The sequence below is a fragment of the Notothenia rossii genome, assembly GCF_949606895.1.
Source record: "Notothenia rossii genome assembly, chromosome: 11".
Taxonomy (NCBI): Eukaryota; Metazoa; Chordata; class Actinopteri; order Perciformes; family Nototheniidae; genus Notothenia; species Notothenia rossii.
This window is the reverse complement of record NC_136910.1, coordinates 3,813,076-3,884,277: the sequence shown is the minus strand read 5'-3', so window position 1 is coordinate 3,884,277 and position 71,202 is coordinate 3,813,076. Positions and strand designations below refer to the sequence as shown.

The 71,202-nt window shown below is 40.0% G+C and overlaps 5 protein-coding genes across 5 annotated transcripts in view; 2 read left to right on the top strand and 3 right to left on the bottom strand.

The window, feature by feature from the left end:
* Positions 1-13,908: 13,908 nt before the first annotated feature.
* LOC307023480 (solute carrier family 2, facilitated glucose transporter member 11-like) lies at positions 13,909-17,817 on the bottom strand. Its single transcript, XM_079656775.1, has one exon. It carries the CDS (start codon positions 17,655-17,657, stop codon positions 16,008-16,010), a length of 1,650 nt encoding a protein of 549 aa, XP_079512901.1. The 5' UTR covers positions 17,658-17,817; the 3' UTR covers positions 13,909-16,007.
* A 1,377-nt stretch (positions 17,818-19,194) lies between these two features.
* cox19 (cytochrome c oxidase assembly factor COX19) lies at positions 19,195-24,620 on the bottom strand. Its single transcript, XM_079656776.1, has 3 exons — positions 24,396-24,620; positions 20,189-20,300; positions 19,195-19,519 (listed from the first exon to the last, which is right to left on the bottom strand). The coding sequence occupies exons 1-3, from the start codon at positions 24,472-24,474 to the stop codon at positions 19,426-19,428; spliced, it is 285 nt and encodes a 94-aa protein (XP_079512902.1). The 5' UTR covers positions 24,475-24,620; the 3' UTR covers positions 19,195-19,425.
* Positions 24,621-25,545: 925 nt separating this feature from the next.
* Positions 25,546-62,199, top strand: LOC307024704 (arf-GAP with dual PH domain-containing protein 1). The gene is made up of 11 exons (XM_079659049.1): positions 25,546-25,909; positions 36,739-36,866; positions 39,686-39,777; positions 45,725-45,807; positions 47,691-47,803; positions 49,230-49,376; positions 53,884-53,967; positions 55,199-55,261; positions 55,612-55,683; positions 57,673-57,901; positions 61,254-62,199. The coding sequence occupies exons 1-11, from the start codon at positions 25,819-25,821 to the stop codon at positions 61,280-61,282; spliced, it is 1,131 nt and encodes a 376-aa protein (XP_079515175.1). The 5' UTR covers positions 25,546-25,818; the 3' UTR covers positions 61,283-62,199.
* A 4,395-nt stretch (positions 62,200-66,594) lies between these two features.
* Positions 66,595-70,080, bottom strand: sox8a (SRY-box transcription factor 8a). The gene is made up of 3 exons (XM_079660223.1): positions 69,524-70,080; positions 68,180-68,406; positions 66,595-67,558 (listed from the first exon to the last, which is right to left on the bottom strand). The coding sequence occupies exons 1-3, from the start codon at positions 69,922-69,924 to the stop codon at positions 66,852-66,854; spliced, it is 1,335 nt and encodes a 444-aa protein (XP_079516349.1). The 5' UTR covers positions 69,925-70,080; the 3' UTR covers positions 66,595-66,851.
* Positions 70,081-71,128: 1,048 nt separating this feature from the next.
* Positions 71,129-71,202, top strand: part of lmf1 (lipase maturation factor 1) — a 10,016-nt gene continuing 9,942 nt past the window's right edge. Inside the window, exon 1 of the mRNA XM_079659998.1 lies at positions 71,129-71,202. This exon is cut by the window's right edge and continues 162 nt beyond it. Within this exon, the coding sequence (XP_079516124.1) occupies positions 71,154-71,202 (49 nt within the window). The 5' untranslated portion in view covers positions 71,129-71,153.

The following is a 71,202-nucleotide window of genomic DNA, read 5'->3' as shown; positions in this document are numbered from 1 at the left end:
AAGTGCTTTGTTAGTATATAAGTGCTTAGTTAGTATGTAAGTGCTTTGTTAGTATATAAGTGCTTAGTTAGTATGTAAGTGCTTAGTTAGTATATAAGTGCTTAGTTAGTATGTAAGTGCTTTGTTAGTATATAAGTGCTTAGTTAGTATGTAAGTGCTTTGTTAGTATATAAGTGCTTAGTTAGTATGTAAGTGCTTAGTTAGTATATAAGTGCTTAGTTAGTATGTAAGTGCTTTGTTAGTATATAAGTGCTTAGTTAGTATGTAAGTGCTTTGTTAGTATATAAGTGCTTAGTTAGTATGTAAGTGCTTAGTTAGTATGTAAGTGCTTAGTTAGTATATAAGTGCTTAGTTAGTATGTAAGTGCTTTGTTAGTATATAAGTGCTTAGTTAGTATGTAAGTGCTTAGTTAGTATATAAGTGCTTAGTTAGTATGTAAGTGCTTAGTTAGTATATAAGTGCTTAGTTAGTATGTAAGTGCTTAATTAGTATATAAGTGCTTAGTTAGTATGTAAGTGCTTTGTTAGTATATAAGTGCTTAGTTAGTATGTAAGTGCTTAGTTAGTATATAAGTGCTTAGTTAGTATGTAAGTGCTTAGTTAGTATATAAGTGCTTAGTTAGTATATAAGTGCTTAGTTAGTATGTAAGTGCTTTGTTAGTATATAAGTGCTTAGTTAGTATGTAAGTGCTTAATTAGTATATAAGTGCTTAGTTAGTATGTAAGTGCTTTGTTAGTATATAAGTGCTTAGTTAGTATGTAAGTGCTTAGTTAGTATATAAGTGCTTAGTTAGTATGTAAGTGCTTAGTTAGTATGTAAGTGCTTAGTTAGTATGTAAGTGCTTAGTTAGTATATAAGTGCTTTGTTAGTATATAAGTGCTTTGTTAGTATATAAGTGCTTAGTTAGTATGTAAGTGCTTAGTTAGTATGTAAGTGCTTAGTTAGTATATAAGTGCTTAGTTAGTATGTAAGTGCTTAGTTAGTATGTAAGTGCTTAGTTAGTATATAAGTGCTTTGTTAGTATATAAGTGCTTTGTTAGTATATAAGTGCTTAGTTAGTATGTAAGTGCTTAGTTAGTATGTAAGTGCTTAGTTAGTATATAAGTTCTTAGTTAGTATATAAGTGCTTAGTTAGTATGTAAGTGCTTAGTTAGTATGTAAGTGCTTAGTTAGTATATAAGTGCTTAGTTAGTATGTAAGTGCTTAGTTAGTATATAAGTGCTTAGTTAGTATGTAAGTGCTTAGTTAGTATATAAGTGCTTAGTTAGTATATAAGTGCTTAGTTAGTATGTAAGTGCTTAGTTAGTATATAAGTGCTTAGTTAGTATATAAGTGCTTAGTTAGTATGTAAGTGCTTTGTTAGTATATAAGTGCTTAGTTAGTATATAAGTGCTTAGTTAGTATGTGAGTGCTTAGTTAGTATGTAAGTGCTTTATTAGTATATAAGTGCTTAGTTAGTATATAAGTGCTTAGTTAGTATGTAAGTGCTTAGTTAGTATGTAAGTGCTTAGTTAGTATATAAGTGCTTTATTAGTATATAAGTGCTTAGTTAGTATGTAAGTGCTTAGTTAGTATATAAGTGCTTAGTTAGTATGTAAGTGCTTAGTTAGTATGTAAGTGCTTAGTTAGTATATAAGTGCTTAGTTAGTATGTAAGTGCTTAGTTAGTATGTAAGCGCTTAGTTAGTATATAAGTTCTTAGTTAGTATATAAGTGCTTAGTTAGTATGTGAGTGCTTAGTTAGTATATAAGTGCTTAGTTAGTATGTAAGTGCTTAGTTAGTATATAAGTGCTTTGTTAGTATATAAGTGCTTAGTTAGTATGTAAGTGCTTAGTTAGTATATAAGTGCTTTGTTAGTATGTAAGTGCTTAGTTAGTATATAAGTGCTTTGTTAGTATGTAAGTGCTTAGTTAGTATATAAGTGCTTAGTTAGTATGTGAGTGCTTAGTTAGTATATAAGTGCTTTGTTAGTATGTAAGTGCTTAGTTAGTATATAAGTGCTTAGTTAGTATATAAGTGCTTAGTTAGTATATAAGTGCTTTGTTAGTATGTAAGTGCTTAGTTAGTATGTAAGTGCTTAGTTAGTATATAAGTGCTTTGTTAGTATGTAAGTGCTTAGTTAGTATATAAGTGCTTAGTTAGTATATAAGTGCTTAGTTAGTATATAAGTGCTTAGTTAGTATGTAAGTGCTTAGTTAGTATGTAAGCGCTTAGTTAGTATATAAGTTCTTAGTTAGTATATAAGTGCTTAGTTAGTATGTGAGTGCTTAGTTAGTATATAAGTGCTTAGTTAGTATGTAAGTGCTTAGTTAGTATATAAGTGCTTTGTTAGTATATAAGTGCTTAGTTAGTATGTAAGTGCTTAGTTAGTATGTAAGTGCTTAGTTAGTATATAAGTGCTTAGTTAGTATGTAAGTGCTTAGTTAGTATGTAAGTGCTTAGTTAGTATATAAGTGCTTAGTTAGTATGTAAGTGCTTAGTTAGTATGTAAGCGCTTAGTTAGTATATAAGTGCTTAGTTAGTATATAAGTGCTTAGTTAGTATATAAGTGCTTAGTTAGTATATAAGTGCTTAGTTAGTATATAAGTGCTTAGTTAGTATGTAAGTGCTTAGTTAGTATATAAGTGCTTTGTTAGTATATAATTGCTTAGTTAGTATGTAAGTGCTTAGTTAGTATGTAAGTGCTTAGTTAGTATATAAGTGCTTTGTTAGTATATAAGTGCTTTGTTAGTATATAAGTGCTTAGTTAGTATGTAAGTGCTTAGTTAGTATATAAGTGCTTAGTTAGTATATAATTGCTTTGTTAGTATGTAAGTGCTTTGTTAGTATATAAGTGCTTTGTTAGTATATAAGTGCTTAGTTAGTATGTAAGTGCTTAGTTAGTATATAAGTGCTTAGTTAGTATATAAGTGCTTAGTTAGTATGTAAGTGCTTAGTTAGTATATAAGTGCTTTGTTAGTATATAAGTGCTTTGTTAGTATATAAGTGCTTAGTTAGTATATAAGTGCTTAGTTAGTATGTAAGTGCTTAGTTAGTATATAAGTGCTTAGTTAGTATATAAGTGCTTAGTTAGTATGTAAGTGCTTTGTTAGTATGTGAGTGCTTAGTTAGTATATAAGTGCTTAGTTAGTATATAAGTGCTTAGTTAGTATGTGAGTGCTTAGTTAGTATATAAGTGCTTAGTTAGTATGTGAGTGCTTAGTTAGTATATAAGTGCTTAGTTAGTATGTAAGTGCTTAGTTAGTATGTAAGTGCTTTGTTAGTATGTAAGTGCTTAGTTAGTATGTAAGTGCTTAGTTAGTATGTAAGTGCTTTGTTAGTATGTAAGTGCTTAGTTAGTATGTAAGTGCTTAGTTAGTATGTAAGTGCTTAGTTAGTATGTAAGTGCTTAGTTAGTATGTAAGTGCTTAGTTAGTATGTAAGTGCTTAGTTAGTATATAAGTGCTTAATTAATATATAATTGCTTAGTTAGTATATAAGTGCTTAGTTAGTATGTAAGTGCTTTGTTAGTATATAAGTGCTTAATTAATATATAATTGCTTAGTTAGTATATAAGTGCTTAGTTAGTATGTAAGTGCTTAGTTAGTATATAAGTGCTTAATTAATATATAATTGCTTAGTTAGTATATAAGTGCTTAGTTAGTATGTAAGTGCTTTGTTAGTATGTAAGTGCTTAGTTAGTATGTAAGTGCTTTGTTAGTATGTAAGTGCTTAGTTAGTATGTAAGTGCTTAGTTAGTATGTAAGTGCTTTGTTAGTATGTAAGTGCTTAGTTAGTATGTAAGTGCTTTGTTAGTATGTAAGTGCTTAGTTAGTATGTAAGTGCTTTGTTAGTATGTAAGTGCTCAGTTAGTATGTAAGTGCTTAGTTAGTATGTAAGTGCTTAGTTAGTATGTAAGTGCTTAGTTAGTATGTAAGTGCTTAGTTAGTATGTAAGTGCTTTGTTAGTATGTAAGTGCTTAGTTAGTATATAAGTGCTTAATTAGTATGTAAGTGCTTAGTTAGTATGTAAGTGCTTTGTTAGTATGTAAGTGCTTAGTTAGTATGTAAGTGCTTTGTTAGTATGTAAGTGCTTAGTTAGTATGTAAGTGCTTAGTTAATATATAATTGCTTAGTTAGTATATAAGTGCTTAGTTAGTGTGTAAGTGCAATGGTGTAACTTTGGTTTGAGAAGTGGGGGGGGACACAAAACAGGGGGTCCTCCGCAATGAAACATTTTCTCAATTTAATTCCATTTCCTGCCTTTCTACAAATATATTAGGGACCTTAGTGTTAACAAATCCAAGAAAATGTGTAGTGTATATAATGAGTGTGCACACTTATCTAGTGTCCTCTCCATGTGAACCTGTTTTATTTGTGATGACCTCACATCCTCTAGGGGGGTCCGGGGGCATGCACCCCGGGAAGATTTTTTTCTTTAAATTGAAGTTGAATGCATCAATCTGGTGCACTTTGAGGGCAACATTAAGAGATTTACTCATATGAAAGAGAACTGATATTTCAATAATCAAAAAACCATTAGAAGATGCTCACAGCCAATAACAAATCATTGATCAACTCCTCTCTCCTATCTTTATCTTACCTAGTCTGCATTCTTTCTTTTTATTTATGCATATTTGACTAATCACTCCCCTTTCAAACTGTGTTTTTTATTTTTGTACTGACCTATAGTACACATTGGAAGGATTTCTTAACTTATTTTATATACAACTATAATATTACATAGATATGTTTACATAGATGACCAAACCGTTTGAGACCCACGTTTCATCACGGCAGTATTTAGTTCAGACAGTAGCCGTTTCTCAATGTCGAGTACGCTTCCTTGGTAGCACATGTCTTCCGAGTCACTTGCTCCAGAAGCTAGGCAAGAATCCTTCCTGGCATTCGGAAAACGAAGAGTGGAACAGGCTAGCAAGTGTGCAGATGTGCGTCATATGAGAGGCCCCGCCTTACATTTTCCGCCACAGATTTGGGGAAATTGGTTAGTGCGCAAAGCATTGTGGGGATTTGAAGGACGCAAAGTCTACCAATGTGCAGCCTCGACATTACCCGCAAACCAAGGACGCGGCCTCGGTGGAATTCCAAGTATGCTGGAGATTGGAACAGTCCTGCTGCGCCACTTGATGAAGTAGCATCCTTGAAATATTGGCTTGGAAGCCAATATCCTCGTGATTGAGAAACGGCCAGTAGCTGCCGGGTCCAGCATGAGCTCAGACCCCTCCTTTTTTTATTTTTTTATCAATTTAAAAAATCTAAAATCAGCACTTTTGAAACAGGAAGTGAAATAGAGGGATATGAGGCATGGCTAGAATGGGTGATCTGTTTGGTATTTTGAGCAAAACACTTCATAGACATGTTTTTTATATATTTCTATATATCTGAGACCTATGCTATTGCCTAAAAATAGCATGATAGGTGACCTTTAATTAATTCAGACTTGATCTCTATATGGCTACTGTTCCCTTATTGCAAAGGTCTACTGCTCCCTGTGAGTGCAAGTATATTTAATTGTAACTGGTGAAATGTTCTCAACTGTCTTCTAAATATAGAATTGTAAAAGAAAAAATAAAGTTTGATTTGATTTGTAAGCTGTTTAGTTTTGTTTTCCCCCTTCCCCTTAATAACACCAGTTATCCTCTCTTCTCTAGAGATGATGATCCGGTATCTCCACTTTATAACGGCACCATCAGCCTTTTTTGTTGATTTTATAATGCACACTCTTCCTGTCCATGGCATATGGGTGTGGGCGCAGATATTCAACACCCGGGAGGCGGAGAGACAATAGCATCGGATATTGTTTCCTGTTATCAGCTTATTTTGCCTCTCTTAAACTCTCTCAGGTGCCTGGCAACCTCCTCTCATGTCTTCATAGAAACCAACAGGAAGTGCACATTAAAGGTAAGCCTCTTAACCCCCTCAGTATTGCTGCACTTCAGTGCTGGTTGCCAAAGGAAACCTGCACTCTTCTTGTCATCTGAGGAGGAAAAAAACTAAATGAGACCCGAAGCACCACTTGGGAGTTGAAAGACGAGAGAACGGGATGCATCTCTTTGATCATGTATATCACAAGTACATTAAAAAAGCTGCTTGTGATATACGGTATCTATAACATGGTGACCGCATGAGCCTCAGATCATGTGTTTGTCAAAAGTAAGGTAAGATTTTTAAAAGCTTTTTCGTCCCCTTTAGAAGAAACAGGTCATTTTAGAGGCAACGGGTGAAATAGCAGCCTGAAAACACACAATATATATTCATATACATGTATAATAATAATAATAAATTGTATTTAAGGACGTCTTTCATGACACCCAAGGACACCGTACAATTTAGTAAATACTTTAAAACAGTGGTTCTCAACTGGTCAGGCCTCGGGACCCACTTTTTACTTGGTCAACACATCGCGACCCAACATTTTGAACCACTCAGATCTATTCAACAAAAAAACCTGCTTTAATATATACGCTTTTCAGCATACAATATTAATTAAAGTGAAGTACAGTGCATATATCCCTTCACAGAACTAAAGTATGGTTTTAAAAAAGGTTTATGAGATGATGGAATCAAAGCTGAACTATATAAAAAGGCACACAAGCTGAAAACCCAACCCCAGCAGGGGGTCTGGGGGGATTCTCCCCCAGGAGATTTTTAGAAATACTAACATAAACTATGCATTCTGGTACGCTCTGAGAGGAAAATAAATAAATCTATTAGTACCCGACATATTAATAACATTTGATGTCATTGTTTGTTTTTCACTTTGTTCTGAAAGCTTGCTGCGAGAAGAGCAAAGAGGAGATAGTCTGTGTGAATTACTTTAAATTGTGGGTAAGGGTAGATAGCCCCCATTGTTCTGTGACCTGTCAATCATCAAACCGGGGGTCATATTTCATTATGTGTTCATTTTTATCTGAAGTTCTCCGTGGGGACTTCCGGTGTCATTCTTGATTCTGATTGGCCAGAAGACTCGAAAAAACAAAAGCAAAGATATTTTATTGAGAAGATGATCACAGAAGTTTTCAAAACCGTTCATGGTCTCCGGTACTACCAGTCCAACGCCGACTGCATGCACAGCATTAGAAAATCGGGCCTTCAAAATAAAAGTTTGACTTCCCCCCCCCCAAAAAAAAAAAAAGAATTCCAATTTTTTTTTTCAATTTTTTTTTTCTTCACTCACACATCCGCGACCCACTCGAAACGGGTCCGCGACCCACCAGTTGAGAACCACTGCTCTAAGACGTTAAAAGCAACAGAACATGATGAAAACATAAACAGGCTGTCAGGATTCTCATGTTATGTCACGTTTGTAGTTTTGTATGTCTGGTTATGGGTGTTTTCCTCCTTGTATATAGTCTGGTCCTTCTTCCTGTGTTTTTCCCCTGTCGTTGGTTTGTCTGAGACTGTGTTCTAATAAAGGGTAATATAATATATTAAGGGTAGTGTGTTGTGTTTTTTGTCACTGACAAACCTTGAAATAAATATATTTTTCTCTGTTCAATCTGCATTTGGGTCCTGCCTGTTTCACTAACCCTAACATAGGCGATCATGGAGGAGACAAAGTGGAGACAAATGATCCTTTATCAATTATTTTTTTAGATTATTGGCTGCTTGAATGTTTAATGTTTTACTTATTTATTAAAATTATGCTACTTATATTTTTTTTACAATGGATGTGTCCTTGATTTTCTCTGCATTAATATGTATTTTATTAATGTATTATTTGCATTTTTCATTCATGTAAACTGAATAAATCATGATGTCAGTAAGTGTTGTGCAATGCCACAGCTTATGTGCAATATACCCATTATCACAAGTTATTAAAACAAATTTGAATGATACTTGCTCCTTTAATACTTGTACATGTTCACTTACATGACTGATACCTCTTTATTTGTTACCATTAGATTTCATTTTTAATAACACGAGTTGCCGATTTATTTAATTTTTAAGTCTACTCTAAGCTTTGTATCACTGCGGGACAAAAAAAGGGTTTCTGATCCGATGATGTTGCAAAGATATTGCCAGCTATTTGAACATTATACACTTTTGTCGGCTATCTCTAATAAAAACGACAGAGCCTTGCCCAAAGTCATACAGAAAGGTCAAAATGTACAACTCAAAATGTCGTATTTTAAGTCCGAGAGAGTTTTGAGAGACGGCGGAGTCGACTGATAGGAAGTGACAGAGAGGTTTTTTCCAGTTACTATTGGCTCAGAAACTCGCTGTGTGTCAATCAGGAGGAATCCCAACGGACTGCTGCCAGCTTTGGCCGGTAGTAAGACACACACACACACACACACACACACACACACACACACACACACACACACACACACACACACACACACACACACACACACACACACACACACACACACACACACACACACACACACACACACACACACACACACACACACACACACACACACACACACACACACACACACACACACACACACACGTGCGCGTCCCTCCCTACAGGCCGAACATGCCGACTGCGTGGGGCCTCATGAAACCCGAAAAAGAGTTAGCTGATTGAATGATGACTGAAGATCACCAGCTGTCTGGAGCTGTAACTCTGTCCAGGCAGAATTAAACCCTCTGTGTTCCTCCGATACTTTTCTTTTCTTTGATTTATCCATAGTTCGCTCCTCGAGCCGCGGGTGAGGTTATTCACCTGCATGGCGCGGGACCGTAGCAGGATATGACGCATATTTTAGTTGACCTAATTAAAACCGTTTTGTTTTTTATTTATGTGTCCCAGTATCACCTCAAAATACAAGTTACGAAACATTTTCAGCCGTGCAACAAAATATAATTAGTCCTACAAATATTTGTATTTTAGTAGTCAGGTTGCCGACCCCTGGGACAGATGAAAGTCTACACATCTTCTTCCCCTGCACCTTGGACATCAAACCAAACACACAATTAAAAGAAATAGAATATTTTAGTACTTAAAAAGGGTTTAGCTCATATGAAACCAGCGCAGCACTTACCGTTTTTAAGCAAACAGATCTGCAGGTTACTTGTTGTTCTGAGTTTTAATCTTCAAGTTTCATTGGACTAATTGTAATAATTCATTACAACTTGCATACAAACATGCATGCAGCCCAAAGTTGTTTACATAAAGACAAGAAACGTTCAATATACTGTGGCTTCTTAATTTCCTTTGCAAGACACAGCATGTCATTAAGGAATAACCTCCTTTCTCTAGCTCCATGTTTAACCTACAGCTCTTCTGTAAAAGTGGTATTGACCTTCTAACCTCACCCTCTGCAAGACATCGAATAACGAGTTTCCCAAAGCTCTACCTTAAAGGTCTCCTATTATACTGTTTCTCATCAATATATTACAGGTCTCAGATATATACAGAGCCTGTCTCTGATTGGCTGAAACACCAAACAAATCATTGCAGCATTACCCATAATCCCCTCTGTTTCAGCCCTGTTTCCAAAGTGCTGATTCTCTGTCTGTTACTTTAGATGAAAATAAGGAGCCCCTCCCCACGCCCCTCTGAGAGACATTTGGTTACAAAGAACTCAATGGTGCTCTAGAGGAGATTCAGGTGATAAGGTTTGTTGCTGATTGGCTAACGGTTACACAAGACAAAACATCGTTATGACATCATTAAGTGGCCAAAATCTGATCAGCTCATTTTTAGACAGGTTTTTATAGAAATGGATCAAAAAGAGAGAGAATCTTTGTTCCTGAAACTTTCAGAGTCTCTTTCCACAGAGGGGACACATGTTGATGTAGAAGAGACATGAAGAAGAGGGGACACATGTTGATGTAGAAGAGACATGAAGAAGAGGGGACACATGTTGATGTAGAAGAGACATGAAAAAGAGGGGACACATGTTGATGTAGAAGAGACATGAAGGAGAGGGGACACATGTTGATGTAGAAGAGACATGAAGAAGAGGGGACACATGTTTATGTAGAAGAGACATGAAGAAGAGGGGACACATGTTGATGTAGAAGAGACATGAAGAAGAGGGGACACATGTTGATGTAGAAGAGACATGAAGAAGAGGGGACACATGTTGATGTAGAAGAGACATGAAAAAGAGGGGACACATGTTGATGTAGAAGAGACATGAAGGAGAGGGGACACATGTTGATGTAGAAGAGACATGAAGGAGAGGGGACACATGTTGATGTAGAAGCGACATGAAGAAGAGGGGACACATGTTGATGTAGAAGAGACATGAAGAAGAGGGGACACATGTCGATGTAGAAGAGACATGGAGAAGAGGGGACACATGTTGATGTAGAAGAGACATGAAGAAGAGGGGACACATGTTGATGTAGAAGAGACATGAAGAAGAGGGGACACATGTTGATGTAGAAGAGACATGGAGAAGAGGGGACACATGTAACATATACGAAAAAGTGGATTTTGCACAATAGGAGACCTTTAAAGTGTCCTCCACTGGGATAAGAGTTGACATAAAAACAATATCTAATTGTGGAAGAAGGGTATAGGAAAAAGATGTCATGTTGAGTCATGGTTCTAAACAGCTACTTAACTGTATATCATTCTAATTGAATCTTTAATTGTATTAATCTTGTGTGAATCTGTCCTGTACTTTCACTCTTACTCTGTTTCTGCTTAAACTCCTCAAGTTCCCCAAGGGGATTAATAAAGGACCATCTCATCTTATTGTTCGCACTGTTATGTGAGACCCTGGCTGCCCTTAAAGAGCTCCTACGATAACCACAACGGATTTGAATCAATGGCAGAAATCTGTGTTAAAAATGTATTTTATGTGTGCGTGTCTCTTAGGGGTAGACCTACTGTATCTCCGGAGTGCAGGAGAACGGCTTTCCCACTATATAATATCCTCTGACTGCTTTTATCTCTGGATCTTTCAACAACGCTATTTTTAGCCGCTTGCTTTAGATAGAGCCGGTGGACTTTTTGAAGGCGAAAAAGAGCCAATATATTTCGTTTCTTGCTCGTAAAACACTTCTCCCTTGCATGTCTAGTACTGCAAGTCTGACTCACACCAAAACATACACTTGTCAGGGCACACACTTCAATATAAATACTATTTCCCTGTTGACTAGTAGCATTTCAAACAGCCAGGAGACTCAATTATGCTGAGATGATGTAATGGAGTCCAATGAAAACAGCACACTTAAAGCTGACCTCAATTTCAGAGGGAGATGTCCTCACCCCCCCCCCCCATAAATCAACAGATAACGGTTTTAAAAGCAGGGTGAGTATAGATTAAAGTGCAAGGGAACAAACTAATGGGATTAAATGTAATTAAAAAGTTCGGTCAAACGAATCGAAGACATTAGAGTAGGTCAGCATTTGAGTTTTTAATTGTTGTACACAGTAGTATTTGTCATTTCATAAATATTTCCAAAGTGCAAAATATATATCCCTTCAAAATCAAGCTTTGAGGATTGTCATGCTTTGGAAAGACAGTGTCATATAATTTAAAATATTGTTTAAATATCGTACAAACATGTCACATCCAGCAGTGGGTTCTCCCTTAAAATCCAGCAAGACTACTTTATTTATAAAAAAAATATCTTTGGTGAATGCCCATTAAAATATAAAATAATAAATATCTGCTTCTTCTGAGATGTGATGTAAAGAAGGGAACACACACACAGATGGTCAACAGAAGGCTTGTGAGGGCTTTCGGGCTGACAGCTGTTGATTTAAAAGTGTCATCTTTTACCCTGGGTGTTACATCTGTTACTCGTTTTCATATTTACAGCTTGATGTTTGAGCGAATCGAGGACAAGCAGAGGACAAAGAGACCACGGCTACATCTACTGGCTGTCTGCAGAGCTGCATTCATAAATATAGTGCAAGGGGAACACACAGAAAAACATTTCATGAGGTGTTTCAATGCAATCGTGCCGTTATAGGCAGTAGGAAACATACATGGGGTGGGATTACAGCTAGTTTACATACATTCCAGTTGATGCATGAATAACAAAAAGTCATAAATATAAATTAAATAGGCTTTTAGTCCAGAGAGTGGTGCAGACATTACATACAGTGGGGCAAAAAGTATTTAGTCAGCCACCAATTGTGCAACTTCTCCCACTTAAAAAGATGAGAGAGGCCTGTAACTTTCATCCTAGGTATACCTCAACTATGAGAGACAGAATGAGAAAAAGAAATCCAGAAAATCACATTGACTGATTTTTAAAGAATTTATTTGAAACCGGCAGAATTTATTTAATTATGGTGGAAAATAAGTATTTGGTCACCTACAAACAAACAAGATTTCTGGCTCTCACAGACCTGTAACTTCTTCTTTAAGAGCCTCCTCTGTCCTCCACTTGTTAACTGTATTAACTGTATTAACTCGTTGTCAGTATAAAACACACCTGTCCACAACCTCAAACAGTCACACTCCAAACTCCACTATGGCCAAGACCAAAGAGCTGTCAAAGGACACCAGAAACAAAATGGTAGACCTGCACAAGGCTGGGAAGACTGCATCTGCAATAGGTAAGCAGCTTGGTGTGAAGAAATCAACTGTGGGAGCAATTATTAGAAAATGGAAGACATACAAGACAACTGATAATCTCCCTCGATCTGGGGCTCCACGCAAGATCTCACCCCGTGGGGTCAAAATGAGAAACAAGAACGGTGAGCAGAAATCCCAGAACCACACGGGGGGACCTAGTCAATGACCTGCAGAGAGCTGGGACCAAAGTAACAAAGGCTACCATCAGTTACACTGCAAAGGGACCAAGACGACTGATCTGTGTAAAGGAAATAATGAATGGGGCCATGTATCGTGAGATTTTGAGTGACAACCTCCTTCCATCAGCAAGGGCATTGAAGATGAAACGTGGCTGGGTCTTTCAGCATGACAATGATCCCAAACACACCGCCCGGGCAACGAAGGAGTGGCTTCGTAAGAAGCATTTCAAGGTCCTGGAGTGGCCTAGCCAGTCTCCAGATCTCAACCCAATAGAAAATCTTTGGAGGGAGTTGAAAGTCTGTGTTGCCCAGCGACAGCCCCAAAACATCACTGCTCTAGAGGAGATCTGCATGGAGGAATGGGCCTAAATACCAGCAACAGTGTGAAAACCTTGTGAAGACTTACAGAAAACGTTTGACCTCTGTCATTGCCAACAAAGGGTATATAACAAAGTATTGAGATGAACTTTTGTTATTGACCAAATATTTATTTTCCACCATCATTTGCAAATAAATTCTTTAAAAATCAGACAATGTGATTTTCTGGATTTTTTTTTTCTCATTTTGTCTCTCATAGTTGAGGTATACCTAGGATAAAAATGACAGGCCTCACTCATCTTTTTAAGTGGGAGAACTTGCACAATTGGAGGCTGACGAAATACTTTTTTGCCCCACTGTATTTCTCTAGGTTGACCCGGAAGTTGGCATCTTAAGGGTCCCCTCGATAAAAAGATTTTTGAAGCCTACAGTACATGGAATCTCCATCAGTAAAAGGCTAACATTAGGCTATAAAGGAACTACAATGACTTCAGGTCACCAATGCTAAGCTAAAGGCGGCTAATGTTGGGCTATAAAGGAACTACAGCACGGTCACATGACTTCACGTCACCACCGCTAAGCTAAAGGTGGCTAATGTTGGGCTATAAAGGAACTACAGCACGGTCACATGACTTCACGTCACCACCGCTAAGCTAAAGGTGGCTAATGTTGGGCTATAAAGGAACTACAGCACGGTCACATGACTTCACCACCGCTAAGCTAAAGGCGGCTAATGTTGGGCTATAAAGGAACTACAGCACGGTCACATGACTACAGGTCACCACCGCTAAGCTAAAGGTGGCTAGTGTTGGGCTATAAAGGAACTACAGCACGGTCACATGACTACAGGTCACCACCGCTAAGCTAAAGGTGGCTAATGTTGGGCTATAAAGGAACTACAGCACGGTCACATGACTACAGGTCACCACCGCTAAGCTAAAGGTGGCTAGTGTTGGGCTATAAAGGAACTACAGCACGGTCACATGACTTCACGTCACCACCGCTAAGCTAAAGGAGGCTAATGTTGGGCTATAAAGGAACTACAGCACGGTCACATGACTTCACGCCACCACCGCTAAGCTAAAGGTGGCTAATGTTGGGCTATAAAGGAACTACAGCACGGTCACATGACTACAGGTCACCATCGCTAAGCTAAAGGCGGCTAATGTTGGGCTGTATTTTACTGAACAGTAAAATAACACAAGCGTGGATCACCGGCACTGTTATCTGCCCGGTGCAGAAGTGTTGAATTAGAGTGGGTAATCCTTGAACACATTCAATCAAAATGATTACCCAGTCTACTGCTAACACCTGTATTACTGTCAAGACCTTTTCACTGTGAATATGCTGCTACGCTGGAGGTGTATAATCATCTTGCAATCACCAATAAAGTCTTATCTTGAATTCACAAAGGTACCGTAACTCCAAACGTTGTTCCAAACGTTGGCGTAATGAGAAGTTTATGGGGGGAATAAAATTGAAAGATGATTAGCAAAAGAAGCTGATTCAAGCATTAATTGTTTTTGAAGAGGGAATATTTCTTGGGACCCTATTATGGTAATTTTAAGGATCATATTGGTATTTGATGCCTCTAATTTGACACGTTAACATGCTTTTACGTTTAAAAACTACATCAATTGTTTCCATATGTGGTCTAAGAAAGTCTTAAAATATTAGTAAACAAAAACCACTCTCTCCCAAATCCATATCGTAGACTACATATTAGGGTCATTTTAAGGTTCATATTAGTATTTTAGGGCTTTCAATTTGACACATTTACATGCATTAATGTTTTAAAAACTATTTATTTTTCTCTTAAAGGTCGAACTACATCAATTTTTTCCATATGTGGTCTAAGAAAGTCCTACAATAATGGTAAGCAAAAACCACTCTCTCCCAAATCCAAATCTTAGCGTGCTATAACTTAAATATGTGCTGTCATCAAGTATAAAGATGGGAAAGCTGGTATAGATTACATAGGAGAATGTTCGGGGGCCATATGAGTAATAAATAGGATTTATTTGGGTATAAATAAATAAATAAATAAATAAATAAATAAATAAAACATCCTGTAGGTCCGTGGAAACAGATTTATTTCTCTGGTTCCTGGCTATGAGAGAGAGAAGCTCACACATATTGATTGGACTTTCCTAACTATGGCATTCACAGAATAGGATTTGTAATTTAGGTCGTGTTCCCCTTTTAATCACTCTGATGTTTAACTGATTTAACAAGGGGTACTGAATGAAATGAAGCTGGGACAGATTTAAAAGTGAACTACAACAGTCCTATTGTTCTACTTTCACAGGAGATTGAGATTCATACAGAACGCTCCCCTTTGAAAAGGCAATTATTAATCTAACAGTCATACTGTTACGCTGCTAGAGAGCCATCTTGTGTGACCGAGCTGTAGATAATTAACAGAGAGCGGCTATAAAATAAGTAAATATAGATTTTCTTGCATGAGTCCACATAACGTAGAATAAGAAATGTTTTCATTAATTGAACGACAGCTAAACTAAATCCAAACATATGTCGATCGACTTGTCAAACGTGCATTTTCAGTTAAACCTCACTTAATATTAGACATAAACAGTCTGTTCATGCGAGTCTGAAGTGATTTCAATATTAAGGTCTCAATGAAAGTGCAAGTGTTAGTGAATTAGTGAACATATGAGAGAATATGGAGACTTATGCTATACTGAATAAGTTATGTAAGAGTTTGTAAACACATGTTTCGATATGAATTTGTAAGGCAGACCCCATTTACTTCAAATCATCTCTCCATGTTTGGGTTTCTTTTTCAGTTTGGCAGTGTGCAAAACATTTCACGAATTCAAAAATAACATTGGGTTAGTAATCCATCTACAATTAACTATTGCATATTTAACTCTATTGCACTTCTGCTGGAGTTTGGCATACTTTCCAAAGACTTACCACATAAATAAAAACACAGCATAAATAGGACAGTTAAGGGATTTCACTTAACAACAACAAAGGCACTTCTTTTACACATTCACTTGAGGTCGTATACTCTCCAGGTCAGGTTTACGATCAGGATCCAGCATTAGGTTAGTAAGAGAGGCAGCTTTACCCAGTTGGTATTGCTCCTTCATGGGTTCATCCATTTCCACCTCTGAATACTCTTTCTTCTTTCCATTCCTTCCATCAAAATCTGCTGTGATCTCTGCCAGCGTCTTTCCTTTAGTCTCCGGTAAAGTGAGCCCTAAAAACACAGCGGAGGCCACACAGACGACAAAGAACGGCAGGAAACAGAAATCCCCGAACACGTTGACGATAAACGGGAACAGCATGCCCACCAAAAACAAACTGACCCACATGCAAGACCCGGCAACCATGTAAGCAGCCGGACGAGCCGATTGGTCAAAGATCTCGGCCGGTAGGATCCCCGAAACGCCTGCGGGACCCAAACCAAAACTGAGGATATAGGCGAAAACACAAGCCATGCTGAGGTACGCCATCCCGGCAACACCTCGACTCTGGAGGTTCAGAGCAACGGTGAAAACTACGCTCCAGAAAGACATCAAACTGTACCCTCCAATAAGAAGGTATCTACGTCCAACTCTTTCGATCAGCAGGTTGCTCAGGATAGACGCAGTAAACTCGGACGCCCCCGTGCCGATGGTGATGTATTGGATCTTCTGTGGAGGTATCCCGGCTGCGAGGAAGATGTAGTAAGCGTAGACGTAGATGGAGTCGTTGCCGCAGAGCATCATGGCGCTACTGGCCGCCATGACAGTCCTGAGCTGAGATCGAAGGCCTGCATCTTTAAACAGAGTCCAAGGCGTCTTGTTGGCAGAAGATCCAGACTTCAAGGCTGCAGATTTTTGCTGCTCCTGCTCCTCAAGCATCTCCTCCACCTCCAAAATGGAAGCTACGCCACCTCGGAGCCTCCCAAGCGCCTTGACACAAGCGTCCTTGTCTCCTCGGTCGATGAGAAGGTACCTAGGGCTTTCTGGAAACCATGGTAAGGAGAGAAGTTGGATCAACCCTGGCAAAGCGTTACTAGCTAGTAAATAAGGCCAAAGATGTTGTGCACCCAGAACTTCAGTGAGACCCACAACTTGACCCAGGAAAATCCCAAACGCGGTGAAAACGGCCGAGGAAAAAGCCACAGCACCCCTGAGATGTTTGGGTGCGCTTTCCCCAAAATACATAGGCTGTACGTTCATACTGACGCCTGAGTTAATCCCCACTAGGAAGCGAGCGAAGATGATCATCTCGAAGGATTTCGCCACCCTGGAAGTGAGCACGAGCACAGCGCCAGCGAACAGGAAACCGTTGTTTAGAAGCAGAGAGTTCTTCCTGCCAAATCGGACCGAAAGAGGACCGGCGAGAAGGGCTCCGAGCAAACCCCCGAGGGAAAAGGCTGAAACGATGATGGTCCACATTAAGGTGAGTTGAGAACTTTCCAAACCAGAGCCCCATCGCTCCATGTAGGTGTCGTTGATGAAGGTCTGGATGTAGCTGGTGGGAGCGTTGATGATGGAGATGTTGTAGCCATATTGGAAAGTTCCTCCAATGGCTGCAGAGCAAATGGTCAAAGTGAGGATTATGGCTCCACCACCACCATCTTCACCTCCAATTGAGGGTCTAATGGTTTCTTCTGGCTCACCTTTTGGGTCCATTTGAGGCATGGTTGTGTCTCTCAGGAGGAAACACAAACGTGTGGATCCTGCAGTCTCTTAAAACTACAGTTAGCTCCAGCTTAATGTATAACGTTAGTGTTGAACAAGCATGTCATTTAGAGTAATTATGTAACCAAGATAACGGTTTAGATTTCCTGTGAAGAAAAACGTTGTTGTACAGTACACACAGGAATAGCTGGTTTCATTTTTTGTCAATCACTATTTTTTCCTCGCTTGACCTCTCAGGCATTTTCCTTCCGCACAACCAGGCCAAAGAAATCCCGAAAGTAGCAACACCAAACCAACTGGATGCTTCTATACCTGTATTATAGCAAGGTATTGGCGTTTAACTATAAATATTAAACATTAAGCAGAGATAAAACGGGCTATACAGCGAGCTAAAAGGGAAACAGTAGCCTGACAGTCCGAGTTGAGGGTTCCACTTCCTCCTTACTGCCTATGCAAGTTCAGGCTTCTGATTGGTTCACAGCCCCGTAAAACACAACGTGATCTCTATGCGACTGACACAGGATGAAAAATATGTAAGAATAAACGTTTTATTTAGTCAAAATACTGTTTTAGGTATTGCCCAATAACGTCAGAGTCACACAAAGTACAGTTATTTTTGGTTTGAAGACGTGTTTTTGAAATTATTCAACATTCAGCAAATATAAGGTCTCTATGCACTCAGATGACCAGCATAACAACAGGTGAATAGTAAAACATGACAAGTGTGGTGTGTGTGTGTGTGTGTGTGTGTGTGTGTGTGTGTGTGTGTGTGTGTGTGTGTGTGTGTGTGTGTGTGTGTGTGTGTGTGTGTGTGTGTGTGTTAATAGCACATTGAGATCACCTGATTTGAATGATGTTCTGATCCACATGTGTTTGCTTTTAGTTGGACTTTATTTATTTGTGTCTCTTAACAAGTGTTGTTTTGTATAACTGGCTGAGTGGGATTGAAAGTTACAATCAAGTTAAATGTTTAAAATGTGAAAACACATGTTTGTCTTTCTGTTTCAAATAAATGACACCACTTATATAAGTGGGTATCTACTTTCTTCTATATTTTTAGGGAGGAGCATTAAGCATCGGTCACTCTGTATGTGTCTGAAAGGGATGAAAAGTAGTAAATATAGTTCCATTGTTTTCCATGTGCTTTTATATTCTCATTTTCTTTCTGTGAAACTATTGTTATGGCATATTTCATTTTCCCATGTTAGGAGTTTTCTTCAGATTAACTTTATTTCTCCACAAAACCATTTTTTGCCATATATATTTACATTTAACAGCAAGAGTAAGATGGATTTTGATATTAAAAAAAAGGCTAAATACATGTTTCTCACATATTTAAAATGTGAGGTGAACAGGGTAACATGTTTCCATCATGAGAAATGTATTTTTACATTTCACTTGTGTGAAGAAAATAAGAATAGAAGCACTAGGAACGCTTATTTATACTTATCATTGATTAAATCCATCCATACAGATGCAGTAGCAACACGTTACCAGCAGATGTCGCCATCCAGACCATTAAATGCTGAAGTCACAGTTTAATTTAAATACAAAAGGTTTATTAGAATGCCAAAACAGCATCTCCATATATTATACATTATATTTTATGTACACAGACGATTCATTGTGTTTGTTCTCCGTAACAAACTGAGACCACAAGGCAAACCACGGCAAGTCTCCTCTCGCACTCTTAAAGTCTTTTGAAATCTTCTCAGCTTCAAACTGCATTTAATATGCTTTAATAGGACAATATATAGTCCGCAGCAGGTCATGGTTTAGTGTCTCCGTCTGATTGGCTGGGAGGAGGGTCTAACAGGTCTTTGAAGCCCAGTTTCACCATTGGCTCCTTGGTCATCAGCTGACTGGAAAACACACGATGAAAAGGACAAAGTTAGGAATAAATCAGGATCAGGTTTATCACCAGGTAGGTTGACACGTACGAGGAATTTGGCATAAAAGTCAAACAACAATTAAAAACTATTGTGACCATGACCTAATGGGGTAGGGTATTTGTCTTTCCTTTAATAGACAAATTGCCCTGTACTTTATTTAATGAACGTGCCATGTTGTGTAGCCATCATTACATTACATGTCACTTGTTAGACGCAATTTGGGGTGAAGTGTCTCAGTGACACAACGACATGCTGACTGCAGTGGGGACTCGAACTTCCTATCCTCTGATTCGAAGATCAGCGCACTAACCCACTGCGCCACACGCCTCCCCATCAGGCTGCACAACATGGGGTCAACAATGTGGAACAATAACTGGACACAAACACACACTGTTTCCACACACCCATGTTAATATATATAATCTGTGTATGACCCAATATGTATATATGTTCATCTTCATTTTAATTCATTTCTTACTTCATAGTTTATATACCATGACATTTTTCCATGGCATAAAATGTATACGTTTTTTATTCAATCAATTCTATACTATAAAAAAGAAAAACAGTCAAATATAGTCTAACAATGGTGACTTGAGTGAAATGTGAGGATTACAAAGAGGTGTCTGTTTGAATTACTTTTCCATGCGGCACTCCAGGTAGTCTTTGGACTGCAGTCGGCACTTGGAGTTGTCGAAGCTGTTGTCTCTGAGGCATTTCATAAACGTCTCCTGGAAGATTTTACACTCTCCTGAAACAATACGGCACATTCAGAGAGAAGCTTGTCAGTCGTCACATTTACTTCATGTCAGATTATCAAGTGTGTCTATTTGTTTCTATAATAATAATAATGCATTTTATTTATGGACGCCTTTCAAAGCTCTCAAGGACACCTCACAGAGCATCATTAAAAACAAGCGACAAAGAAGATCAAACAGTGAGACTTCAAAACAACAATCAGTTTTAGAGGAATTAAGATTTTGAATACGCCAGTTTAAAAAGGTGGGTTTTCAGGCAGGATTTGAAGGTTGAGAGTGAGTCCATATTGTCCCGTCTATGTGTGTCCCGTCTATGTGTGTGGTGTGTCCTCTCTGTGTGTGTGGTGTGTCCTCTCTGTGTGTGTGGTGTGTCCTGTCTATGTGTGTGGTGTGTCCTCTCTATGTGTGTGGTGTGTCCTCTCTGTGTGTGTGGTGTGTCCTCTCTATGTGTGTGGTGTGTCCTCTCTATGTGTGTGGTGTGTCCAGTCTATGTGTGTGGTGTGTCCTGTCTGTATGTGTGGTGTGTCCTGTCTATGTGTGTGGTGTGTCCTGTCTATGTGTGTGGTGTGTCCTCTCTATGTGTGTGGTGTGTCCCGTCTATGTGTGTGGTGTGTCCAGTCTATGTGTGTGGTGTGTCCAGTCTATGTGTGTGGTGTGTCCTGTCTATGTGTGTGGTGTGTCCTGTCTATGTGTGTGGTGTGTCCCGTCTATGTGTGTGGTGTGTCCAGTCTATGTGTGTGGTGTGTCCTGTCTATGTGTGTGGTGTGTCCTCTCTATGTGTGTGGTGTGTCCCGTCTATGTGTGTGGTGTGTCCAGTCTATGTGTGTGGTGTGTCCTGTCTATGTGTGTGGTGTGTCCTCTCTATGTGTGTGGTGTGTCCTGTCTATGTGTGTGGTGTGTCCTGTCTATGTGTGTGGTGTGTCCTCTCTATGTGTGTGGTGTGTCCCGTCTATGTGTGTGGTGTGTCCAGTCTATGTGTGTGGTGTGTCCAGTCTATGTGTGTGGTGTGTCCTGTCTATGTGTGTGGTGTGTCCTGTCTATGTGTGTGGTGTGTCCTGTCTATGTGTGTGGTGTGTCCCGTCTATGTGTGTGGTGTGTCCACTCTATGTGTGTGGTGTGTCCTGTCTATGTGTGTGGTGTGTCCCGTCTATGTGTGTGGTGTGTCCCGTCTATGTGTGTGGTGTGTCCCGTCTATGTGTGTGGTGTGTCCTCTCTATGTGTGTGGTGTGTCCTCTCTATGTGTGTGGTGTGTCCTGTCTATGTGTGTGGTGTGTCCTCTCTATGTGTGTGGTGTGTCCTGTCTATGTGTGTGGTGTGTCCTGTCTATGTGTGTGGTGTGTCCCGTCTATGTGTGTGGTGTGTCCCGTCTATGTGTGTGGTGTGTCCTCTCTATGTGTGTGGTGTGTCCTGTCTATGTGTGTGGTGTGTCCTGTCTATGTGTGGTGTGTCCCGTCTATGTGTGTGGTGTGTCCAGTCTATGTGTGTGGTGTGTCCAGTCTATGTGTGTGGTGTGTCCTCTCTATGTGTGTGGTGTGTCCTGTCTATGTGTGTGGTGTGTCCTGTCTATGTGTGTGGTGTGTCCTCTCTATGTGTGTGGTGTGTCCTCTCTATGTGTGTGGTGTGTCCTCTCTATGTGTGTGGTGTGTCCAGTCTATGTGTGGTGTGTCCCGTCTATGTGTGTGGTGTGTCCAGTCTATGTGTGTGGTGTGTCCAGTCTATGTGTGTGGTGTGTCCTCTCTATGTGTGTGGTGTGTCCTGTCTATGTGTGTGGTGTGTCCTGTCTATGTGTGTGGTGTGTCCTCTCTATGTGTGTGGTGTGTCCTGTCTATGTGTGTGGTGTGTCCTGTCTATGTGTGTGGTGTGTCCTGTCTATGTGTGTGGTGTGTCCTGTCTATGTGTGTGGTGTGTCCCGTCTATGTGTGTGGTGTGTCCTGTCTATGTGTGTGGTGTGTCCTGTCTATGTGTGTGGTGTGTCCTGTCTATGTGTGTGGTGTGTCCCGTCTATGTGTGTGGTGTGTCCAGTCTATGTGTGTGGTGTGTCCTCTCTATGTGTGTGGTGTGTCCTCTCTATGTGTGTGGTGTGTCCTCTCTATGTGTGTGGTGTGTCCTCTCTATGTGTGTGGTGTGTCCCGTCTATGTGTGTGGTGTGTCCTCTCTATGTGTGTGGTGTGTCCTGTCTATGTGTGTGGTGTGTCCTCTCTGTGTGTGTGGTGTGTCCTCTCTATGTGTGTGGTGTGTCCTCTCTATGTGTGTGGTGTGTCCTCTCTATGTGTGTGGTGTGTCCCGTCTATGTGTGTGGTGTGTCCTCTCTATGTGTGTGGTGTGTCCCGTCTATGTGTGTGGTGTGTCCTGTCTATGTGTGTGGTGTGTCCTCTCTATGTGTGTGGTGTGTCCTCTCTATGTGTGTGGTGTGTCCTCTCTATGTGTGTGGTGTGTCCCGTCTATGTGTGTGGTGTGTCCTCTCTATGTGTGTGGTGTGTCCTGTCTATGTGTGTGGTGTGTCCCGTCTATGTGTGTGGTGTGTCCTCTCTATGTGTGTGGTGTGTCCTCTCTATGTGTGTGGTGTGTCCTGTCTATGTGTGTGGTGTGTCCTGTCTATGTGTGTGGTGTGTCCAGTCTATGTGTGTGGTGTGTCCTGTCTATGTGTGTGGTGTGTCCTGTCTATGTGTGTGGTGTGTCCTGTCTATGTGTGTGGTGTGTCCAGTCTATGTGTGTGGTGTGTCCTGTCTATGTGTGTGGTGTGTCCCGTCTATGTGTGTGGTGTGTCCTGTCTATGTGTGTGGTGTGTCCTGTCTATGTGTGTGGTGTGTCCACTCTATGTGTGTAGTGTGTCCTGTCTATGTGTGTGGTGTGTCCTCTCTATGTGTGTGGTGTGTCCTGTTCTTATGTGTGTTCCTTTCAGGACTCCACGTGGTCTGCGTTTTGTTTTTATGTTGACGTTAACCATGTTATTATTGATACTATTCATGTCTCTCTGGTCTTCATTTTAACGTTTGTTCTTACTTGTGAAGCACTTGTTATAGGTGCTATGATAAATAAACGTATTATTATTATTCTGTTGTGTTTGTTTCTTCATGTGTTTTCTGCCTCGTTCTGCCTTCTAAGCGCAGGGTACAGTGGAGAATTGATGGATTTGTGTCGACCTTAATCTACTCTTGACTAGGGCTGTTGAAATTAATCGTTTCTACGATGCATCGTGATGCGGACGTGGACGATTCTGAATCGATGCAGGGACCGAACATCATCGATTATAGCGTAGTGCTTCCTGATCTCTGAGGCATTTCATAAACGTCTCCTTGAACAATACGGCACATTCAGTACTAATGGCTATTCCAAGCTTGGATTGTGTCGACCTTAATCTACTCTTGACAGGTAAGGAACTAATTGAACCGCTCTTAAAACAATCTAAACTCTGCCTTTAAATTAGGAAAGGGTAGCGCATCCTATTTTATTTGTATTCACTTGCACTATTCTAACTATTTTATCGTGTTGGAGGAGCCTGTGACCTCAGATTTTCATTGATATATCTACACTGTAGCTATGCACACATGACAATACAAGCCTTGCATCTTGAATCTTGACAGTCTGATATTTAATTTAAGTCCAAATTAGGAAATGATATTGTCCTAGGAGCAGTGTAGTCAACCATTACACGAGTTAAACATATGTAAAAGATACAATAAGATACAAATATAAGATAAACACAATGAACACTAGCAGCTAAAAATGTACAAATTCACATTAGAAAGGACATATATGAATAGAGTATCTAATTAATACACTATATAACGAAGATATTGAGTACTCACAGTGTCACTAAGCTACTGTAATATATAGAAATAGACTAGACACATATTGGCAGTAGCATAAATTAGCCATTAGCTTGTATGCATTAACCTCCAGCGTCAGAGATGAATGCGTTGTATAATCAAAGTAAAATGGACTAAAATGACTCCTGTACAACGTCTGGCTCTGCGTAAACTCATGACTCTTTTGCAAAACATGCATTAGCTCTGAGTGCATAATGAATTTAAACTACAGCGTCATTGTAACTCTGGTTTTACAGGACATGTTGTGTGTTTTCTCACCGAAATGATCAATAGGAAACGCGCCTTTATCAGGAGCGCGAGGCTTGAAACTCTTCGACCCGAAATTCATCGCAGACATTTTAAAAAAGCTTTTAAAACAAGCTTTGTTGAAGATTATTGCAAAAACAGCAACAGAATAACGTGACCCTGTTGTCTCGTGAATATGACGTAATGTTTCGTCTCTGCCTGCACACACACAGACAGTAGCAGTCGATTGGATCGCATCGATGATGGAGTAGGTTTTCGATTAAATCCTTAAAGAAGCAAACACTCGCCACCAGAAATAATATACATTAGTTTTGATCATGTAAAATTGTATGTAATGTCTTTCTTTGTAAAGGAATACTTCCAAAAATAGTATTAATACTATAATGAATTACTTTAAATTACAATTAAATGCAGAATATCCTGAGAGAAAATAATTGTTATCTTCAACTTATTAAGTCTTTTTATTGAATACGCAAAAATAAACAAACTAATAAAAAGTACTAGGCTATAATTCAGGCACAGATGACAGACCTACACCTCCTGTCTGACCTACTAAACTTGATATAATATTATGAACAACATGATTATAATACCCTACTGTAAAATAACAAATAGGGTCCTATAATAATTATCTTTTATGTTGTACTCTAATCCCTATTATATATATCTTTCCTCTTATGCAATTGATTTATTGATGAGGATTTGAAGACATACCAAGTGTAGATAATGTTTTTTTTTTTATTGAGTTGCTATTATGCTATATGGGTTTTCCCATTTCGCTGTAGTTTGTTATATAGGATGTTGTGCATGTAAATGGTCTGCAAAGCACATAGTGACATCACTGTAACACTCGCAATTCTATTGGCTAGCGCTCCTAGACATTGTACGTGATAGGCTAAGGGGCCGGACATTTCTAAGCAGTTGACCAATCACAACAGAGCCGGCCAGCGAACCAATCAGAGCAGACTGGGCTCTGGTTTCAGACGGAGGGTGAAAAGAGGTGCTGCAGCACAGGCAGTATGAGAACAATAAAGAGCTTTTTGAACATTAAAGCATGGAGACATGTCCCAGTAGAGACACTACATACTAATACAAACTGAAAATGAGCCTCTTTAATGAAATGTGTTCTGGTAGTCCACCACTGGATGTCTCACTCTTATAAGATAAGGTAGAGGAGACAGGCAGTAAAGGAGGGCGGGAGGCGGAGATGGTAACGTGTAGGCTTGATTATAATGCAGTCTCAGTAATAGAGCTATTAAACAGACAGAGAGGTTTCCTCCAGCAGTCTTTCTCCTCCACTTGTGTCAGATTGGAGGTGATCGAGCTGTCTCTTTCTGCCTCTCTTTCTTTCTCTCTGTCGGACTTCCAGTCGCGGATGTCCTTCTTCTTCTTTCCCCCCCCGCGGTGAGGCTGCTGCTGGACGGATAGACTCAGCATGGCGGAGGAACCGGAGGGGAACAACCGGCTCCTGCAGGACGTGCTGGTTAGACCGGGGAACGGAACATGTGCAGACTGCGGCAATCCAGGTAAGCCTTCCCCCCGAAAAACCCCTTATCCTGGGTCCAGCATAGAGACAGTGCATGCAGCTGCAGGTAATGCATGTAAGAGGTTGGGGTAACATGCAAACTGGTGCTTCTAAAACCAGACAAGTGTGAGTGAATTTGGTTCAGAAATGATGAAAAAAGGTCGATCTACTTGGAAAATCTGCATTTTTTTTCATGCATATATTTCCGAACTAAGAGACTGGACTCTGGACTGCCATAAACACATGAAACACTCCTATGTGGCTGTCATGGTGTGTGAGGGTGCACAAAGACATGTCAACTACCCCCTGTGTGTGTGTGTGTGTGTGTGTGTGTGTGTGTGTGTGTGTGTGTGTGTGTGTGTGTGTGTGTGTGTGTGTGTGTGTGTGTGTGTGTGTGTGTGTGTGTGTGTGTGTGTGTGTGTGTGTGTGTGTGTGTCCACAGTGTGATAGCTTATCTTGTGGCCTACACTGTCAGCACCAGTAATTATTGGTGTGTGCACATGTCATGTTTTTCATTTAAATGGCATAATTTGTTCTTCATTATCAGCTTTTCTCCATCCTCTCTTCCCATGCTTTCCCCCTTTTAATCCTCTCTCTTCCTCCCTTCCTCTTCCTCCCACTCCTTTCTTCTTTTTTCGCCTCACTAAAAATGGCAATAAACCAGTGATTGGCCACAGAGGCTCCGGTTCGGGCCGTTTGCCCAGTGTTTTGGAGCCGAATCGCCCAGGATGCTGTTCCTCGGCCCTGGTTACGGCTCCTCTGAGGAATGGCTGTTGGGGAGCAGATTTTGGAGCCAGAGGCACTCGAACAAAGAAATGAGATAGGTTTGTTCTGAGCTCTTGGAGAGGGATTTCGTTCTGACCAAAAGGGTGTTGTGTTGTTGAGAAGTGGGCAGAAAATGGGCTCTTAGCATTGTTGGTGCTGTGTAGAGAGCAGATTTAATGTGTTGGATATTTGTGTGTGGCCTTTTGCTTCTTAGTACCTCTTAAAGACATAATGTGCTTCACCCTATAGTTGGTTCATTTCCACTTTGTCTCAATATTAACACAACTGATGGATGGATTGCTTTGAAGACATTCATTGTTCAAATTGTCAAAACCTGATTGACTTCAGTGTTTGTATCATTGTTTCTTTAGTGCCACAAGCAGGTTAAAGTATTTATTTAACCTTAACAATATCCCATCAATGGATCTGCACAACATGTCAGTGTCATTCTTGGTTCCCAGAGGATTTACCCTAATGACTGCTGAGAGACATTTTCTAGACAAAAACATGGATGGATTGTCGTGAAATTGGTACGGATGTTTATGGAAGCCCATTTCCTCCAGTAAAAGACAACTATAATACTTATGATGTAAACAAAATGTTGACTTACTATCCTGAAATTATAACATTGTATCTCAAAATAACTACTTTTTATACAAAAACGATGAGAAAACTTTCATATTATCTAAAAATAACTTATTCTCAGATACAACGGCCTTTTAAAGATAGGTTGCTCAATAATTTGAGATACGTTGGTAATATCCAAAGAGGGTTTCTCATTAGATTGCTTCACATTAAGTCAGGGGGTCCGCGGGGTCTTAAAAAGTATTAAAAGTTGATAAATCAATTTAGCAAAAATTAGGCTATTAAAAAGTATTAAACGGCATTTTCCAAGGTATTACATTTTGTAGCTTGTTTTCAATAAGTATATAAATGGTCCAAAGAGGTTGTATTCTACAGTCTGCCTGAATGTAATCATTGCGTAGGTGTGTAGTGTGATTCTGTGGAGTTTATTTATGGCATCCCGTTGGATTTGACGTCATCTGAACAGGACATTGCACGCTCACTGCTTGATAGCGCGCGAAGGTCCATTTACGCCGGTTGCTAAGCAACATCGTTATGGGGAAATGCAAGTCTGCGTCCAAATGGTTGGAAGATAAGGAGGAAGGACAATCAATACTGTGTATAGTCAATGTGAGGTAAAGTGTGTCGCCAAGGTAACCGGTTAGAACTCCAAGTGGCGATGAGGTCTTAAAATGTATGGAAAGGGTCCAAAAATACTTAAAAATACTTAAAGTTCAAAAAATACCGTTAATTCCAAATATACTTAAAGATCCAAAAATACTTAAAGTTCCAAAAATACCGTAAGTTCCAAAAATACTTAAACATCAAAAAATACTTAAAGTTCCAAAAATACCGTTAATTCCAAAAATACTTAAAGTTCCAAAAATACTTAAATATCCAAAAATACTTAAAGATCCAAAAATAACACAAATGGTTGGAAGATAAGGAGGAAGGACAATCAATACTGTATATAGTCAATGTGAGGTAAAGTGCGTCGCCAAGGTAACCGGTTAAAACTCCAAGTGGCGATGAGGTCTTAATATGTATGGAAAGGGTCTTAAAAAAGGTCTTAAAAGGAATTAAATCTGACTCCAGGATTCCTGCATATACCCTGTAAGTGTTTTTCTTTACATTTGTGGAAATGGGCTTCCATAAATGTTCATGGTCTCAACAGGATGAATCATAATACTTATGGTTACACTAAAATGGCAAAATTGTCTAAAAAGCTTCACAGAGACAGATGCAGCCTCTCAGTCTTGTTTGGGATAAATTGGCTTGAAAATAATAAGAAAACTGGTGACCTTCCCACCAGCCTCAGCAGAGTTTAATGCTAATTAACGTTAAACATGCTAAGGCTAAACCAAAACACTAAACCTGCAAAACATCAGCATGTTAGTCCTGTCATTTGGAGCATGTTGCTGTGTTAGCATTAAGCTAACAAAACCACTTTGTCTTAGTACAGCCTCCCAGAGACAGCTGCAGACTCTCCGTCTTGTCTGGGATAAATTGGCTCATTCACAGGCCTTATTTGACCTAAACTGTTGTGCAACGGTCCACATTGCCCAGAGGAAACATTGGATCTGATTGTTCCCCCGCTGAGATAGTTAATTAGTTTTGCGTGGCAGGCTAGCCGCTTTCACCTTTGCAATCGTTACATAATCAAATTGAGTTCTGCTGGAGCAAAGGTGGGACAGATGTTGGGTGTCATGCAGCAGATTCAGGATCATCAGAGAAGCTGGTAATTGTAGAGTGACTGAGGAAACTCCCAGCTGGGGAAAAGAGGGACATAAATGCTCGTTTATCCCTCAACAAGTGCTCAGATTCCCACAGCAACACAACTGCTAGTGAAGCTTCTCAATTATCTGCAATATAAATTCAACTTCCTCCCATATTTGCATTTTAACGCTGGGTTTATGTCATGAAATTCCAGGAAAGCAGAGTCCAGTGTTTGGATATCCATTCATCAACAAAACACACCTTCCTCCATTCCTCGACTACCAGATCAAGCTCATAATTCACGTCTCATAATAGTCATGATATGAATTATTGATGCAGACGGCTCCTTCCCAGACGGGGACAGGACCTTATCGCTGTGGCTTTTTCAGAAAAAACATCAAAGTTTCATTACAGCTCCGAACACCACAAATCATCTCCACGGAGCAAACACACAAACATGTTCTGAACAAGAGAAGAGGGGGTCAGAGAGGAGTTAAACACTCTAGGATTACTTATTTATTGCTCATTGTAGACGTCATGGTTCATACAAATGTTTCAGTCGCCCTTAATTGGGGATACTAACAGTAAAGGTTGTCAGTCAAATAGTTTCTGAATCAGATTGAATTGTTTAAGTTGCTGTGTGCAAATGATATGTAACATCCAGGCTAGAAAAAACACATTTCCTGAAGAAAGAATGACTGTATTTTCTGTGAGTATATTAAGTAACATGGTAAACTTGATGAAGCAAAGGGGTCTCTAGAGGAATAGGGGCGTAAAACACAACACAATTGTGCTTCTGTGTATTGTCCCTTTGCATTTCATCTTCTCCAAAAAGCTTTGGTTGGAATGTCGGTTTGGGAGAAGGATTTTGTAAAAATGACCACCGCATTTTCGTGAAACTTGGTGTTAGTGAGTAGAGCGGGTCTTGTAGTGGATTGGAGTTGTAGAAAGTATGCAAGAAGTTATTTTTGTATATCTGATCGAGCTGCTCACAATTCAGTCGAGTGTTTTGGTGAGAATATCCAACTATTTGAGTGTAAAAAATATACATCATTGACTAGCTCAAAGTCTACTTGTGCCAAGATTGACTTTAGTTACCTAATCAAATGTGTTAAAATAGATTGCTACAACTACAAAGGTGGTTCTGCTAACAAGTGTCTAAATTAGATGACTAAACGTCACCACGCTCAACATTAGCCGCCTTTAGCTTAGCTGTGGTGACGTGAAGTCAAGTAACCGTGCTGTAGTTCCTTTATAGCATAACATTAGCCTCCTTTAGCTTAGCGGTGGTGACGTGAAGTCATGTGACCGTGCTGTAGTTCTTTTATAGCCCAACATTAGCCTCCTTTAGCTTAGCGGTGGTGACGTGAAGTCATGTAACCGTGCTGTAGTTCCTTTATAGCCCAACATTAGCCTCCTTTAGCTTAGCATCGGTGACGTGAAGTCATGTGACCGTGCTGTAGTTCTTTTATAGCCCAACATTAGCCTCCTTTAGCTTAGCGGTGGTGACGTGAAGTCATGTGACCGTGCTGTAGTTCTTTTATAGCCCAACATTAGCCTCCTTTAGCTTAGCGGTGGTGACGTGAAGTCATGTGACCGTGATGTAGTTCTTTTATAGCCCAACATTAGCCGCCTTTAGCTTAGCGGTGGTGATGTGAAGTCATGTGACCGTGCTGTAGTTCCTTTATAGCCCAACATTAACCTCCTTTAGCTTAGCGGTGGTGACGTGAAGTCATGTGACCGTGATGTAGTTCCTTTATAGCCCAACATTAGCCTCCTTTAGCTTAGCGGTGGTGACGTGAAGTCATGTGACCGTGCTGTAGTTCCTTTATAGCCCAACATTAGCCTCCTTTAGCTTAGCGGTGGTGACGTGAAGTCATGTAACCGTGCTGTAGTTCCTTTATAGCCCAACATTAGCCTCCTTTAGCTTAGCATCGGTGACGTGAAGTCATGTGACCGTGCTGTAGTTCCTTTATAGCCCAACATTAGCCTCCTTTAGCTTAGCGGTGGTGACGTGAAGTCATGTGACCGTGCTGTAGTTCCTTTATAGCCCAACATTAGCCGCCTTTAGCTTAGCATCGGTGACGTGAAGTCATGTGACCGTGCTGTAGTTCCTTTATAGCCCAACATTAGCCTCCTTTAGCTTAGCGGTGGTGACGTGAAGTCATGTGACCGTGATGTAGTTCCTTTATAGCCCAACATTAGCCTCCTTTAGCTTAGCGGTGGTGACGTGAAGTCATGTGACCGTGATGTAGTTCCTTTATAGCCCAACATTAGCCTCCTTTAGCTTAGCGGTGGTGACGTGAAGTCATGTGACCGTGCTGTAGTTCCTTTATAGCCCAACGTTTGCTTCAACTATTATAATGGTGGTGTTTATGTGGAGATGATCATACTGAACAAAGGGATAGGAGCTCTTGCGATGCTAACTTCCATGTTGTACAACAAGAATACGTCACCCCTGCACTACTCCACCACATCACATGAAACCCTTTTTATTGCAGGCTTACAGAGTAAAGACATCATCATCAGTGACCTGGCTGTCCTGCCTCACCCCGTCCTATCTTCCCCTCAGATACAACATCCATTAACCTGACAGCCTGCCTGCTGTAATTGCTCTGAAAACACACAAAGTGGTAACACTGCTTTATAATGCTTAGTCATTCTTCCTCTGCCCTTCCTTACCTTTGAGTTTTCTCCCCTATCTTTCCTGTGCTGGTGCTCACAGAGGAGTTTATATACAGCAGCGTTTCTCTGCCCTCTGCTAAGGACACACAAACCAGTTTCTGCCTCCAGAGGAAAGCCTCCGCACTCCTCTGGGGTTTGAGGAAGGTGTTTGTGGAAACAGCAAAAGCAGCAGGAACTATGATGAGATAGGAGGGGAGTCCAGGCTCCTGTAGCGTGAATGATTTGAAAGTCTATAAGTTGATGTTTTTTAAGGGAAAGTTGGAGAAAACGTATTCTGTCTTTCCCGTTTCAACTCGGTGTGTTGACAAAGATAAATAGCTCTAGCCGTTCATATAATTGGTCATGTGTTTCCTGAATGCCGTTTCAGTCTTTATTTTGAGGCTCATAAATTTAAACTTATTTCGTCTTGTTTTATTTGCAGTTTACTAAGAAAATTCGACATCGATTTCGATTGTAGGCATAGGTTTCTTAGCCATAGCACATTTACAGAGTTTAACCTTTGTAACCAACCACCATCATCTTCTGAGGATTTAGAAAAACCATGTCAAATTGTTGCCCTTAGCCTAGGGCTGCTCAAGTAATCACATTTTAATCGCAAATACGATTTTGGCTTGCAACGATTACGAAAACAATGTAATCGAAATAAAACGATTATTATTATTTATTTATTTTTTGTTTTTTCAGTTGAATTATACTTAAAGTTCAGGGTAATCAACTGTTAAAAACATACTGTTCAAATTTCTTTTTTAAATAAATGGATGTTTTCAAAGTAAATGGATAATCGTTTTTAATGATATCAATTATTGACCCAAATAATCGAGATTATGATTTTTGCCATAATCGAGCAGCCCTACCTTAGGCAACACAAATTATACTATACACTTATTTAGAATATAATTTATGAAACCCTCTGTAATGGTCACACATGCAGAGCACACAGTGACATGTGTTCTCTGCTTTTAACCCATCCTAGTACCAGGAATCTAGTACTAGGAGCAGTGGGCAGCTATTGCACAGCGCCCGGGGAGCAATGGGAGTGAGGGGGGAAGGGGGATGTCCGGTGCCTTGCTCAAGGGCACCACTTCAGGGCAGGAGGTGAACTGGGACCTCTCCAAGTAGCAGTCCACACTCCGGATTTAGGTCTGGTCGGGGACTTGAACCGGCGACCCTACGGCTCACAGTCCAAGCCCCTACTGACTGAGCCACTGCCGGTGGGGTCATGCCATTTAGGAATTTATAAGTAAATAAAATGATTTTGAAATTAATCCTAAAATGTATTGGCAGCCAAAATAAACAAACTAATCAAAAGTACTAGGCTATAATTCAGGGACAGATGACAATCCTACACCTCCTGTCCGACCTAGTCCACACTCCATATTTAGGTCTGTTCGGGAACTTCAACCGGCGACCCTGCTCACAGTCCAAGCCCCTACTGACTGAGCCACTGCCGGACAACATGTTCAGGCTTAGCTCATCATCAATAGCCTAAATTATATAAAAAACATTTCCCAAATACATTGCAAAATTAGTTCATATTGAATTGCTGTTGACAATATGTTTTTTATTTATGAAGTGACACAAAGAGATTCACTAAAAACCTTAAAAAAAGCAATATGTCATCAAATAAAATGTTATTACATGTTCAGATTAACGTCCCTTTATGCACAGATAATGCACGATTACCATATTCAAACACATTTTCTGAACACCTGTAAAACAAACAGTCTAAGTTAACAACTGGGGAAGTGAAATGTTGATATGTTACCCTACTGTCTCCACTGCTGCAGAAGTAAAGCCTGTGTTAGTGCCTGAGGGGCTTTAGCTGCAACATGAGGGGTCAAAACCTCTGCTGTCCCAAACCTCTCCTCGTTAACCCCACACACTGACACACTGACAGATGTGTGTCCGATCAGATAAACGGCTGCAGATGCAGAAAGTGTGTGAAAGCCCAAAAGCAGAGGGGCTGGTTTTGTATAAATGCCCCTCGTCTATGTCCCCTGCAGAAACGCCAGAGGCTCTACTTTCTGCAACCTTATAGCTAGAGATGTCCCGATCCGATCACGTGATCGGGGACCGGAGCCGATCACGTGATTTTCAAAAGATCGGAATCGGGAGAAAAAAATCGGGGATCGGGATTTTTTTTTTTTTTTTTTTTAAATACTTTTTTTTTAAATGTTGTATTCAATGTTACAAAACTAAAATGACCATGTTCAAGTCTTAAAGTCATCCTGAGGCTTTAGTTTTGGTTTCAAATTACAGAACATCATGTATGTGTTGCTTCTTTGGGGCTTGTTTTCATAGACCTGCTTATTTCTCTCAAATCTGGCAACAGAGTGGGCGCAGTGTCTAATTGTAGCAGTAAGCTAACGAGTACTGAAAAGCTTTATTTTGTTTTGTTCCAATGCTGCACAACTGAACTGATCCAATGCTGCTGTGAAAGAAAGAAGCTATATCCATGTTGGATAGAATATCCAATTTAAATAAAAAAATAACCTTAAGGGACAACTTGAATGCTTTTTTTTCTCTTAATGCATTGCATAAAGATCGGATCGGGAAAAATCGGTATCGGCAAATTGTCAAAATCAAATGATCGGAATCGGATCGGGAGCAAAAAAAGGTGATCGGGACATCCCTAGTTATAGCGGTGATATCAAAACTCCTGTCAGAGACGGAGCTCTTTGACACTCAACAAACCAGCAGTCACCCTAACTAAGGAGTTTCCACCTCTTGCTCACTGCCACTGGGCATCTGTTGTTCCCAGTCATCCTGTCAAGAAACATGTAAAGTATAGGAAGCACTGCGCGCGTGTGTGTGTGTGTGTGTGTGTGTGTGTGTGTGTGTGTGTGTGTGTGTGTGTGTGTGTGTGTGTGTGTGTGTGTGTGTGTGTGTGTGTGTGTGTGTGTGTGTGTGTGTGTGTGTGGTTACTCTGTCATGCGGCCACAGTAATCTCCATGAGTGCTGTGTGCTTCTCCATAAGGTCTGACTCAGCCGGCGATGACCTCACTGCTCACTGGCAGCTGCTGTGTAGGTGTGTAATTGCACAAAAAGGACATGAAACGAATTAAAAAGAAAGACCAAGCAAGTGGTTTGATTTGTTCTCATCAAAGCGCCGTCTCCAGGAAGTTGACTTTTATATAAATATCCCCTAATGTCGCGGGTTAAAAGAGACATGGAGGGAAGATTATCGTAGATGCCAGTAACTCCCTGGGGGGTTCGCTCACATCTCCTCTCTGCATGATAAAGAACACACGCTCTTCCTCCTCCATCACCTTCATCACCTTCCTCCTTTCTTCTCATCCATCACCTTCATCATCTTCCTCCTTTATCCTCCATCATCTCCTCCTCCCTGCTGCTACCTATAAGGCGACTCCCATCTTTTTGCTTTCTCCAGGCTTCCCTTCCGTTCTCTCTCTTTCCTTTGCCTCTCATATGATTCCCGAGAGCATTACACTCTGCCTGTGCAAGCGTGTGTGTCTGGTGTGTGTGTGTGTGTGTGTGTGTGTGTGTGTGTGTGTGTGTGTGTGTGTGTGTGTGTGTGTGTGTGTGTGTGTGTGTGTGTGTGTGTGTGTGTGCACCAGGCTCGTGTGAGAAATGGCCGCAGCAGAGCGAGTGAATGTGGTGACTTTTGAGTGTTGCAGTCGGCCTGTCGGTTGTGGTCATGCATACACAATGCATGTTAACACGTGTGAGAATACACTGTACAGTATACACACACACACATACTCCAACATCCTGAGTCGATTCTGATATTTTGAAGATACAGTTATCTAGGTATTGGCTTTAGGGCTGCAAATAAAAAAGATTTACATTATCTTTTTATCTGCAGAAAAATTGTGAAACATGTCCAAATTAGTTTTACAGTTTCCCAGAGTGCATTGAGACAAGTTTCCAAAAGGAATTGATCCAACATGGTTATGTCAGTCAGAATGAACAAAATAAACTTCAACAAGCAATCTGGAATGAGTTATTGACCATTCATTTTCTGTAAAACAGGAAAAAAAGATACATTAAAAACAGTCTGTTTATCTCTATCCACTCAGTTTTTCAACACTCACACTCTCTCAGTCACTCTCCCTGAAGCGTCTCTGACTTCATTTGCATGGACAGAATCAAAGTGTGTGTGATGCAGTGACTCACATGTACCTTTACTGAACACCCACGTAAGACACCGCTCATGTATCACACCGCGGAGAGAAAAACATCATCTGACTGACGGATGATAAGAGCTGAAGTGGATGTGTGTGTTGAGTACCATGTTGGCAAAAGGGCTTTAACTCATGATCGATTAATCTGCCAGTATAATTGTTGGTCTGTAACATATCAGAAATTATCAAAACTGTCCATTACAGCTTCTCAAAGTTCAAACGTGGGTGTGTTGTCAGTCCAAAACCCATAGAAAGTCAGTTTATTCTGATTCAAAGCAGATAACAACATATTTGAGAGTCTGAAAACGGCCTTTTCTTCCATATCTGCATGAAAAATTAGTATTATGTGTGTGTGTGCCTCGCCGCGTCCCGCCAGGCTGCGGGTGTGTGTGTGTGTGTGTGTGTGTGTGTGTGTGTGTGTGTGTGTGTGTGTGTGTGTGTATGTGTGTGTGTGTGTGTGTGTGTGTGTGTGTGTGTGTGTGTGTGTGTGTGTGTGTGTGTGTGTGTGTGTGTGTGTGTGTGTGTGTGTGTGTGTGTGTGTGTGTGTGTGTGTGTGTGTGTGTGTGGTGTGTGTGTGTGTGTGTGTGTCTGTTGATGCAGCTAACCTGATAACTACCTCGGCTGACTTCTGATCAGATCTCATGCGCTCTGCTTCCTGTCACTAATCTAAATAGGATTTCCCCCCCAAAAAATCACATGTTGCTGCCGAGCAGGGACACACAGAGTCCCCTGTAATATCTGCGTCCTTTACTCTCAGTATTTATATCCTCAACCTCGAGCTGTGTCTTTTCTTTGTTCCTTTTTTATGACAAGATTGTCTTCAACCCCACCACCTTTCTCTCCTTCTGTACCGCTGTGCCTGAATTTAATTTCCTCCCTTCTCTCCTGCTCCCCTCCCCTTCACCTCCATGCTTCTCCCCTCCTCCCTCTTCCTCTTCCTCTCTCTCTCCTGCAGAACCGGAGTGGGCCTCTCTGACTCTCGGTGTGTTTGTGTGCCAGGCCTGTTCGCTCCTCCATCGCAGCATCCCTCACATCAGCCGGGTCAAATCTGTCCAGGAAACGTGGGATGCCAGTGAGGTGGAGGTGAGGCAAAACATACTCACATCACAAAAGATATATCGATGTTTAAATCCTGAATAAATCTTGCTCATGGCAGCGGGATTCTCGCAATATCACACACAAATCTATCTTGTCAGACTTAATGTTTCTGAACTACAGTAGTTTGGACCAATGAGCATCCTGCGAGCATACTGATAGTTAAAGGTGGGGTAGGTAAGTTTGAGAAACCGGCTGGAGATACACTTTTTGTTATATTCCATGGAATGCTCTTAACATCCCGATATCAATGAATATCTGAAGTGCTTTCACAAAAAATCCATAAAGAAATATCATCTGTGGAAGCCGTGGCGCTGTAAAAAGCACGACCAATCATCTGAGCCGGCCCGGCTAAAGTAACTGGATGGCCTACCTGCCTGTCAGCCTTCCATCTGTGCACAAACTTATCTCGTGCCCTCATTGGTCATGTGCACGTTCGTGTGTGTTGGAGGAGGGGCTCTGGAAGGCAGTGGCAGAATTTTTCCGGTTGTGTATTTTCAAATTCTAGCGATCTCGAGCTGGTTTCTCCAAAATTACCTACCCCACCTTTAAGGCTGTGGTTATATGTATTATTGAATTGAAAAAAATCTGGAAAAACACAAGGTGCATTTACTATGTTTGACGTGTAAAGCGGGGACAATTAATGTGGGAACAAATCACCTGTTCAATCTTTTGCATTTAACATCTTTTTTGATGCTGATCTGGGTCAAAACATTTGAACAAAATACGTTTTTTTTACTCAACAATAAACAAAACTCCAGGAAATTAACAATATTTGCCTTTGTATTTACCTCGTGGGATGAAACACTTATACATCCCAAACATGCTGGTGCTATTCCTTTAAGAATGGACTAGTTGTTTTTCCATGTAGCCTAAAAATATAGAGACATAGTGAATTGTGTCCAAATTGTTAATTCTGCAGACTGGTTGTGTTAAATATGTGAATGTTGTAAAAATGATTGCAATAAATACAAATAATATGAAGTATGAAGCCCATGGTGGCTAGAGTTTCAAACTATGCCATTCTTTTTTTGTTTCTATGGAAACAACCTAGTCGGGGGACATTTGTCATCAATATGACAGAAAAAGGGCAGGATGGGGGAAACTGCAATGAAGCCAAAGAGGACTATTATTATTTTTTAAAGTAGGTGCAGATCTCATTAAAACACTGCCTGCTGTTTATATTCTGCACTGTGTTGTTTAGGTTAGGGAAGAGGTTTTAGGCTAATATGTTTTTTTTTTTAAATGCTGTTTTCTCCCATTAAATGAGCAATTTAAAACCATATTCAGATATCATCTCTGTCCATGCTAACATGCCTGCATTTTACTGCATTACAGCTACCATGGACAAAAAAGGTATCTAACCCTAACCCTAAAATCTGGTATCCACGTTGAATAACGCAGGTAGTCAACAAAGATGGTTCCTATTCTTTAAGACATGTCATATGATAGGATAAACAATGAAGAAGCGTGTGATTGGTCATCAAGCTAAAAAATCTCAGTTTCTGGCCGTCCAGTCTTAAACGCGACCCTTTCATTCTTAAACTGAGACAGTAGCATCTTTTTAAACATTATTTTTAAGCGCAGACGGGAAAAAGGTCTGAATAGTGTGGATGCTAGGCGTACATGAGGCTACAATTGAGATTTTAATACCTCAACATATCTCCAGTCCGTCCTTGTGCGAGACATTTCAAGTCTTATCTGCTCATGATCCATGCTCTTCAGCTGACCTCTGACCTCTCTCTGGAAGGGAAATCATTCAGGATCAATAGAGGATTATTGCATTAGTGACACCATTTACACTTTTCTCTGGTGTGTAGGAAGAAGCTGAGCTAAGTGTGTGGCTTGCAAAATACTCTATGCCCGCTTCAGAAATACGTCAGCAGGAAATAACACACATATATTTATTTTTGAGATTGTGTTGTTTTTTTTGCTTTGCTGCGGTACAGAGAAGTTGTGCCATGGATGGATTTGTCAGCGCTTTCACACGACTGGGTGACAAAAATGGACTTTGGGGGAAGTAATGCTGGCATGAGTCATGATAGGAGGTTGGAGGTGTGGGAGGACAGTAATTGGGATGTTAAGGGGATTTGAGTGAGGTGGTAAATGTAGAAATAACACAGGAGTAGTGGGTGTTTTCGTCGTAAAACCTTAACACAAGCAAGAGTATTAGTTGTGTTAGTTAGAGTAATATATTTGATTGCAGGCTTGGAAAGAAAGGTTAATAAAGTGTGAATGTGTTGAATCTCACCTTCTGTAATTGTAGTATAGGGAGAGTTTAGAGGTGGTGTTGAAATGTCTGAGTTTTAATGTTGAGACTTCTGGAGCTGCTGTGGTCCCACTTCAATAAAACATCCGCAATTAGAGGAGACACTTTCGTCTAACAGACAATAGGATTTATTTTTCTTTGCAATAATAGTCTTATCTTGTTGTATCTCTCGAGCAATTTCGCTAAATGAGTTCACAATATTTGTTACAGAAATCCCAAATGTTTCTGTATCGTGAACACTGAAGGAAGGTCAAGGTTAGTAAGTAGCCTTATTATATTTCTGTGGTTCCCCTCTTTCATGAATCTGATTTGAGTGAAAACGCAAAGGAGACATTTTACTTTTTTACTTGAGTGTTTTTAGAATAAAATATCTTTAAACTGTGGCTAGTAACCACTTTAAAACATGCCCTTTGATCAATTGAGCCCGCTTTCCATTCACGTGTTTATGCAGCATCGCAGCACTGCATATATTCCATTCAAATTCATATTAAGTGTTTTTATGAACAGGTTGTGTTTTTTTTTTTAATCTCCTTTTCAGTTAGTGGCTTCCTCTGGAAACAATGCAGCCAAGGCCAAATATGAGCAGAAGGTTCCTGCTTTCTACTACAGACCAATACACTCCGACTGCAAGTAAGTGATCCTTATTTCAGTTGTGACTTTTAACATTGGTATTTAATGTGAATGAATTAGCCTATATGCTAGTTAGTAACAGAATATTCATTGCTACGGCCAACTGACGCCATAGACTAGTGTTAAGGACAATATAAATCATACATTTAGTGACAAATTCCCCCTTTTTACATTATTCACTTCCCAACTAGCTCTTAATTTACATGGTTATTAATTTTGTATAGACTTTGCTTACATGGTTATTGTTTGGTTAACGAATTAGCCTACTTGCTAGTTAGCTAACATGGTTATTTATTGTTAACGAATTAGCCTACTTGCTAGTTAGCTAACATGGTTATTTATTATCAAGGACATAGCCTAGTTGCTAGTTAGCTAACATGGTTATTTATTGTTAATGAATTAGCCTACTTGCTAATTAGCTAACATGGTTATTTATTGTTAACGAATTAGCCTACTTGCTAGTTAGCTAACATGGTTATTTATTGTTAACAAATTAGCCTACTTGCTAGTTAGCTAACATGGTTATTTATTGTTAACGAATTAGCCTACTTGCTAGTTAGCTAACATGGTTATTTATTATCAAGGACATAGCCTAGTTGCCAGTTAGCTAACATGGTTATTTATTGTTAATGAATTAGCTTACTTGCTAATTAAATAACATGGTTATTTATTGTTGAATAATTAGCCTACTTGCTAGTTAGCTAACATGGCTATTTATTATTAAGGACTTAGCCTAGTTGCTAGTTAGCTAACATGGTTGTTTATTGTTAATTAATTAGCCTGCTAGTTAGCAAACAAAGTTATTTATTGTTAACAAATTAGCCTACTTGCTAGTTAGCTAACATGGTTATTTATCATCAAGGACTTCGCCTAGTTGCTAGTTAGCCTACATGGTTATTTATTGTTAATGAATTAGCCTGCTTGCTAGTTAGCCTACATGGTTATTTATTGTTAACAAATTAGCCTACTTGCTAGTTAGCTAACATGGTTATTTATCATCAAGGACTTCGCCTAGTTGCTAGTTAGCCTACATGGTTATTTATTGTTAATGAATTAGCCTGCTTGCTAGTTAGCTTACATGGTTATTTATTGTTAAATAATTAGCCTACTTGCTAGTTAGCTAACCTGGATATGACTTAGCCTTTTGGTTAGTTAGCTCACACGGTTAGTTATTATCATTCATTGAATTAGCATACTTGCTAGTTAGCTAACATATAACCAATTTCTTTGGCTAACTGACCATAGACTATTGTTGAAGACAGTAACGTAACAACATACATTTGGTTCCAAATCTACCTTGAAACACTATTCATTTTACAACCAGCTCTGTTCCTTCTCCACTGTAGACTCTAATATTTGGCGCAGGTATAACTTAAAGGTCAGTGTTTGTGTGTAAATGTGTAATAACCTTCAGTGAACAAAATATCAAAGCTGATTCGTAAGTTCACTTATGTTTTGATATAAATAGTAAAGAAAGACAGTGGTTTCTTGGTATTTCTAACAGAAGCTAACCTTTGACGAGATCCCCACATGTAAGAAATGAATGATGGTTCAAGAGAAAGGTGCCATCGTTAATATTAGTAAAGATGCATTGACATATTGCCACCAGTGTTACAGAGATTTCCAAAAACCAAAGCCAAACCCCCTCAAACTGCAAACAATGTATTAATCTTTGTATTAAATATAGTGAATTTATGAAGGTTTGGGCTTAGGAAGGCTATTTAATTTGCATTACGTCTCAATTTACAGTATTTTAGTCTTGGTCTAATACCCCTTTGGTTAGTGCAGCTTAAAGTTTTACATTTTATGAAAATTGTGCTTTTGTTGAGCTTTACAGTCAACTCGCTGAATGCAGAGGGTGTTGCATTACAGTGTTAAAGTCATGCAAACACTTACATTAAGGTGTTGAAGCTGTGACACACTTTACTGTAGATATAGTTTATTTTTTCACACCTCTCACTTAAACATCACTTCCTCTTCCTCTCTGTGTCTATAAAAGGCATACACAAAGTATTAACCCCTCCCTGTCCTGATCTATTTCCTATTTCCTTTTACAGAACTTTAGAATCGCAGTGGATTGATAAAACGATTTTTTTACAACATCACATATTATATTTGAACGTTATCTTAAAACTGCTGTACACTACTTTTCTGTATTCAAAAACAGGTGAAGTCCTTAGATCTTGTACTTAACGAAAGTACAAATACCATAGTGTGAATTTCTAATTAGACTTCCTGCCTTCAAAATGTTACTGAATTAAAAAGTATTACCATCAAAATATACTTAAACACAAACACACAAAGTCAAGGTACTTATCAAGCAGAATGGCCCATTTCGGATTACTATATGTTAATTTATTTAGAAAGCAATTATGCGTTTGTTGCGGCTGGTAAAGATAGATCTTATTTATGACTTATACGGCTGGGTAGTGATAACTATGTTCGTTATTCTCGCGGCCAGGAGAGAAGCTTTAAAAGGAGACTAAATGGAGTCTCTGATAAGGTTCAAATGAGTACTTTAATAAAAAAAAGGCGCGGTTATCTTACAAGCAGAATATTGTTCAGGTGAGATAAACAGCTGTGTTCTCGGGGGTCAGGGGTGAAAAAGAGATAGAGAAACACACTTTCAGCTGTTAAATACCCCCTGGTGGCTCCTCCTCCCTCCGATCTTCCATGTTGCTCATAACGGAGGATTCAGACATCGTACATTCAATATATACTTAAACACACCTCTTCTCCTCATATTCTCTTTCATCACTTTTCATTTATTGCAATTTTACGGCTGTAATTCATACTTTAAAAATACTGGATAAACTTCACGGCGTTTTGGTTTCCGGTGGAGTTCCGGATGTTGTCACATGCTATCCACGTCTGTAAACTATAACGTATTCAAATAAACTGTACCTTCATTTAATATTCAGCAATAATAATATCTCGAAATCTATAGTTGTAGTGTTAAATCAGTAGGTTTCGGTGTGCATCACTCCATGTCATTTCGCTACTAAATTCACCTCTATAGGAAATAGTATATTAGCCACATGCTAAATGCTAACCGGAGATGAAGGATTTTCAGAATAAAAGCTTAACAACTGGTTGTGCACGAGAATTTCTGTTTTTGTCAGTATAAAACAGCATTTAAACTGACGGTATGTTTAAACTACATTATACCATTAAAACATTGATTTTAATTTCTAACAGTAGCTTGTGAATTACCTTCAAATGTAGCTAAATTATTGTGTAGATTATATGCCCTATCTGTAATATGAATTTGTAACTAGTAACTAAAGGTGAAGTAGAGTAAGGACAATATTTACCTCTGAGATTTAGTGAAGTAAAAGTATAAAGTAGTAGAACATGTAAATACCCAAGTAAAGTAACATTCCCCTGCTCCTTTTCTGCACCAACAAACCTAAATCTATACCTTTACCTCCTTCATACGCTCTGCTTGTATAATCTGAGGTAGTGACACAGATTTATTCGGACATTTTAAGCTCGTCCATCCTTTTCTCTCTCTGTTTCTGCCACCCTCTGTGATTGAAAGAGACGGAAACAGAGCTAAGTCAGGTGGCGCTGGATCAAAGTGTCCTCTTCGATGTGTGTGTGCCATGCTGTCAGTTTGTGTTCACTCACTCTCTCTCCCCTGAGAAAGCAGGGTTTAGATCCAGTCACTAGAAGGTGTCATTCAAAGGGAAATCCGCCACATTTGAGATAGAGGTAGAGAAAGGAAACAGCGTGAGAGAAAGATAGTTGGCATGGTGATGTGTTGCCATTTGTTGAAGGTCTAACGTTGTCGAGATGTAGCTTTGGGAGAAAGTGTGGAAACAAAGGAGCGTTGTGGAACATAAGCTCAAGGCCTGTTCCATTATTCAGTTTAATCAGGACCTACACACACAATAGGGGCAGTGTTCAAAATGGAAATCGAAAAAAAAAAACGAAAACGTGTAATGCTCTGCCATTGTATTAATCAATACCCCTCTCTGTGTGTGTGTGTGTGTGTGTGTGTGTGTGTGTGTGTGTGTGTGTGTGTGTGTGTGTGTGTGTGTGTGTGTGTGTGTGTGTGTGTGTGTGTGAGAGTGATAATAAATAATAATGTATTTATTTTTATACAGGCGCCTTTCAAGGCTCTCAAGGTCGCCGTACAAACACTAAAAATACAAGATACACAATACATCACACCAGCTTAAGAGAAATAAACAAGACCATGCAGTATATAAATCAATCAAATTAATAAAACAGAGGGTGTGTGATGGATAATGATCAGGGTGGATATGCGAGTGTGAAGAGATGTGTTTTGAGACGTGATTTGAAAATGGGGAGAGTCAGTGTTGCGGATGTCAGGTAGGAGAGAGTTAAAGCAGAATCTTAAAAACTATACAGGATTTGACGGGGGTGTGTGTGTGTGTGTGTGTGTGTGTGTGTGTGTGTGTGTGTGTGTGTGTGTGTGTGCGTTAGGGCTGCACGATTTTGGGAAAAAATCTAATTGCGATTTTTCTGACACATATTGCGATTCCAATTGCGATATTTGTTTTTAAGCGACCCAACGTAAGCTTATTGTAAAATGTGGCCATAACTCCGTCTAGGAAGGTCATATCAACGTACTACGAGTGAAAGAACTAAACTTACATGAAACTTCCGTTGGGTTGCTTTAAAGTCAAGCTTCAGTTTAAGATTCACCGTGTGATAGAAACATGTGATGGAGCATTACTAACCTGACTCAGATGGTTTCACCAAAGCATCTAGGAGAGCTCCATTGGAAGCCATTTGGAAAGGGCAGGCACTTTCAATCTGTCTATCACCTTCTATCATGGGCCACTTCTGATTGGTTAACAATGGCTGGTACATGTGGAGCACAGCACTTCTGATTGGTGTGGATGACTGACACACAAGAATAAAAAAAAAAATGTGTAAAGATTTGTAAAAAAATAAATAAATAAAGAATATCGCAGGCTTTGCGATTTGATAATCGCATCATTTAAAATCGCGACTTCCATTTCAAATCGATGAATCGTTCAGCCCGTGTGTGTGTGTGTGCATGTGTGTGAGTGTGTGGAATAAAAAGCTACAGCTGGCAGCTAGAGATATGAGGTTAGATCAGAGAATATGTGCAGTAGTTACCTGTTACCTACCTGTTACCTGTTGCACTTTTACAACTTTGACTTACTCTCTACTGCACTTTGTCAATGCATACAGATGCCTCTTAAACCGTCACCTGATTTTGTTATTATTGTACACACCAAATTGTTATATATATATATTATCCCAGCGCTGCCATTATTTTTACCTTTTTATTATCTTACATTTGACTGTAATCTATTTTATAATCTATGTTTATGCTCATGTTACGTGTGTTTGTATCTCTTTTACTTGTACCTGTATTCTTTGTGACATCAATATTTCTGTGAAGCACTTTGGACTGCCATTCTTGTATGAAAGGTGCTATAGAAATAAAGCTTATTATAAAGTATAATGTTATTTCTAGACATTTTCCCTCTCCTCATGACGTAGAGATATTCGGAAGAGGATTAGGGCCACATGATTTTTTTTTTGGGAGGATTTTTTTTTAAAAAACGTTTTTTTTTTCAAATCCTCCCAAAAATAATAATAATGTGGCCCTAATCCTCTTCCGTAGAGATACAAGTACTGCTACTATAAAACAAAACAAAAGTCATAAATGAATAAATAATTACAATCGAATAGAATTTAAACATAGATATACTAGAGAATACCTCTAAAAAAGAAAAAGGTGAATAATAATAATAGACAAAATCATACAATGTTTGACAAGGAATAAAATAAAAGCCATTTTCTCCTCTGTAATCATTATTGTTTAGTTACACTGTACAGAAATGGCTTCATACTGTACAGCATGTGTGTAGACCAAGGTGAGTGAGTGTTAGTGTTTGTTTGGTGTAAATGATAATTGTGTGTGTGTTTTCTGTGTCTGCAGGATGCTGAGAGAGCAGTGGATCAGAGCCAAGTACGAGAGGAACGAGTTTGAGTTTATCGAAAAGCAGGAGCCTTACTCTGCAGGTACTCAAATGTTTGTATTATTGTGTTTCCTGAGCACAACTTAAATATATAATGACGACATGGCATGGGCACTAAAAGGGAAGTTAGCAGAGGATATTAATACCACTCTCATGTCTACATGTTAATTATGATCGTTTGGTTTTGGACCCATGGGCGCTTAGACCAATTGGACATTTTTCAGACTGTTATTGAACAATCGGCCGTCTCCAAATTCAGATTGCATGAAGAGAAAACCTTTAAACCACCTCTGGTCTAAGTTTAAGACTGAAGAGAAGCAATATATCCTTTCCTTGTCTCCTTATGTGCATTTCTTTCATTATAAATGGAGACTCCTTGGTGTTTAAAAGGCGACTAAAGGGATAAGTGAGAGTCTCTTAAAGGGATATCACCCGAAAAAGGATCTTCAATCTAATCTTAGGCACAGACTTTCTTTACTCTAATGCTCTCCTTTACATTCTCCTTATTAAAAGCCCATCTCCGCCATTGATTTCCTCTCTGTTCTTTCTCTGTGTGTGTGTGTGTGTGTGTGTGCGTGTGTGTGTGTGTGTGTGTGTGTGTGTGTGTGTGTGTGTGTGTGTGTGTGTGTGTGTATGTGTGTGTGTGTGTGTGTGTGTGAGAGAGAGAGTCTCTGACATGATCCATTCACCTACACAGGCATTACCTCATGGATCAATAACCCTCCATGTCGCCTCCTTCCCTCACACTCTCCTCCTTCCTCCGATCCTTTGCATACACGATCAATATTATTAACATTGGCCGCTGTGGACGTGGACACACACACACACACACACACACACACACACACACACACACACACACGTCAAATGTCATGGCCCTCACAATGAGTAATGAAGAGAGCATACATGCACAAATAGAGATGACAGAATGACTCATATTATTAAACTCTGACAGTGTGTGTGTGTGTGTGTGTGTGTGTGTGTGTGTGTGTGTGTGTGTGTGTGTGTGTGTGTCCAATGTAACTACAAATGAATGACATCACCGCAAGCCAATCAGAAAGCTCCATCTGCAACAAGATGTGAAATGTATACTAGTTGACACACACACACACACACACTGTTTTAATGCTCTATATACTCTCAGGCAGTGACAGTCTGCCTGTGTCTGAAACGCAACAACATGTTCAGGATAATTGAACTCCATCTTCTCCATTCCACCGGGAAATGTTTGTCCGCTGGCTTTCCAAGGTTCTGCTTATCGAAGGGTGAACAACGCATAAAAGATCGACCATGATTGCTCTATTTTAAAACACTTGGCATATGAGGGTATGCTTGAAACTTTACGAGTGTTTGTGTCGACTAACAGCAGACACAACAGAACTTGCAGCCACTTAAATAATAATGAATCCCATGTATTTCAGCACGTCATCATTCAGGACAAACTAACTCCCCTCTCATCCCTTACGTCTCATTTTAAGTGCAAACCAAAATTGTTGCTCGTTTTAAAACACTCTGAATCACATCATCGGTCTAATGGCTAAAGTGTCAAATGAGTCACTTCTTAAACCACGAAAATAGATCCAGATTAGAAAGAAAAACACATCACACACAGCGTGACTGAAATAGATGAGAACAGACAGAAAGGGGGGCGGTGTTGGCCGAGCCTTTCACCAAGAATAGAAGACATTAAAGGTTATAAATAGATAGTGTTTTGGTCTTTAGAGACGGTCATTTATTTATATTTCCTGCTAAATTCTCTCGTCTGTTTGCCTCCTGGATGTTGTTCCTTTTCATCGTCCTCTCCTAAATGTGATTTCAAACGATTCCTGCTCTCACCTTACACCGCCGTTTACATCCCTCCATTACTCTGTTTTAATCTCCTGTTTCCCGTAACAACCTCAGACTGTTTTTGTACTCTCTGCTCAGGGTACAGAGAGGGTTTTCTGTGGAAACGAGGACGAGACAACGGTCAGTTCCTCAGCCGAAAGTTCATCCTGTCGGAGAGGGAGGGGGCGCTGAAGTACTTCAACAAGCAGGACGTAAGATAGCAAACCCAGTCTCACAAAAAACGCCTCTGAAATTGTAGGATCCCTACGTTTTTGTTCACCATTCATTCCAATGGCTATGTCACGTGATCTTCAAATTTCTCCCTGCAGAAAAAAAAAACATGGCCGAACTTCGTTTTATTCTCGGTGGAAAATGCCTATTTTAAAGTTAGTTTGGCCATTAAAATGCGTTTTGATGTCATTTGATGCGAGAAATATGAGTTGTTATTTCAGATTATGTGTGCAGTGGATGTACATGATCTATAGTTTGCTAGTTATTACGAAGATTACTTCAGGAAATTGTGTCCGTTCAACGTTTTCATTGTTACCAAGGTGGTTGCTAGGGACGCTGGTATCGATATTATTTCTGTTATGTTGTGTAACTGTTTAATGGTGTTATCTTTATTGCTACCCCCTTCCCCGTCAATGTATAGTGTTGGTCCACAGCGCAAACTTATTAGTTTAACAAAATCCACATCTAAAATTGTGGCATTTTCCACCGAGAATAAAACGAATGTCGGCCATGTTTTTTTTTTCTGCAGGGAGAAATTTGAAGATCACGTGACATAGACGCCAGCCATTGGAATGAATGGTGAAAAAAACAACTTAGGGATCTTACAATTTCAGAGGCGTTTTTGTAGAAATACACGTTTTTTTGTGAGACTGGGTTGAAGAAGATGATGCAGCTGGAATTAAAGGGTGTTCATACTGTAGTGTACACAACATCAACGAAGCATTTAAGACAAGAAAACTGACATTTAATACAACATTATAATCACTGAAAACAATATGTCCGAGCCCCTTTCTCCTGGGTTTAAAGCCGAATTGAAATATGCTCGCTTTACAAAAAACCAATATGCTCTTACTTCAGTATATGGAGAATTTTTAACAGTTAAAAAGAAGAAAGCCACATCAAATACAGGCAATAAACAGGCCTAAAGTCTCTGAATTAAAATATAGGCTTTAATGCACTGGTACTATGTCGTTTTGCAATAGTGTAGAGCACTTCTTTTAATCACAGATGTGGAAAAACAAAGGAACATTTTGATCAGATATATTTAATGTGTACTAAGTCCTGTTTTTAGTTCACTCTATGATTTACATTAATGCACACAATGTACACAATATCTGTTGTCTTTTAAATGACTGCACATATTTTATTCAATTTCTTAAAATAGTTCTCTATCTGTGTTTTTACATTTTTGTTCTACTTTTATGTATGCACCATGACATCAAGTCAAATTCCTCGTACTTGTCGACCTAATAAACCTATTTCTGATTCTGATGTCATAAATAGGCTAAATAGATTAAAGTATAGGCTAAGTAAAGAGTAGTTTTGACTTTATTGCTTCTTCTAATGTACATTTTCATCAGATATATTCAATGCGTACTAAGTCCTGTATTCTCCCTCTCCCCTAAGGCCAGGGATCCCAAAGCGATGATGAAGATCGAGACCCTGAACGCCACCTTCCAGCCGGCTAAGATTGGAAACCCGTGTGGTTTGCAGATCACCTACCTGAGAGACAACAGCACAAGGAACATCTTCGTCTACCACAGCGATGCTAAGGTACACAGATCATCTCTTGTTCTCACTGTAATCGTGCTCCTTAAAGAGGCAAGAGACAACTTTTCTACTTTCTGTCTCCAAATGGTGAGACTGTTAAATGTTACTGTTGAAAAAACTACTGTAAAGCTTGCTGTTTTCCTCAAAGCATACTTAGATAGATAAGTATACATCTCTCTCTCTCTCTCTCTCTCTCTCTCTCTCTCTCTCTCTCTCTCTCTCTCCCTCTCCCTCTCCCTCCCTACCTCTCTATCTCTCTCTCTATCCCTCTCTCTCTACCTACCTACCTATCTATCTATATATCTATCTATCTCTCATTCTCTCTCCCTCTCTCTCTCCCTCTCCCTCCCTACCTATCTATCTATCTATCTCTCATTCTCTATCTCTCTCTCTCTCTCCCTCTCTCTCTACCTACCTATCTATCTATCTATCTATTTATCTATCTCTCACTCTCTCTCTCTCTCTCTCTCTCTCTCTCTCTCTCTCTCGCTCTACCTACCTACCTACCTACCTCTCTATCTCTCTCTCTCTCTCTCTCCCTACCTACCTACCTACTTACCTACCTACCTATCTATCTCTCTATCTCTCTCTCTCTCCCTCTCGCTCGCTCTACCTACCTACCTACCTACCTATCTATCTCTCTCTCTCCCTCTCTCCCTACCTACCTACCTACCTCTCTATCTCTCTCTCTCTCTCCCTACCTACCTACCTACCTACCTACTTACCTACCTATCTATCTCTCTATCTCTCTCTCTCTCCCTCTCGCTCGCTCTACCTACCTACCTACCTACCTATCTATCTCTCTCCCTCTCTCGCTCTACCTACCTACCTACCTACCTACCTCTCTATCTCTCTCTCTCTCTCCCTACCTACCTACTTACCTACCTACCTATCTATCTATCTCTCTATCTCTCTCGCTCTACCTACCTACCTACCTACCTACCTCTCTATCTCTCTCTCTCTCTCCCTACCTACCTACTTACCTACCTACCTATCTATCTATCTCTCTATCTCTCTCGCTCTACCTACCTACCTACCTACCTACCTATCTATCTATCTCTCTCCCTCTCTCGCTCTACCTACCTACCTACCTACCTACCTCTCTATCTCTCTCTCTCTCTCCCTACCTACCTACCTACCTACCTACCTACCTCTCTATCTCTCTCTCTCTCTCCCTACCTACCTACTTACCTACCTACCTATCTATCTATCTCTCTATCTCTCTCTCTCTCCCTCTCGCTCGCTCTACCTACCTACCTACCTACCTATCTATCTATCTCTCTATCTCTCTCCCTCTCTCCCTACCTATCTATCTATCTATCTATCTATCTATCTATCTATCTATCTATCTATCTATCTATCTATCTATCTATCTATCTATCTATCTATCTACCTACCTACCTACCTACCTATCTACCAAAGCTACCTGACTACACATTTACCAACCTATTCAGACCATGAGTGAAAAAGTCAGGAATATATTCGAACAAATGATTGTTATAAACTCTTATTATGGTGTTTCTCTCCCTCCCCTCTTACCAGAAGTATATGCAAATGTGACTTTTAGCGACCTTTGAAGCTAATGCTAGCTGCTTTCATTGGAAAGAGTGGGTCACTTTGGTTGTTCCACTTTAGCTGCCATTTCCATTTATTTGGGATAATAATGCAAAGCAGTTTTATTGGTGTTCTTTAATAACTGGGGTTAGCTACCTGGGAAAACAAAAGTGCCTTCCACTTCCTGTTTGGGTTGCACAAGGATTATTCGTAGTAAAAATTAGGCTTATAGGGAACTAATGTTATCATTATCAAGTAGCCATTGTTAGAGCCACAATGAAGTCAAAGTTATTATTTAGATTCATAATTTGATTTATATTGCCATGGTGAATATCTTTTGATGAAATGATTGTTAATTTCAAATCGTAAATATGATCTGTTTCCTTTTACCCTCCGGTGTTTATTTAAGTGAGGTAATTGAGGACAGCCGCGGTGCTCTGAGACCCGATGAGACGGGGAGCGGAACAGTTTTTCGACCGCAAATTGTAAACAGAGATTAGTGTGGCAAATTGGACTGCAAAGTATAGTTTATATAGGAAAGCATACCGCCGAAATATTGATTTACATTTGTTATTTTGAGACTATTTAAGTCAATACTTTTTTGTTAATAAATTACATGTTTTGACTGAAAACCTTCGGCTGCTTATTGCTTTGGATTGCGTGTCGTCAACCCCGCTCTATAGTGGCAGAAGGAAACCTTGGAAGCCACTACAGCCATTATATTGTGCAATTATCATTTACAGTACTTCATTGTGTCAAGACAACCTCCAAAGACTTCTCATGTTCTCCATGTCACGTCTGAGAGTGCAGTAATACAGGGTTGGTGGTATAATATGCCCGCTGTCTGCTTTCCGAAACACACTCGGACTTGGGAGTGTCCCTCAATAATTCATTTCCTTTTGGCTTTTTGCGTAACTCTTCATTTGTAGTATCAGTGTCTTCAGCAGCGACAGAGCACTCAGAGAGAGTTTGACACAGTTTGTGGGTGTTTTGGCTCTGAGGCAACGTCTACTAGGGTAAAAGGTGGACTTTAAGCTTTGTTTCAAAGATGTCTACTTCCAAATTAAGGTAAAAGAACAAGCTTTCAATCAAAAAATGGAGGGGCTATCAACAAAAATGGCTGTGATTGACATTAGCACTGCACAATGAATCAAGTTTTTACCAAAATGTAACACAGCCAAACTCACCCTGAACACACACAAAGTCACAGCCGAAATAAAAACAATAAGTGTGGCTTGATATTGAGTAAGAAAAAGGTTTATAGGTTGATAAACGCTGTGAGAATGGGTCTGCAGAGAGAATTTCGCCGCGATCCCAACTGTCTGTTATCAGCCTGCAGCCAGGGAGGAGAGATCAGTAGAGCTGCCTGCACTGAGTGTGTGTGTGTGGATTGGTCAATTTGGACCAATCAGCGGGGGCTTAGCGTAACGGCTCCGCGGACGTAACGTAACGGCTCCACGGATTGGCCCATTTAGTTCCGGGTACGTGCTTTCGTAAGCAGACCGTTTACATGCAGAAAAACCTTCATAACACACAAGGGGACGGGTAATAACCGGAAAAGCATGACATGGGACCTTTAAATAAAAAAAAGATGATCAAATCAGTGAAAATAATCGAAATGATTTATTTTTGCTAAATTGTGCAGCCCTAATGTACATCCACAATAAGGAAAAGCAGTAGAAATTGCCACAAAAATATCGAAAATGGGAGGACTTAGCAAAACAAAAATGGCAGCAATTGCAAAAGTATACGTATACGGGAGGCGAGTGGCGCAGTGGGTTGTGCGTTGGTGTTGGGATTCAGGTGAGCACAGGTTCAAACCCCACTGCAGTCAGCATGTCGTTGTGTCCCTGAGACCCCACATTGCTCCTGTGTGGATTGCCCACAGTATTGAGTATGTTAGTCGCTTTGGATAAAAGTGTCTAACAAGTGACATGTAATGCAATGTATACAACAGTATGAATGTAAATGACCTTAAAAAGCCCTAACCCTTATAAACACTTGCACATGTCAAAAGTTTTTAAATCCCGTCTTAAAACCCACCTCTTCTCCTTAGCATTCGTAAACAAGTAGATTGTTGCTTTTATTTGCTTTCAGTGGTCTATTGTTTTTATTATATGGCTGTTTTTTATTTTTTAATTGTTACGTTTATTCTGGTTTGTTTTGTGTTTGTATCTTTTATTTTAAATGTATGTATTTGATGTTTTGTGAGCTTATCTCTCTGTACAGCACTTTAGTCTGAAGGTTTTAAAGTGCTATATAAATAAAGTTGGATTGGATTGGAATATCATTGATATATATGTGTGTGTTGTCTCTGTTCTGAGTTCATAAACAAAGACAAGATTAAAAAGGAGACTTACTAAAAGCCATTTTATAAGGAGAGTAGTCTGGGCTCATTTGAACCCTTTAATTGTATTTATTTATTTTGTATGTTCTTTACCACTATTCCTGTCATGCTATGTTTCTTTCTTTATTATTTCTTGTTGGCTGTTCTGTTTGTCTTCTATGTTGAAAAAGGGAAGCATGATTTCCACCCCAAAGAAGTCTGCGTACACTTGGATGCTTCTTCTCAATACAAGTATTTGAAACATATTATTTGGAGAGTGAAAAGAGCGATGGTGGTGCTCCCTCTGCTGGCTGGGTGGAGAAACTGCAGGCTCAGACAGGAAGGGTTCATTGGGTTCATTCGGTGTCACAGTCACTCTTCTTCTGTGGTGCTGTTATCGACAGCTCTGCAGCAGCACAGAGGCCTCTGAACACACCTTAGTGATGCCTTCACTGGCAGCGGAGAAAAATGAAAAAAACACACATCACTCACTCTGAGTGTGTGTGTGTGTGTGTGTGTGTGTGTGTGTGTGTGTGTGTGTGTGTGTGTGTGTGTGTGTGTGTGTGTGTGTGTGTGTGTGTGTGTGTGTGTGTGTGTGTGTGTGTGTGTGCGTGCGTGTCTTTATTACAGGAGATGGTGGACTGGTTCAATGCTATCAGAGCGGCCAGGTTCCATTACCTGCAGGTGGCCTTTCCCGGAGCCAGTGATGAGGAGGTGAGCATTTAAAGGTCACCTATTATGCAAAATCCACTTCTTCATGTCTCTTCTACATCAACATGTGTCCCCTCTTCTACATGTCTCTTCTACATCAACGTGTGTCCCCTCTTCTTCATGTCTCTTCTACATCAACATGTGTCCCCTCTTCTCCATGTTTCTTCTACATCAACATGTGTCCCCTCTTCTACATGTCTCTTCTACATCAACATGTGTCCCCTCTTCTTCATGTCTCTTCTACATCAACATGTGTCCCCTCTTCTTCATGTCTCTTCTACATCAACATGTGTCCCCTCTTCTCCATGTCTCTTCTACATCAACGTGTGTCCCCTCTTCTTCATGTCTCTTCTACACTATCTATCTATCTATCCACTTTGTGATGTCATAACGATGTTTTTGTCTTGTGTAACCATTAGCCAATCAGCAACCAAGGTAACACCCCCCCCCCCCCCCCCTTATCACCTGAATCTCCTCCTAGAGCACTATTGAGTTCTTTTTAACCAAATCTCTCTCAGAGGGGCGTGGGGAGGGGCTCCTTGTTTTCATTCTAAAGTAACAGACAGAGAATCAGCACTTTGGAAACAGGGATGAAACAGAGGGGATTATGGGTAATGCTGCAATGATCTGTTTGGTGTTTCAGCCAATCAGAGACAGGCTCTGGATATATCTGAGGCCTGTGATATATTGATGAAAAACATTATAATAGGGGACCTTTAATTACACACTCATGGGGTTTGGGACCATTACTGGATAGACGCTGGTTGGAGTCCCCATGCAGTCATACAAAAAGTAATAATAACAATAAACAATAAAACATGAACAGTGATACTACTACAAAATTAGAGACTGCCCCAAATGATAAGCCAAATCAAAAATATAGGTCCTTAATTTACTTCTAAATGATTTGTCTATTTATGTATTGTGTTTTTTTTCTGCTGAATGACGAATTTGTTTTAAACCTTTGAGCAAAACATTTGGTAAATTCAAAATGGTATTTTTTCATGATTCTTTGTGTAGAAAGTTTTACAGATTTGACAGATCTCAGTTTTAAGATTGGTCGATCAACTTATTGAAAAAATAATTGATTCAAATAAGAGGCAAAGACATTGTAATAGCTATATCTAGCTATTTAGCTCTAAATGCTAACGATAGTCCCGACATCATCCATGTTTTGAGCCCTTTTTTGCATCTTATTATTCCACTTATCTCTCCTTCGTCTTCTCTCCTCCAGCTGGTGCCTAAACTGACCCGAAGCTTCATGAAGGAAGGATTTATGGAGAAAACCGGTCCAAAGGTTTGCATACTCACTGGATCCTTAAGCTCCTGCAACGTCAAATCAGGATGTATACTATTACTAAACCTCATTGCCAAAGTTACATTAGCCTACATTCAAAAGCATCTGGAGGTCATAGTAGAGTAGTTTCCAAGTTGTTGGTGACTTCTTATAATGAAGCAATACTTTTTCTTTGAATGTTTACTTTAAATAATGTTGTTCAGCTTAAATGATCATACCCTGACTATCACCAAAAAACATTATACTGGAAAAGTTAAAAAAACTGGATCTAAACTTGCAGAAAACCCTCTCAACTTTCCTAAATAAAAATTGTCTCTTCAACGTGTAATGGAGTCTCTTTCCCTCCTCAGCACACAGAGGGCTTTAAGAAGAGGTGGTTCACCATGGACGACAGGAGACTCATGTACTTCAAAGACCCTCTGGTAAGACCTCATTATATCCCCTTTGTTTCTGTCTGATCGCTCACTTTCTTCACCAGACTTCCTCAGACTCAGGGACAGTTTCATTCCACGGCCTGTTCAACACCTGAACTTTTGAAAAAACATCCCTAACATTCATCTGGTTGCAACTTACAATTTATTTATCTAATGTATCATATTCCAATTACGTACGTCTTATTGTTTTTTTTTTATTTGAAGTGGAGCCATGAACAATGAGAAGTGCCTCAGGAAGGCCAAGTTTGTTCCTATGAGTCAACTGGATACCACATCCATAAATCTAGTCGTGATGACCCTACAGCCCGTACAGACTGGAGTCCAATGAAGTACTTTTCCCATTACATTAACTACAAAGTCTTTGAAGATTTGGCAGCATTCACCAAAAACCAAACTAGTTTTGTATTGATCAAATATACAGCAATGTTCAGATCTATTCATTATTTATTGTTCAAACAAAGGTGAATGCATTCTTCTATTAATATCGTTCTATAAGCATAATATCAGGGCTCAACGCTAACTTTGTAAAGTGGTTGCCAGGCTGGCAACCAGGCACCAGCTTTTGGTTGCCAAAACTGAAAATACGGTTGCCATTTTTAGTCACCTTATATTTTAAATAATGAAGATACTATACAGTTATACATCAACTTAATAATTAAAATGTGACACAAAAGAATGTTCAAATGCTTTACAATAAGTAATTAACACAATTAATTGAAACCTAAGTGGTAGGAAACTTGTCCACCCTCAATTGCTGGTATACTAAACACCAGTAGTGCAGCTGCTGTCATGTTCTTCACAGATCACTAGTTTCTTGGTCATCCGTTGTCTCCCTTTCAAATGTGGGCTTTCTTGACCTTTGTGCTGACCCCCACCATAGATCCATTGGCCCTTCAGCATTGAAGTCTTGGATTGGCCAGACTACAACATTTCTAATGTTAAATAAATGAAAACCATTCATAGTTAAGAATTAGATATTAATGATTAATTCTGTAAATTACTTATATTTAACATGTGTTACCTTTTTATAGAAGTGATTATATTTGTATGCCAATATTTTCCTATGGTAAAGTTTCGTTTTGCTCTTTTATTTTGGTAGTAATAAGATCGGGACTCTTATTTTGAAGGAACCTTTACCGGAAGTGGATGCACAACGGGGCAGAATGTATATAATATATATTTCACCTCTGCCAAGACTTTACAAATGTCCTCTTTGCTTTTCGTTCGGGTTCATCTTGCGCTTTATCAGTTGAATCACTTTAACATTCGCTTGAGATGTTGACGGGTTGGCCGAACTTTTTACCCCACAGTCAAACAACTTAATTTACTTCGCCATTTTTTGTAAAACAAACACACGGCACACCTTGTACGCGAGTAAACGTGCATCGCTTTCTGTCTCCGTAATCACACCAATGCACGTGCTAGTAGGCTATCAGGTTCCGACTGGTCACAACAAATAATTAACATTTATCTATTTAGGGGTGCACATTTTGCTGTTTGCTGTCCTTATTTCTTTATTTTAAAAACTGGTTGCCACTGATGGCATCCAAAGGCCAAGAAGTGGTTGACACTTTTTCTGAATGGTTGCCAATGGCAACCTGGCAACCGTTACTGTCGAACTGATAATATGTTACATCGTTTATCTGTTAATTATGGCGGTCTTTTCACGCTAAAATGGTATTGGCTTCTTCTACAGTTGATATCATGTAACATTTAAAATTAAGTAAAGAATTGTCTAAATTGCAAGATGTTTTTTTAACCCTAAATAGGTAGGAAAAGGAAATACAAAAAAATTGGGAGACACTTTTGTTCCTCGGTTCCCAGGAGGATATAGACTCTCCTTGCACTATTTTAACTATTGTATCTGTTTTATTCTGTTGCACTGTTAGAGGAGCCTGTGACCTAAGATTTTCATTGACATATCTACACTGTATCTATGTACACATGACAATACAAGCGTTGACTCTCGTCTCTCAGGACGCCTACGCCCGCGGAGAGGTGTTCATCGGCAGTAAGGAGAACAGCTACACGGTGCTCTCCGGGCTGCCCTCCTCCACGCAGGGACACCACTGGAGCCACGGCATCACCATCGTCACGCCCGACAGGAAGTTCCTGTTCGCCTGCGAGACCGAGGCCGAACAGCGCGATTGGATATCGGCCTTCCAGAGGGTCATCAACCGACCAATGAGGCCGCAGGAATACGCAGGTGAGAGACATTTGAATACTGAATGGAGTTATTTTCCGTAAGGGAAACATTTAGCCTGTTTTACTTTTATTTGATACTCTCTGAAGTGTTTGGTTTCTAGTAGCATTGTGGAGTAATGGTTTGAAGGAGTGGAGTCTGGTTTGTAAACTTTAACCTCTAAAAAATGAAGGAGGTTCTTGGATTCAATGGTATTTGAAGGCAAATGTGTTCCCCCTGTAGCACCTGATATATCGAGATGCTTGTTTGTAACAAAGTTAAACAACAATTACCTTCCGAACACATATAATTACTACAATGAAAAAGCCACTAAGGCTTGGTTTTGTCCTAATGTGTTGTCTTTCATTTAACCTTTGTTACTGTCACAGAAGCATCAGGGGCCATTGTATCTCATTTAAACCCACACATTGTTGTTGGAAGTGGTTGTGTGTGAGCTGAACTGGTGGAGTTGCATGTTGTAAAGCCCCAGTGGCCCAATGGATAAGGCACTGGCCTCCTAAGCCAGGGATTGTGGGTTCGAGTCCCATCTGGGGTGATTTACAGCTGAGCCTATAACCAAGAGGTCTATGGGTTCATATTAGTCTTTGGGAAGAGAAAGATGTTAGATGTTAACCATGGACATGAGGACATCATGTCAGTGGTCTGTGATAAAAAAAGCAAAAATATTCACAGTTAGTTGGAATCAAACTAGCTCCAGAACAGAACTCAATTCAGTGCAAACTCTATTGAGAGAAAACCACATGTGGAATGGTGTCCCCTCACCTCATCTCTTGTTCGGCCACTTAGAGTTCAAAGCCTTGAGTTTGGCATTCTGGTGGGTGTTTTAGAGGAACCTAAAGTGACAGGAGAGGTTGGAAGATAATAGAGGCCATTGTTCTCTCATTTAAAACCCCATGTTGGGCATTGTGTGTATACAGAACTGGTAAAAGATGGTGTTTTAAGCCCCAGTGGCCCAATGGATAAGGCACTGGCCTCCTAAGCCAGGGATTGTGGGTTCGAGTCCCATCTGGGGTAATTTATAGCAGAAGAGTGCGATTCTTGTCTCTTTCGCACAGTGAGAGTGTACCGGGCCCCTAACCAGGAATACAATGGATCAGCCACTGGGCTCCTAAGCCACTTATTGTAGGTCTGAGTCCCATTTGGGGCCATTCACAGCCTAGATACAAAACAAAACATGGGGCTTCTCTTTCATGATCGCAGTATAGATCTAATTATGAAAGCTTAGTCATGAAAGCTTCTGCTGCTTTCAACAGTAGGCCAAGAAGCTGTTTTCTGTCCATGTCTTCTGCTTCAGTGCCATGGACAGCACCGCACATAAAACAACAAACAGCTTTGTACATTCTGTCTGTATGTGAACAGAACTGGTGAGGTTGTGTTACGTAAAGCCCAGTGGTGGCCATGCAGGTTTCAGGCATTTTTTCAGATTCATTTTAAATGTTGTTGCTTTATATTGATGTGAGATGTGTACACAACTGGGGGAAGTGTAGCATTTTGAGCCCCAGTGGCCCAATGGATAAGGCACTGGCCTCCTAAGCCAGGGATTGTGGGTTCGAGTCCCATCTGGGGTGATTGACAGCTGGGCCTATAACTGAGATGTGTATGGGTTCATTTAGTGTTTGTTAGATGTTAACCATGTAAATGAGGACATCATGTCAGTGGTCAGCAAACATATTCATAGTTAGTTGGAATCAAACTAGCTCCAGAACAGAACTCAATTCAGTGCAAACTCTATTGAGAGAAAACCAAATGTGGAATGGTGTCCCCTCACCTCATCTCTTGTTCTGCCACTTAGAGTTCAAAAGGCTTGAGTTTGGCATTCTGGTGAGTGTTTTGTAGGAACCTAAAGTGACAGGAGAGGTTGGAAGATAATAGAGGCCATTGTTCTCTCATTTAAAACCACACGTTGGGCATTGTGTGTATACAGAACTGGTAAAAGGTGGTGTTTTAAGCCCCAGTGGCCCAATGGATAAGGCACTGGCCTCCTAAGCCAGGGATTGTGGGTTCGAGTCCCATCTGGGGTAATTTATAGAAAAAAATGCAATGATTGGCAACTGAATGAGGGCGATTGTGGCTGCGAGGGAGGGCGGTCGTCTTTCAACCAGAAGGTTGTGGGTTCGATCCCAGCCCATGCAGTCAACATCTCGATGTAACATTGGGCCAGATACTTAACCCTGAGTTGCTCCCGATGGCATGGCCGACAGTGTGTGAATGTGTATGAATATTAGTTCCTAGAGGAAGGTACACTGCTCTGTATGAATGGGTGAATGACATCTAATATGTAAAGTGCTTTGAGGGGTCTTAAATACTGGATAAAGCGCTACATAAGTACAGTCCATTTACCATTGTGTCTTTCGCACAGTCAGCGTACTGGGCCCCAAACCCTGACTACAATGGATCAGATCAGCCAATGGCCCCCTAAGCCAGGTGTTGTAGGTTTGAGACCTTTCTGGGGCCATTTACAGCTTGAATACAAAACATAGGGCAAAGAATACATCTAATAAAGAAAGCTCAGTCACGTAAGCTTATACACCATGGACAGTGTCTATAAACAACAGCTGAGCAAAAATCACAGGGCTTATCTGTGACTGCATGTTTCCCCCTCCTCTTGTTTCTTGTTTTCTTATCTCATTTGAAACGACGCATTGTGTTACCCGTATTGTTAATGCCTGTAAGTGTACGAAACAGGTGAAAATGCGGGGTGTATATCACCATTCAAACATCTTTTAAAAGTTGAACAAACCCCACACAGCTCAGTGAAATGTTGACTTTATTTGATCATTTCAGTAAAAACTAACGTTCATATTTCTCTTTTTGATTATAATACTGATGAACGTTCAAAACAAAGCACTTTGGCAACTTACCACATACGTTTTAAAAAGCTTAATAAGCACCGTAACTTTCATGATATCATTTCTCCGTCATAATCGGTTGTTTCCGTGAACGGCCGACTGTTGTGTGACGGTAAATGCTGCGGCTGCAATGCATTGTGGGGCAGCATTTTCTCCTTTCCTTTCGTAAAGGAAGGCCCAGTGTTTCCTAAGCTAAAGGAGGTTATAAAGGAAGTTTGAAGCCTCCTTTCCTATCACCTAGAGAATTGGAACGGCTCTTATCATGGCTGCCACTGAGGGACTTCCGGGTCATTTCACTCCGTTAGGAAGGTTCCTAAGCTAAATGGACTATTCAACCGCAACCCTAGACTACAATGAATAAGCCACTGTCCATTCATTGTAGGTTGGGGTCAAATCTGAGGCCGTTTACAACCCAAAAAACGAAACACAAAAACCTGTCTAACCTATAGAACTATCTCCCCGTTCTTCTGTTTCAACTAACTCTATTTTTTCTTGTGTCTTTTCAGTGGAGGCCCATTTTAAACACAAGCCTTGAAGACTGCAGGAAGACGAAACTCAGCGAAGTCTCATCAGATCAGAGACAATCCCAACGTGTGACCTGAGACCATGTGGGGAGGAAGTGGGGATAAGAAAAAGGAAAATATAGAGACAAAGGGACTGGAGCCTATCTGTGTGAAGAAAACTTGAACTCAAATGGGACTGAAGGCCCAGAGGGTAGATGATGTCATCACTACGCGCCTACCAAACTCGTGCTAAACATTAACATCCCACCTTTCCTCAGCCATGTGGATCATTCCCTTTCTCTCGTCTGGTTCATCCTACCTGTAATCTAATGTAATTATGTAATCTAGAGTCATTTCACTGGTTGCTTATAACAAAGACAATGCATTGTTAATTTATTGAATGTACAGTTTTGATGACAGTGGCTTAAAATGTGTGTGTGTGTGTGTGTGTGTGTGTGTGTGTGTGTGTGTGTGTGTGTGTGTGTGTGTGTGTGTGTGTGTGTGTGTGTGTGTGTGTGTGTGTGTGTGTGTGTGTGTGTGTGTGTGTGTGTGTAGTTTTCTGTTGAGGTTGCTGTGAGGTCGAACCTCTGGCACTGAGACCCTGTTAAAAAACCTGAACCTACAAAGTGCTGTTAACAACAATTATGCATAAAAACACACACCTGAAATCTCTCAGTGATCACCGTGGCTGTTAAGGTGGCCGAAGGGTTCTTTAAAACCTCCATGTTCTCTTATTTATTCGTACCGTCGGACATATCATCGTTGTTGCTGCTTTTAAAAAGGATTGTAATGTGACAGGATTGTAATTTATACAACACTTCTACTCTGCAACTGGTTTGTTTGACCATCTGGTTTTGAAGACACGTTGTTGTGTTGAACTTTAAATGACAGTGACAAGTTTGTTTCATTATAAAAAACTTAACATGAATACAGATGAAGCTAAAATCAAGTGGAAGTGATGGCTTTTTTTCTTTGCAAATATGTCTGTTTTAAACAATTGTACTTTTCAACACTAGGGGGGTTTATTGAAGCACATCCAAGAACATTAAGGTGTAAGCTAAGTGTAAAGCCACTGGTAATGAAGGTGCAGTTACATCCATTCACACAGCTGAAGATGGAGTTTTTCACCAGTAATGCAGATTGGTGACGGATTAATATGAAGGAATAAATTAATTAATATGGAAATAAATACAGGAATAAAATAATTAATAAATTAGGAAATATATACAGAAATAAATAAATGTGGAAATAAATACAGGAAATTAAAATAATATTAATAATACATTAGTTTCAGAATTCTTATATTTGCAGGAGGACAAAAACATATTTTTCAAAATATATTTTTATTTCAGAACAAAAATACATTTATTTCAGAGTTCTCAGACTGAAGACAGAACTCTATTTTTTATTTTATTAACTTTTTATAACATTCTAATTCTTTTTTTCTCACGTCCTCCATCGTAAAATTCTATTACACTGCGATGCTGAAACACATGGAAGGTCAAAACTGACATTTAACTAAGAAGGTAAGATGTATTTTATACACCAGTAGATGGCGCTCTTCAGTCACCTGTTAAAGGAGATCTGTGCAGCGGGAGAAAGTGTGTGTGAATGTCACCTGATGATCTCGCCACTCTCACACACACACGCTCTCACACACACAGAGATGGCAAAAGTACACACATCCTTTCCTCAAGTAGAAGTACAGATACTCGTGTTTAAAAATACTCTGGTAAAAGTAGAAGTAGGCTACTGACTAAACTTCTTTACTCAAGTCAAAGTAAAGAGGCTATGAAATGTACTTCAGTAAAAAGTACCCATAACTAGCAGCTGTTTTAAAGAGTACCTGACCTCCCTTTATATTAATAGAACAATAATGTCATTGTTAGCTAATGAATGTTTCCATGGTGACCAACGGCAACATGACAACGTTTCCATTGGTCCCTCTTCTTTAGAGAAGACCAGGAAATGATGGATACACGGATCGTGTTCAAATCAATAGGCACGCAATGACTCTAAATAATAATGATCACGCCACCAAACACACATTCAGACTAAAGGAACCAGCCTGTTTGGAAAATGTGAGAAGTAGAAAGCACAGGTATTTGTGTCAACATGTAAGAAGTAGAAAGTACAGGTATTTGTGTTCAACATGTAAGAAGTAGAAAGTACAGGTATTTGTGTTCAAAATGTAAGAAGTAAAAGTAAAAAGTCGTCGTAAATAAGCAGTGGAGTAAAGTACTGATACCAGCAACATTACCAGAATCCAGTAATGAAGATAATTGTACTCCACTACTTCCCACCTCTACACAAACACTTCCCCCCTAACGGTGTGTTTATTGCATCAATGGGCGTCTGTCTGTAGACGAGTTGTCGTTGGCAGGCGGGTCACCACTCACCAGACAGCGATCCACTGAGCTGCAGCAGAACCCAAACAGGAAGTGGGGGAAAGCTGTGGGACGTCATCCCAACAGACACCTGTTTGTCCCAGAGATAATAAGGTGGCTGAGGAAACATTTATTAATACGAAAACGGAGCTTAAAATCTTAGGAACAACTTTTTTTTTACCCATTTGGGAGTTTCTTGAGTGTAGGACTTGCTTAATATGGCGGCACACTTCATGCAATGGTCCATTTTCAAGTTATATTTTGCTAACATCACAGACAATATTGCAGACTAGTGGAAAGAAAACCAAAAAATACACATTAAAATATATTTTAAACTATTTTGTCTATTTTTGTGTGTAGAATTATCCTAAATTCATCAAAAGTTAGCATAAAATAATGCCTCATTTGCATATTTAAACAAAAATGTTAAACTTGTAGCCTAATTATAAGAACATAATTGCCTTGAGTAATCAACTGGGGAAGTGTCATTATATTATCTGTTTATTATTTTATTCATGTGTCTGTACAACATGTATGTACTCTCTTACCATTCATCTCTAATTCAGAAGCACTTATACCCACCAAACATTTCTCCTATCTATATTCTGAAGCTTTTTAACAAAGGGGTTCATTGAAATGTCATTTAGAGCCTGATTTATATGGCGTTTTATCATAAAAACATGTGAAAAAGGGCCTTATTTTAAGACAGCTAATGGCATTTTTTGATTTATGGAGTGATAAAATTCTGAAATTCTCTCTGTACAAATCGTTGACCCTTATTTGTCAACAAAACGACTCATATGCATATTTAAACATTTTACTTCAAAAAACTTGCAATACAAAAAATATTGTCAATAGGGGAAGTTTCATGGTGATATGATTTTAAAAAAAATGCCCTTAACATGTATAGAGTCTCCCCTTTAAATCTAACTACACAGTGGTCCTGTCGACAAGTCAAAGCCTTTTTCCGGGTCGTGAATCAAAATAGCATTTCTCTTACAGCTCAGTGTTTGGAAAGCCCAATCCAGCTGTGCTGTCCATCAGCTCCTGGACTGTGAAATCAGATAATCTCCTGACAGGAAACCAGCAGGAGCAGCTGCTGGACTGGAAACAACTAGAAACAACTGGAGACGCAGCTGAAGAGCGGTAGTGACAGCCGTAAGAGCAGGAAGACATGTTGTCTGCTAAGGGATTTGACTCTGACGCCTCTTTTAATGTTGTGATACAGCTGCACCATCAGACCGAATTGTGTGAGAAACAGGAATGTATAAATATATACCTTGTACTTGCAGTACTTTTTAAAGAGTATATCTTCATGGTTGAATGCACTCGTTGTGAGTTGCTTTGGGTAAAAGTGCCACACTTGGGAGTAGGGTAATTTCCCTCATAGATTACTATGTTCGTGGACCCACAAAATCTGGACGTAAAGCCCCAGTGGCCTAATGGATAAGGCACTGGCCTCCTAAGCCAGGGATTGTGGGTTCGAGTCCCATCTGGGGTGATTGACAGCAGAATACTGCATACTCTCGCACATTTGCCCACTACCTAACCAAGCACTAGGGTTGGCCATGTAATGGTTAAATCATGAGCTGCCACATAAATGATGGCATCTGGTTTGTACAAAAAAACAGTTTGCAGTTGGGTCATTTGAGTGGGAAATAACAAGTGGACATAGTCATCTATTGGTTTCATCATTTGGGTTGATTTGAAGCCTTGAGTTTGGCATTGAGTTTGGCTGCTGTTTGGTTGGATCCAGAAGTAACAGGAGTTTGGAAGTCGGTTATTTTTCTCACAGACTGACCAACAGCATAGACTTGACTTTATATCGCTTTACGTTGGAGCTGAATCTCAAGAGAACCGGTCAAGAGATAGGAATTTGAGCCCCAGTGGCCCAATGGATAAGGCACTGGCCTCCTAAGCCAGGGATTGTGGGTTCAAGTCCCATCTGGGGTGATTGACAGCTGGGCCTGTAACCAAGAGGACTATGGGTTCATATTAGTGTTTGAGAAGAGGTTAGTGTTAACTATGTAATTGACCGGTTGGAGTCAAACTAGCTCTAGAACAGAACTCAATTCAGTGCAAACTCTATTGAGAGCAAACCAAATGAGAAAGGGTGTCCCCTCACCTCATCTCTTGTTCTGCCACTTACAGTTCAAAAGCATTGAGTTTGGAATTTCGGCTGTGGTTGTGTAGGAGGCAGAACTGAGACAAGAGGTCAGATGACGACATCGGTCATTTTTACAGTATCTCATTTAAAACCACATTCTGTCTTTTTTGTGTTAAAAATGTCCATTTGTCAAGCCCCAGTGGCCTAATGGATAAGGCACTGGCCTCCGAAGCCAGGGATTGTGGGTTCGTAGTCCCATCTGGGGTGATTGATAACTTAGCACATTACCAAGAGTTTGTTGGGTTCATATTAGAGAATTGGGAGGAGTTGTAAATGAGGACATCATGTCGGTGGAAAAGTGAACAGGTTCGCAGTTAGTTGAACTCACACCAGCATTGGACTGGAACAGAACTCAGTTTGGTGCAAAATGGATTGAGAGAGAACCACATGTGAAATCCCCTCACCTTATCTCTTGTTCTGCCACTTACAGTTCAAATGCTTTGAGTTTGGCATTCTGGTGTGTGTTTTGTAGGAAGCAGAAGTGACACAACAGGTTGAAAGATAAGAGATGCCATTGGTTTCTCATTTAAAACACACATTTTGGGCATTGTTTGTCAACAGAACTGGTAAGAATGCAGGATTTTGACGCCCCAGTGGCCTAATGGATAAGGCACTGGCCTCCTAAGCCAGGGATTGTGGGTTCGAGTCCCATCTGGGGTGTTTCACAGCAGAACCAGCTACCTTTAATATGTTCTGTTATTAATGTAGAGTCTATATTATTTAAAAACAGACACAATATCTCCAGCAATGAAGAACCTTAGCTCAAATGGCTGAGAATCACAGACTGAAATGTCATTAGTGTGACTTTTTATTGGAGGTTTCAAATGTCATGCCTCAAACAGAAAAGACTCAAAACACTGAATCTTTGTCGATCATATAAAAAAGAATCCTTGAAAATAAACAAATGTAACTGTATATTAATGCACAATACAACAGTTACTGGTATCGGCATTTTCCTTCAGAATTAAATTATAAAACCGGTCCACAAAGCAGCTACTGTTCTGTCCTGTCCATATCTAAAGTTTTCTGCTGGGAGTTTCCTCGTCTTCAAGGCCTGCTGAGTGTTGTGTAGACCGGCTGCTCCCAGACTAATGGAGGAGGACTGTGTGGAGGTGGTGCCAAGGCCAAGCTGTTGATAAGAGGTGAAACATAAGGCCTGCGGGAGGAGTGGAAGTACGGGTACTGATATAAACCGGCCGCGGGGTATCCGGAGAAAGCACTGCTGTAGAACCCGGAGCCCTGGAGGTCACTGTAGTCAGATTGGTGGGTGTTGGAGGATGAGCCTGAACTAAAGGAGGTGTAATCAGATTGTGGAGGAGTGGAGGAACTGCTGTAGTGATCTGGACTCATCTGCTCCGTTTTTATCTGAGGTTTCGTGTCCCCGTGGAGCCTGGGGGTCTCACGACATATTAAAGAGGATGCACTCCCACTTTTTGGCGCCCTGGCAGGGATGTGAGGGTGGAGGCTGGGCAGGAGGAAGGTGTTGTGTCCGTGGGTGCTGCTATCTGTCGGGGTGAGGAGAGTGGAGCCGTTGGGAGGGAGGTACTGGTCGAACTCGTTGACGTCGAAGGCCTCGATGGTGCTGATGACGTCGGGGCTGAGCTCGGAGATGTCCACGATACTGAAGTCGATGTTCTGACGGCCCCCTGTGGTGGAGGTAGAGGTGTCTGCAGGACGCTGACCCTCGTGTTTGTTCCCCATGTGGAGGTCTGTTTTTGGAGTAGTTGGAGGCGTTGGAGGTCCGTGAGACTGACCTGGGAAAACCAAGGATTCACCGATTAATTGACATGCTCAAGCAATAAAGGCAACTGTGGCGTAAGCGGTAAAGAAGCTTCTACCAATCGACATGTTCATGTGTCCTAGGGCAAAATACTGTACCTCAAATTGATCCCATTGACATGTGGATGCTATTGAAGTGTCTATAAATTGAGCCACAATGGTTTTGATCAATTATTCCAAGGAAGTCAAACATGCAACCTGATGGCTAGAACCACTATCAACCACCATGGCAATAAATACAAAAACATGCATGGAAAACAGAGAACAGAAATGAATTGCTGGCAGGTTTAAAGTTTGTTTGTTTCAGAAGACAATCATCTGTTTTTTATTAGTCAATTGACACACATTAATATGCACCTAATTTGATAATAGAGTATTTTGTTCTGCAACATTGTGAGAAGATGCAGATTTCTATTATTACACAAATTAAAGTGAATGCCTTTGGGTTTTGGACTGCAAAAAAAAGACTTCAGCTTGGACTTTGAGAAACTGGAATGGACATTTTTCACTGCTTTCTGACATTTTATTGACCAAGTAACATAAATGTAATTGCGACCTGCCGAGCAGCCCTAACAGATGTAAAGATGGTATCTCACCTGTTTTGTCAGTATGGTATTGATGGTACTCGTCTCCTGGTTCTGTCTTATACGGGCCCTGCTGCTGATTCTGCAGGACCAGTCCAGGTCTACCGTCCCCCTGACCCGGTTTGGTGCTCTTGCGTCTCCGAGGCTGGTACTTGTAGTCCGGATAATCTTTCTTGTGCTGCATCCTCAGCCTCTCAGCCTCCTGAACGAAGGGACGCTTCTCTGTTTCAGAGAGGAGTCTGAGGACCAGAGGAGGAAGACGTTGGGTTATTCAAGGGGCCTTTACATTCATGCAAGTACAGAAGGTCTACAAGGGTTGTCTAATGTCCAAAATACACACATTTGGAATTTTCCTCTGTACTCTCACTGTTTTAAAACCCTTTAAGCATTCTCTAGAATACCAGAGAGCCAGGAGATGAGAAATGAGAAGGACTGCTTATTCACACGCTGTATAATTCAAAATATTGTTATTTGTATTCCCTGACAGCTAGATACATAATGAGCTAGTATGATACACAGTTATATATTAAGCTATCCAACAGCATATAAGGAGGTAGAGAATGAGTCCCACTTTCACGAGAAAAGGCTTCTTCTAAAACACACAGGCTCATTAAAAGAAGGATACTGTTACATGTTATAGTTGTTCAGTGCTAACCATGTTTTTGCACTGGACATGCACAAAACACACACTATCTGATATTGCCTTTTTTTAATGCATCACTTTTTGCTAGTAGGTTACTTTCCCACCAATCAGAAGAGTTCTTATTTTGGATCAAATCCACCGAGGAGAAACCATGGTTATGTCTAGGAAAGATCTGTGGTGGCCTACAGTCATAGTTGCATAGCTTGTTAACTTGTCATGAGTTAAAGTTGAGACCCTCTATTGAAGCTTGTCTCCACATGTCTAGTACTCTATTTTGTAAAACAAAGGTTTCTATTGTACCAGACAGCCAGTCCAATCTGTGATAAACATCAGTCCTAATTTAATGTGTTATAAGTGCAAACTATGTTTTTTTTCCACATGCAGGAAAGAACAAAACCAACACACCCTCTCCCTATACTACTCTTTTGCAAGTATACTTTCTCTTCAATCTTTTTTGTATTTATTCAACATGTCAACACATTAATAGAGATTATTATGCTTAGTCACGTCAATGTACTGTTGGTTTTAAAGTCGTTACATCTGAGGAATTGTCATATTTTCAAATAAGGTAACATGTTCAATTGGAATGAAATTCACTGAGGAGAAACCATGGTTATGTCTTTGGTACACTAACTGTGTTGGTCTTCCGACTTTGCATTCAATACTGACTTCCCATTTGTCCAACTTGAGAATAATTTATATTCACTACCCACCTCCACAGTTTGCCCAGCGTCTTGCTGAGCTCCGCGTTGTGCAGGTGAGGATATTGATCCGCCAGCTTCCTCCTCGCGGCCTGAGCCCAAACCATGAAGGCGTTCATCGGCCGCTTCACGTGAGGCTGGCTCTTCAGCGCGCGCTCCCCCATAGCCGGCACCGGCAGCAGAGACCAGTCGTATCCCTTCAGCACCTGCGACACCGCGTCACGGATGCACGCGGGGAAGCGATCAGCCTTCACGCTGCTCTCCGGTTCGTGCGTAATTTTGCGCGCTGGCTCTGGTGCCTCTGACCCAGCTGGAGAGGTTGGGGACTCTGAATCTGATCCATGCTTGGATAAAGGGCTGTCGCTGCCTGCTGGACTACGAGGAATATCTGTCAATGACTTCTCATTTGTCATATTGGCGCGTAAAAAGTTGCCAAATTGTACAATTCCAACTCTCCAAGTGCGTAAATGCGCACGGCTCAGTCGGAAGACTGTTTCACCCCGAAATCAGGTACAATTCCAATGTTTTTGTCTTGAATTATTTCTTTCTGCGTCCTCTTACAGAGCTAGGCAAAGTTGAATGAGTTTGTACTTCAACTCTTCGTAGGCTACTCGTTTATCTCCGCCCCCTCGTGTCCTATTGGCTTTGGGAAAGTTTTACAGGATCAGTTCCTCCCAGTTTGGCACGAAGCAGGAGGAGGCAGTTAATGTTGACAGACGATATAACATTCAAATTCAAAACCAAATGTTATGATGTTTCAGATAGTAGCTACGTCAGATGAGTTAAATATTATTTTTAAGTCAATATTATATTGGGTTTTGCTATTCCTTTGTATTTTAGGAAAGGATATCCTACTTTTATTAATGTCAATTCCCTCGATCTTATAACATTCATATTCTACTTACTTAATACAGTAGGCCTACTACTATAATATGAAACTAACAAAGGGTCATTCACTAATGAATGTTCTTGACATTGTAAATTAAATTTTTACATTACATGTTACTTGTTAGACACTTTTATCCAAAGCGACTTACAATATGGACAATCCCCACAGGAGCAATTTGGGGTGAAGTGTCTTGCCCAGGGACACAACGACATGCTGACTGCAGTGGGGTTTGAACCTGTGCTCCCCTGATCCGAACACCAACGCACTAACCCACTGTGCCACACGCCTCCCTAAACCCATCTTTTATTTCATATCTGCAACTATTTTAAAAAACAACAACAGTAATGAGTTTATTTGAAGGACATTTTATTCAAAACGCATGAAAAGGAAAGATAGTGAGGAAAGTGCTTTAACAATATTAATAAAACAAACAAATATACACTGTATGTTTTATATAATTTACTTAATTATTATAACATGTAACATAATTATAATTTCTTCCTAAAATAAAAAAAAGTATTATTATTATTTTCTATTTATTCTATATTTTATTGTATTCTATTGTGATTAAAACTGTGATATATTTTTCATTATTTTCTACTTTATTTTATCCTATTATTATTATTATTATTTTAAAAATTGATTTATTATTATTTTAATACCACAAATAATACAAAAATAAAATAATAATAGAAAAATCCTGTTTACGCACTTCCGCGTCTGTTACATCACGTGACCGTAGAGCCCTTCAACATGGCGGCCACCGGTGACAGTTCTGGTAGTTCTGTGAGGAAGCGACATG

What these genes read in the sequence shown, in the direction of transcription:
- cox19 (XM_079656776.1), bottom strand. Translation starts at nt 24,474, where the DNA reads ATGTCTGCGATGAATTTCGGGTCGAAGAGTTTCAAGCCTCGCGCTCCT. An exon ending in GTTTCCTATTGATCATTTCG is followed by an intron (nt 20,301 to 24,395) that starts GTGAGAAAACAC and finishes GTATTGTTTCAG; the next exon opens with GAGAGTGTAAAATCTTCCAG. An exon ending in CTGGAGTGCCGCATGGAAAA is followed by an intron (nt 19,520 to 20,188) that starts GTAATTCAAACA and finishes TGTGTTTTCCAG; the next exon opens with TCAGCTGATGACCAAGGAGC.
- sox8a (XM_079660223.1), bottom strand. Translation starts at nt 69,924, where the DNA reads ATGACAAATGAGAAGTCATTGACAGATATTCCTCGTAGTCCAGCAGGC. An exon ending in ACGCTGGGCAAACTGTGGAG is followed by an intron (nt 68,407 to 69,523) that starts GTGGGTAGTGAA and finishes TCTGGTCCTCAG; the next exon opens with ACTCCTCTCTGAAACAGAGA. An exon ending in ATACCATACTGACAAAACAG is followed by an intron (nt 67,559 to 68,179) that starts GTGAGATACCAT and finishes TGGTTTTCCCAG; the next exon opens with GTCAGTCTCACGGACCTCCA.
- LOC307023480 (XM_079656775.1), bottom strand. Translation starts at nt 17,657, where the DNA reads ATGCCTCAAATGGACCCAAAAGGTGAGCCAGAAGAAACCATTAGACCC.
- LOC307024704 (XM_079659049.1), top strand. Translation starts at nt 25,819, where the DNA reads ATGGCGGAGGAACCGGAGGGGAACAACCGGCTCCTGCAGGACGTGCTG. An exon ending in AGTACTTCAACAAGCAGGAC is followed by an intron (nt 47,804 to 49,229) that starts GTAAGATAGCAA and finishes CTCTCCCCTAAG; the next exon opens with GCCAGGGATCCCAAAGCGAT. An exon ending in GAGGCCGCAGGAATACGCAG is followed by an intron (nt 57,902 to 61,253) that starts GTGAGAGACATT and finishes GTGTCTTTTCAG; the next exon opens with TGGAGGCCCATTTTAAACAC.